The following is a 72,089-nucleotide window of genomic DNA, read 5'->3' on the forward strand; positions in this document are numbered from 1 at the left end:
AAACCTTAGGATTATTGCTTAGTTTAATCAAGGGAAACAAAAATTGATTGGAAAGAGCTTAGTGCACAATCATGAGGAGAAGACATTCAATCCATGATCTTTGTTAGCACTTTAATACTTCAGAGAAATTGGATGATATATGTATTTAAGTTACATGTTTGCAAAGTTTATTAGTTTTGAGCATTTTTTTTGAAGCATGGCCAAAATAGAGAATTAATTATATCCTACAGGTGTTGGATTTATATGTTTTAGCATTTGTCAAAAAGACATTGCTCAGGATGAGCAATGAATTAAGTTTGGGGGTGTGATAACTCTAAAACATATAGTCATTTAAAGGCCTTTTTACTTACAATTTCATGCAAGTCTAGGGTGTTTAATGATAAATTCTACTGTAATTGTTCTAATTTCTGTTCATTGTCAATTTTTTTTGGAATAATTCACTTTGATAAATTTATGTGCTAAAACAATTGATTTTCAAGCCATAACAGTGTCTAGTGGACTTAGAAGAGGGAAGAATTTGAAATGACATCCTAGAGAAAATAACCTCTCTCCATGTTGTCCACCTTTTTTCCACAAAGCAAGGGTCGGCCACATTCCTATAGAAAATCAAGGCATGCATTTGCTAAAAATAGATGGCCATAATAGGTATAAATAGGGACTATATTTTGACTCATTTCACTCATCCCTCACTCATCATTCATTCTCCATTCACACTCTTCCATTCCTTCCAACATTTCTTCACTTTCATAGAATTAAGAGAGTTTTTGAGAGCTGTCAATTTTTGAAATTTTGAGAGCTTCAAGCTTAGTAGCCATGACAAGAAGAGAAGAGACAACGAGGAGCAACAAGAGCAGTACTTGGGAGATCTACTAGAACCGGCTTTAAATTTCTCTTCCTTTTATTCTACTATTTTTGTTCAAGTTGATAAACATGATTGCAATTAAGTTTTATGCTTTCGATTTAACTAAAATAATTTAATTTAGTTTATGCTAGAATGATTACAATTATTTAGCCTGTGTTGTTCATACTCTGCTGATAATGTTCTATGCATTGGTTGTTTTACTCATTCAATTAATATCATGATTATACTTGCTCATACATGCATAATATTGAAAAGTAATTGAATTAATTTATTAATCTGAATAAGATAATAATTAATGGATGCAATACTTGAATTATGCATGTTTGGTTTCTTGAACATTAAATTAGTAAGGGTATGTAGCAATATTGTTACATTACATAACTCCTAATTATGATGTCTGTTTATTTAACTTTGAAGTTAATTGAACATAGAAGTATGCTAAAGAGGCTTAAGGTTTCAAAACTATAACATTATAATTTATAAATTCTGAGTTAGTAAAGATCCAAATTGCCACGGGAAAACCATAACATTTTCAACATTGTTCTTAATGATTCTAAGTTAAGTAAAAGTAATTATTCTAGCTCATGCATGACATTGTGATCAACTCTTATAAACTTGCTTGCTTATTATTCTGTGTTACATTCTATCTTGCGTACTTAGATTAATTTTAGGTTGATTAATTAGTTCACTCATCACATTCTTTATTTTTTCCTCATATAACCAACTTTCTTAGTGTTAAGTTTACAACTTGTGATTCACATAATCAATCCCTATGGAGATGATAATCTTCACTCACTACTTTGTTACTTGTTAAAAACTGTGTACACTTGTACATCATTCAATAATTTTACTTCAGGGAGCCCCAATATTGCTTCTGAAAAAAAAAGGCCAAACCCTGAAATTGTGTATTGACTACCAGTAATTAAATAAAGTAACCATAAAAATAAACTATTCGCTTCCCCAAATTAATGATTTTTTTTATCAACTCAAAGGAGCAACCTTGTTTTCTAGACTTGATCTTCAATCGAGATATTATGAGCTCAGATTCAAGGAGTCAGAAGTGCCAAAACTTGATTTTTAAACTCGATATAGACACTGAGTTTTTGGTAATGCCATTTCGGTTTACCAATGCCCCTGCTGCTTTTATGGTTTTGATGAACAGGATCTTTCAGCTGTATCTAGATCGGTTCATTGTTGTAATTATTGATGATATCTTCATTTACTTGAAGACCCACAACTTTAATCCGCTCCACTTCAGCTAATTCCAAGTCTTAACGTCAGGGAGATAAGATTTCCTGCCCTCAGCTTTAATCTGCTCCGCTGCAACGCTAGGGACACAAGATTCGCTATCTTTAGCTTTAATCTGTTCCATTGCAACATCAAGGTGATAAGACTGGTGTCTTCGATCTGCTTCTCTGCTGGTACAGGAAGACAAGATCTGCTATCTTTAGTCTTCACCGCTGCAACTCAAGGAGATAAGACTTGCTATCTTCGATCTGCTTCGATGCCAGTACAGGAAAACAAGATCTACTATTTTCAACCTACTCCACTGCTACTCAGGGAGATAAGGCTTTATAGTTTCACCAGTTTGTTCTCTAGGAACATGACCTGTATAATTCATTTTATGAACCTAATTATGCCTAGTGATTAGGATGTCATGATCAGAATGAATCAAATGCTCCTAACTAGACGTGTATGAATGACATTTGAATGAATGCAAAATTTTATTTTTTTCAATAATGATCCGGCTTAAGTTGAATTTACTCAAAGTTTATTAAGGTTTTATCACTAACGTGCCACAACTCCTTCTTGCTCGACTAGCTTTTCTGAAGAAACACTTAGTCAGATTGCCCCCACTGTGAACTTCAAAGTTCAATCCACTGGGACGTAAAATTTATATCATCTTTCTCCCACTGTGACCCAAGGGTAGAAAAATCTGGCTTTTTCTCAATCCTCTCCTATCGTAATTCAAGGATACAGAATATGAAACTCTTTGGTTCTTTACACCATTCCTAGGGTGTTATACCAAATGCTTATGCACAAATGAAGGATTTTCTTCTCCAAGGAAACCTCTTTCTATTGCTTGGTGATTATTGCTTGCTTGTTCATTTAAGCCTCGTCACCAACCTGACATCTTGTCACTTTGTTCAATCAATGTTTTTGACAACAAAATCTAAAGAGAAAGTCTTAATTCAGACTCTTCCTTCTCAGACTTCCAACCTTTTAAACTTGGTGCGTTCTAAACAATAGTCCTGTTTCAGGTTCCCGTATTATTCAGAAACTTCTAGAGTAATATGCAAAACTTTCCTTATGAAAGTTTTATTAGTTCATTAATCATTATTCTAACGCAACATGCTTGCAAAAAGAACAAAACAATGGATAAAATAGAATTGATTTGAGAGCATAACTTGTAATGAATAAATTATCAAAAATATTGAGAATAAAAGAGGAATTGACTTGTGTCTTGAAAAATAATGAAGTATTCCAAGAATAAGCAAATATAAATAGTATAAAGACTAGCTGCCCTAGATATCGCACTTGAGCTTCTCTATACAAACTTCCTGAACACCATTCTGAGTTTGACATGTGTTTAAGAGATCTACAGTACTCTTTCGATACCCCAAGATGTCAGTACCCTTTCCTGCTGATTCAGGCATAACAAGATCACCGCATGCCACATTTTGATCAATATTTAAGTAACTCTGATCACCTCATGCCCTATTCTGATCAAAATTTAAGCTGCCATTTTCGAGTTTTCAACTCAAATCCCTTTTGGTCTATGGCGCCCTTTGCGGGTTTTCACTTTAACCTCTTCATTTTTCCTTTTTCCCTTTTTCATTTTCATTTTTTCGTTTTTTGTTTTTTTTACGACTCAAAGTGCCATTTGTGGGTTTTTACCATGGTTCTTTCTCCTTCCTTAAGCAAAGTATTTCTTGACTGAATCTAAGTTTACAGGATTAGGCAAGTTTTTTACTATCCATATCACTCAAGATCAGTGATCCTCTAGAAAAGGTCTTCATTACAACATAAGAATCTTTCCAATTTGGCACTCATTTCCCTCTGAAATCCTTTTGTAGAGGAAGGATCTTTTCCAACACTCAGCCCTCTCGTGGAATTCTCTAAGATGACCCTATTTACTATGGGCTCGCATCATTTGTTTCTGGTACATCTGACCCTGATGAATAGCTTTTAACACTTTTTCCTAGGTTCAACGGATCACATCACGATTGGATCCGTTCTGCTTCATCCAACTTTAGCTCAACTAATACCCGGAGAGAGGGGATTTCGATAGGTAAAACTACCTCAATCCCGTAAACCAAAGAGAAAGGTGCTGTCCCAGTAAAAATGTTTGACAAGCAATGAGGGCAAATGGTAATTTCTCATACCAGTCCTTGTAAGTCTCAGTCATTTTTCCTTCAATTTTCTTGATATTCATCTCTAGGCAATTCAGTGACAAATCGTGGTGTCTGATTTTAAATTGATTACAGACCTCAGCTATCGTGCTATTGTTCAAGCTCAACGCATTATCCAATATAAACCTCTCTAAAAGTCTATATCGTCATATGATGACATTGGTCTATGAAGCAACTTCTACCCGTTTGGTGAAGTAATTGATAACCTCAAAAATAAGGCGATGCACATTAGAATCTTTCGGTGATATTGACCCAATGTCATCCATGCCCCACTTTGCTCAAAATTTGAGTCACCCTTTTAGGGTTTTCAACTCAAATCCACCTTTGGTCAAAGCGCCCTTTGCGGGTTTTTGCCTTGACCTCTCCTTTTCTTTTCTGTTTCTTTTTCTTTTTCCCTTTTTTATTTTTGATTCTGATGACTTTTTATTTTGACTTTGATTTTTTTTGATTTTTTTATCTTTTTTTATTAAATCTGAACTCATAGGATTAGGCAAGTCCTTCTTATCCCTTTCGATCAGAATCAATGTTTTTATATAAAGTCTTCTACATAAGATCTTCCACTTTCATCTTGTATGCGAAAAATCATCTTTGGTATCAGATTTCTTTTATAGAGCCTTCTAGGGCGAAATTTAACTACGACAGAAAAGTTTGGATCTTTCTCTTCAATCAGGATAAAATCCAACAAAAACTCGAAGAGATGGAAACTCGACTTCAAATGGGCAAAGCTATGATGAGTCAACGAGAAAGGCATTGCCTCGGTAAAGAATTTTCATTGCATCGTTCATAACGTTAATCTTGAACATACTGCAAATTTTTGACATCATGTTGTTGTACAGATTTCATTATCAGCGCTTAACCCGGGCATATCCTGGTATGATCATACAAAGACATCTTTGAACTCTAGAGGTAACTCAACAAGGTCTTGCTTCGTCTTTGCGGTCAGGTCAATTCTAATATTCACCAAGCTCACAATTTCCAATGATTCCTTGTGAGGTAGGATCTATCTATCCTCTTGTTTTACCATCCTCAACAAGTCCGGGGATAAGCTACAATCTATGTCATCTTCCAAGTCATGAGATCCCTCTATACCCATGCCTCGCTCAAAAGGAAATTCTAAGCCTGTAGCAGAATCACTCATGTCATTGATATCTAGGAACCCATAATAAGTACCAAAGAATATACAAAAGAGTGTATAAATTTATGAATAATTATTTGTACAATACGATTATGAATGAATGAATAATGATTTGGAAGAAAATCTAAAAGAATGAAAGAATCTAGAATTATTCGTAGAGAATGAAAATATTGGCTTAAAAATAATCGGAAAGATGTATTTCATTAAAATAATAATGTTCAGACATGAGCCTATTTCACAAAGAAGTTTTCATTGCTTCTAGGCTAAAACCAACAAGCGTGTTCTAAATATTACTCTAAGTAATCTCTAAATACTATAGGGATTTCTTCCACAATCCAATTGCTCAGAACACTTTCAGGGTTATAACGGCGAATATCTAACAAGGTCCCTTTTTCAATTGCCTTTTCACAAATAACATTGATGTGAACATTTCCCACTTTCTTCATGCACTCACCCCATTATCAATGTGATCGGGTAGCGGATTTTCTGCGCTAGATGAGTCTTCAAATTTAACAACATCCATATTGATGAGTCTTTCAACTAGCTTCTTGAAGACAATGCAATTCTCTATTAAGTGCCCCGTAATTCCTGCATGGTAGTCACATTGTACGTTCACGTCATACCATTTGGGATACGGAGGTTGTAGAGGTTTCATATAAAAATGGGAAACGTGTGCATCAAACAAACCCTGATATAGTTCCCTATACGACATTGGAATTGGCATAAATTGGAGCTTCTCAGTCCTCGTGCCATGATCCTACCTTAATGAAGCTTGCTGACTAGCGATCACCTTTCTTGGCTGACTTACAATAACTGATCTTAAGTAAACTATGTTATTCACCTCATTTTCTTTTCTCCTTGAAACTGACTTCTTGTTACTCTCTCCACCATCTATTCTTCCACTTCTGATGGCATTTTCAATCATTTCACCATCTATGATTATATCTAAGAAACTCTTTGAGGCACTTCCTAACATGTGCGTGATGAACGGGGCCTTCAATGTATTGATGAAGAGCATCGTCATTTCTTTCTCCAAGAGTGGCGGCTGAACTTGAATAGAAACTTCCCTCCATCTTTGCGCGTATTGCTTGAAACTCTCACTCGGTTTCTTTTCCATGTTTGTAACGTAATTCTATCAGGGGTCATATCCGTTACATGACTGTACTGTTTCATGAATGCCTGTGCTAAGTCCCTCCATGAACCAATCTTGGTACGGATCAATTGATTGTACCATTTAGACGCTGCCCCTACCAAACTGTCTTGGAAGCAGTGTATTAGCAGTTGATTATTGTTGGCGTAGCCAGTCATCCTTCTGCAGAACATGGTGATGTGAGCCTTGGGGCAACTAGTTCCATTGTATTTTTCGAATTCAGGAATTTTGAACTTGTGAGGGAGTAATAAGTCTGGAAACAAGCTCAGATCTTTAGCATCGATTCCATGATGACTATCAGCGTTTTCCAAGGCTTTGAATTTTTCCTCCAACCATTTACACCTATCACGTTTGCCTTTTCTTTTGCAGCTGCTTCATCAAAATCGAGGATAATAGGATTAATCGAGTTATCTCTCGAGCTTGAACTTGATCCACCTTGGAAATTCATGGGCATCAAGGTATCGGCTTGGAGTTGTTGAGGCCTAATTGTGACAAGTGGTCTCATTGGGTAGATTTCAGCTTGGGTTTGTTCATTTGGTGGAGAAAAACCCGGAGGATATAACGGATCCTCATTATCTTCTCCGGGATTAGCCATAGAGCCCTTTCCCTTATTTACTCCTCCCGTCAGTAGTTGGGTCAACTGAGCCATCGTATCTCTTTGAGATTCCATCAGTTTTTCCATCATGTTTTCTTGGATTTTATGTAGCTGCTCTTACATTTGCACTTGTAACTATTCTTGCATATCCTTTTGAAGCCGCTCTAGCTTTTCCAATCTTTGATTCATTTCTTTAGTTTTGCGACGAGTACCGTAAGGGTGTTTGGTTGATTGGTTTTCGAGATTAGCTAAGATAAATTTACTCAATTAGACTCTTTCAATGCATTTTAATGCATATGATGTCATGTGATGCAAATGCATGAAATGAATGCCTAAAGAGAAGTTGATTCTGATTCAATTATATTTAGAAAACTTTACTAAAAGACAAATTTCTTTACATAAAGCGAATATATATACGGCATTGCCATCATATTCCAAGAGACAACATCGATCCTTTCCTTCATCAGTATGCTAAGATAAACCTTGCGAATTCTTCAAAAAGGGTGTCTCCTCTATCTCTTTTTGCTTGATCTTGGTCATAATCCGTTGTCTGCCTATCCTCGTAATGCTCATCAGCTTCTTTAAGAACGTTAGAATGTCAAAGGCTCTTAGATAATCATCTTGAATCCTCGGGCCACAAAGTAAAGTCACGAACTCTTCCATCACCCTTTTTGTGTTTCTCGGAATATATTTAGGCAGTCGTATTATTTTCCACCTTATCAAGAAATTCGTATTCCATGATAAGCTTTCTAATTTAGTAATCGGACTTGAATCAATAGCTCTTTTCTAAGATGCAAATGCAATGCAATCATAATCAAAACAAAACAAGATGGGTTAGTACAAAATAGAAGCAAACAAGGAAAACAAAAGTACCTAGTCGGGTAACCACTAAGGGTTTGGAGGGGCTCTACCTAGGATGGGTTCCTAAGGTCTTCTACATGCGATTTGGTTCTAAAGTCAAGGTACCCGAACCATTCCTTGATCCTCACCCATTATAGGCTCATACGGACTAAGTTCAGTTTAGGGGAATACATTTCCTATGGCTGCACGGAGATGAAAATCTCACGAAGACATAGGTACGGATGTATTCCGAAAATGATTCACTATCCTGCATGGAGGAGAAAACCTCACGAAAGAGTAGTTTCTCATTTCCACTTAAAAGGTAAGACTAAACAGTCTTTAAGCATTATGATGATAAGAAGTAAAACTCAATTTATAGTAATCATACCACAAACAAATGCAATGAGAGGATCGTAATTTTTCAAATAAAATTTTCAATTTTCAATAATAAGACAAAAATAATCAATTTTACGGCTGAACTCTTTAAGGTCCCCAGCGGAGTCGCCAAGTTGTCGAAACCACTTTTTTGAAAACAAAAATTTAGTTGCCGACTTAAAAAAATTGGAGTCGCCACCGATCTTTTACTGAGGTGTGATCGGATCACCTTGAAAATGATTTTAGTTCTACGAATTTTGAGAAAGTAGGTTCGGGAGTCGGTTACGCACGAGGAAGGGTTAGCACCCTCGTAACGCCCAAACTTGGTATCGAATCGATTGTTTAATGTCTTAGTGTCGAAAATTTAAAAAGATTTTAAAATACGATCCTTTTAACATGAATAAATTGAATTGAATAATAGGACACTCTTATTTCAAAGAAATAAAATGTCATACCCAGTGAGTTAGGGAGCAACATTTTTAATATTCAAAATTAGGTTTGTCTTTTGATTTTTAAAACTCATGCATTTAAATTTAAAAAGGGTATTCAGTTATTTGGGTCAAATGAAAAATCAAACCTAGTAAGTTAGGGTTCAATTTCCCAAAATTCTTAAAAACCAAATATTGCCTTTATTATTTATTATTATTTTTTTAGAAAAAATCCTCATATCGAGAAAATAACATGTCATATCCAATGCGTTACGACACAACGTATCGAATTCTCGAGAATGAGCTTTTTATTTATGTTTTGATTAAAGCATATCCTCGATTATTTAGATTCAACGAGGAAAATTGGAACCCGATACGTTAGGGCTCAATCTTTTCGAAGATCCCAAATGCCGAGTATTGCGTTATTTTTGAAAACTTTTTGAATAAAAATGATCTCGATACTTGAATGATATTAAACGTAACTTTTTAAGTGAATAAAGTGCGATAGAATAACAATTAACAATGCGAAATGGTGATTCGTAAATTAAAATGTACGTTAATGAACGACAAAGAATCAATAGATACGAGCAAGCAATATAATACACGTAAGAGCAATTATCTCACATCATATACAAGTAATAAGTAAATGAATTATTAACTGATTTTTAAAGATACACTACATAAATAATAACATTTTAGATGAATTTTGAAGCAAATGCTACGAAAATTAAGGTATATAATAGTATACTTATATTAACTTAAAATTACTAATATATATAGGGAATGAAAAGTTTCATGTAAATAATAACACATAGTAGGTTTTCCTTAAAGGGAAACTATACGTAAAAATAAGACAAAAATGAAATCCATAATTTATCATATGTATAACGAAAATAATTTAATATCAATCGTGTATATAAGAAAAAGGATTTGTAAAAGAATATTATTTTATATATCTATTAAAACAAAAAAAATATTTAAAAAAATATATATGATATAAAATTAAAATTATTAAAGATATATAATATTTGGAACTAATATATAAAAGAAATTGGGAAAATATATTATAAAACTAAATAATGATCTATAATAATAATATGTATAAAAATTGAAACAATAATGCATAATGTAATAAAGTTATGCGCATAAACTTCAACTAAATTGATAAGGAAACAATAATAATAAAATAATAATAATAGATTAATAATAATATTAAACTGAATAGTAAAAAAAAACACAAAAGGGACTAAACTGCAGACAAAATAGAATTAACGGGCCACAAATGTAGTTTAAAAGAAACGGAGGGTCAAACTGTAATTCGTGAATTACGAGGGGGCCAAATGGGAAATTATTCCATCCCCCAAAACGCGGCACAGTGACACATACTGAAATGAGACAGTATCGAAATGCAGGACAAAAATTAGAAAACGAAGGGGCAATTTGAAATAGTCTGCAAAATTGAAAGGACTATTTGTGCAATTTTCCAAACAATACAAAACGCACGGATCCTTCCCCAGGTCGGGTCACCGCGCGGGTTATTGAAGCTGAATGGCTAATATGGCACTGTTTTAAGGCCACTGAAACAGGCCCTAAACGGTGTCGTTTATGCACTATATAAAATCCCCTCTTAACCCTCAAATCAGAACCCTAGGCCAGCTTAAACACCAGCCCCCAAAGCCACCTTTTTTGCGCCGCTTCACAATTGAAACCCCCCCCAAATTCACTCCAATCTGAACGGAGGAGGGCTTCGGCAACGCACCAACCCGGGTACCAACTCTAATCTCCTTCTTCCTTTTATTTACTTTTTTACAAAAAAAAGAAGAAAACCCATGCGAAAACAGAGAAAAAGAAAAAAAATCAAACGAGAAAAACTGGAAAACCCATCACCTTTTGTACTCTTTTCTTTTTTGATTTCTCTGAAGATCTTTTTTTTTAATATACGTGTCCCCCTTACAAATTCTAGAAAATAGCTTTATATAGCCGAAAATAAAATGAAATAAAAATTACAACAAAATATATTTCGTTCTTATTTTATTTGCTGCTGTTTTCTATTTATTTCTTCTTGTTCGCTTGTGTGCAGGTATGGTCGTACGGTGACGTGGCGCGGTGCAGCGCGTGGAGGTGGATAGTTGTTTTAAGGTTTTGTTTTGAAAATATTTTAGGGCTAGGTATGTGGGTCAATGGTTTGGGCCTTATTGGGCCAATTGGTTATTGTAAATGGACTGCTATTAGACTGTTGTTAATTTTTTGATTTGGTTTATATACTTGTACTTTTGGGCCCGGGCAAATTGGGCCTATTACAACAATCAAACCAATAAATTCAGCAAAGGTGAGAACAAGAGTTTGTACTTTCAAAATCGTTTGTGAATACCAAAAAATTCAGAATTGAAGCGAGATATTCTTCATGAAGCCCACAGTAGTACTTATACGATGTATCCCAACAGCAATAAGATGTATAATGATTTGAAACTGTTATACTACCTACTAGGGATGAAAAGAGATATCTTTTAATACATAACAAAATGTTTGATATGTCAGCAAGTTAAAATAGAACATCAGTTCCTGTTAGGATTATTACAACCTATAATGATTCATGACTGGAAATGGGAGAGAATCACAATAGACTTCATATCAGGATACCACTAATACCGAAAAAGAAAAATGCAGTTTGGGTGATAGTTGATAAATTGACCAAATCAGCTTATTTCATTCCTATGAGAACCAATTATTCACTTGAGACATTAGTTGAAATTTATATATCTAAGACTGTGAGATTACACGATGTGCCTTTATCTATCATTTCAGACCAAGATCTACGATTTACCTCTAGATTTTGGAATAAACTACATGAAGCTCTGGCCACTAAGTTGATTTTTAGTACGACATTTCACCCTCAGACCGATAGACAATCAAATCGAGTAATTCAAATACTCGAGGATATGCTACATTGTGGTGTGATTGAATTTGAAAGAAGCAGGGAAAAACTTTTACCGTTGGTTGAATTTGCTTATAACAATAGTGATTAGTCAAGCATCAATATGACACCTTATTAAGCTTTGTATAACCATAAATTTCGAACTCCTCTATGTTGGTCAGATTTGAATGAAAGGAAGTTGGCAAGAACAAATTTGAAGTGTAAGGCAAAAAAGAAAGCTAAGATTATTCGAGACTACTCGAAAGCTGCTTCTGATTAACAAAAGTTGATTTGAAAAGAAAAGACATTAATTTCGAGATTGGTGATAAGGTCTTATCAAAATTTTTGCATTGGAAAAAGGTTTTGCATTTTGGCATGAAAGGGAAGCTCAGTCTGAGGTTTATTGGACCATACGAAATTCTCGAGAGATTGGATCTGTAGCTTACCGACTAGCTCTACCTTCTGAATTGGAAATGATTAATAATGTGTTCCTTGTATCAATGCTATAAAGATATAGGTATGATCCCTATCATGTGTTAACTCTTGACGAAATTGAGTTACAGCCTGATTTGACGTATGGTGAAGAACCGATTAAGATTTTAGCTCGGGAAATAAAAGAGTTAAGACATAAAAGTATGGCATTAGTGAAAGTATTATGGCATCATCATGGTATAGAAGAGGCTACTTGGGAGTCGGAGGAAACTATGTATTCTCAATACCCTCATCTTTTCTCAGGTAAATTTCGAGGATGAAATTTCTTTAGGGGAGAGAATTGTAAAAGCCCAATTTTCAATGGTATCGAAAAATATGATTTTAGATCTCCATTTTCATAAACTGATTCTGTAAATATTAAATATGAATATTTATGGGATTAGTATAAAAGTATATTGATTTTTAGTCTGTCGTTTTGTCAACTAAATAGTTAATTTAGGTGCAGGGGCTAATTTGTAAAAATCCAATCGATATAGACTTTTAATTGGCCAAAGACTTAGGACTTAAATTGTAATTAGTCAAAGGTTCAAAATGGTAGATAAACCATTTTGTTATATAAGATAGTGGATGATGATGTTGTTCTCCACTAATAAGGTTAATTATAATTAAAGTAAATTAATAAAATATTAGGTTAATAAATGTTTAATCAATGTATAAAAGTTAAATTTAGTGGAGGAAATTTTTTCATCTTCCTCATTGTTCTTCTTGTCACCAATGGAAGAAAAACCTAAGGAAAAATACTAAAGAAATTTGGCTATTGATTTTATGGTAAATTCAAATCCTTTTGTTGTATTTTTATGAATTTGGGGTAATGAGAGCTTGATTTAGCTAGCCCATATACTAATTTGCAAAATTGTTAAAGTTTTAAAAAGTTTCCATTATTTATTTCTTGAAGAATTAGGCTTGAAATTGATAGATTTTTAGCATAGATTATTAAAAGGACTAGATTGTAACGTTTAATTATTAGTTTTGTACATAGGGAATAAAGTGAATAAAATGTAAAATTTGTGTTAAATTTAGTATAAATAGAAAGTAGAGGGTCCCTAATGAATGTATGCAAAGTCAGATTTTAACCGAAGCTAAGAATTAGAAGTTATGGCTATTTCGAATTCAAGGACTAAATTGAATAAAATGTAAACTTTTAGGGGCATCAAAAAATGAGGTTATATAGGTTCATTCATGTCATGGCATAATATAAAAATGTTTGGTATTTATGGATTGTATAAAATAATTGTTTAGGTCAAGAACCGAATCAAAGTGGAGTTAATCGAGGAAAAGCTAAAATTATTGATTAGTCATTGAAAAATCAACTTGTTTGGTGTTTTGATCAGGTAAGTTCATATGGAATTTATTTACTTAGGTTGTTATGAATTTGATTTGTATATATATTTTGTGTGTGTTTGATTATGAATTAATTAGTTGTGAATTGGTATGTAGGGCTAGAATTGGACTGAATTGAAATGTAACATTTATATTTGTAAAAGATGCTCGTGTGAACTTAGTAAAGGCTAAGATAAAATTGGCATTCCAATAGGGTATTGTGTGTGCTTGTACGAGATTTATTATAGATGTCATCGAGGTCCAACATTTGAGGTAGATTCTTAAGTATTATGTGACACAGGTTTAGATTCTCAAGTATTATGTGACACAGGTTTAGCTCGGACTAGTAACCTGATGTGTCATTATAAAGGTTTAGCTTAGACGGGTAACCTAATATGTATATATTCAGCTCGGACAAGCAACTGGTGTGGGTAGATACTTGTGAATCCAAGTCTGTTTACTAGGATTCATCGGGCGAAACAGTTTATATGAAAGTGAGAGATTGAAATGCGATGAAATGAACTTGATATTTAAATGGAAAGTCATTAAATGAATTAAGCATGAAAATTTGATTGGAGTAATGCCTTTGACATGTATGGGATTTTATTATCTCTTGATTGAATATGTTTCTTAGATTAGTTACTTAAGGTGACATGAATTGGCATGTCAAGTACTTGTTGTATCATATGGTTTTAATTATAAGCCAATGCTTACAATGTTGGTGTTTTTGGTTGCCATGTCTAGCCAAATATTATGCCAAGCTATAGTAACTTAAAAATTTTAGGTAAGAATAAGGTAAGTTTCATTTAATACATGTGAACTTACTAAGCATCTTATATGCTCACCTTGTTTGTTTTACTTGTAAATCGTCACTTTGTGGAACTCGTCAAGCCGAATCATCTCGAAGCTCACACTATCACTAAATCGGTAGTTATGCAATCATTTAGTATGTGAAAGTGTTTACTACTTAGCAAGTTTTATTTAATCATTTCATATAACGTGTTGATTTGGTGTTTTGATTCATATATAGTGTTGGACATATATACATTTTATGCTAGAAGATGTGATGATCTATGATCAATTATATGTTTGGTATGTGGAACGACATAGATTGAGGTAGAAATGGTAGCTTGATATTTGAATGTATGAGATGTCATGAATTGGTTTTGATTAGATTGAAATCATATTTGGTATTGGCAAAATCTATGGTGAAGCTTGGATGTATTTTTAATGTATGCTTTATGTTGTTTCATAATAAGGTCATTTAGTTTCAGAAGGTACAAAGGAAATGTATAGGTAAAGTGGTGGTAAACTTGAATGGCATAGTTGTTATGTTTTAGTGTCATTTGAATTTTTTAAGTTTAATTGATGAATAGGGATTGAATATCATGATAAGAGGTTGAATTTGCATGTTTGAACTTGCTTGGCGTGTTTTGATATGTTTAAATCAAGTTGAAATGATATTTGGGTGAATATGTTGAAAGGTTTTTTGTTGGAGACTACAGAAAAGGTACCAAAATGTGCATTTTGCCAAAAAAAAAAATAGGGGCCACGTCTCGACAACTAACATCCCTCGCTACAATGACGGACAACAATAAGTGATGTCGTGACAGGAAAAAGGTATGAATTCTCGACGTGACATATTGGTTGTCATCGTCACAACGTGAAATTGTTGAAGTCGAGTTGTCGGCTCTGAATTTTCAAAACTTTATAATTTGGTCCTAATTCATGTACGGTTTAACAAAAGAGCTTTTGTAAGCTCTTGCGAAACTCAAAAAAGGTTATAATATATATTGAGAATGATAATGACAAATTGTTTGCGTATATGATTGATTGAATTTTGCAAAATTGTCTGAGATTACTTTGGTAATGTTTGTAATATCTTGTAGCTCAGATCTAGCGATCAAGTCGACCTAGGGGTGTTACACGTTTACTAAGGGAAAAGTGTTTAAATTAATAACAATTGGACTTATAAATTACAATATATGTGTCAAATGAACATGAATAAAGTGGAAAATTAAAAGAAGAGTAACTAAGTGTATCATTGACTAAGAATGGATGTAACAACCCGATTTTGACCCTAATTAGAATAGTGGTTTCGGGACCACGAATCCGAGTCTGAAAAATATTTTAATATTTTTTGTGTTAATTCTGTGTGAATTTACATGTGTGAAAGTTTTGTGAATTTATTTTATTGTTTGTGTGCTTAATTTGAGAAAAGGGCTTAATCGTGTAAAATGAAAATTTAATGGTTAAATATGAAATTGCCTAATTGTTGTTGCCTTTATAATTTAGACGTTTTATGATGCAATTAGCCCACTATGTAAGTTAGTGGGTGGCAAAAGACTAATGTAACCTTAATATATATGTGTGTGTTTTGTTTATTAATATAAAGGTTAATTTAGTCAACTAATAATAATGATAATATATGTTAAAATAAAACAAAAATAAATAAATGGAAGCCATTATCATCTTTTCTCACTTGTTGAAACTAAAGAAATAAAAAGGGAGAAACCTAGCTTGATTCGGCCATTGTTGAAAGCTTGATTAAGGTTAGTTCTTTGTTCGGTTTTTGATAATTTTTACGTTTTTGTAATCATTGCTTCGCGTTCTTCAAAACCCATGCTTCAATTTTGTGAATTGGTGATGATTTTGAAATATGCCATTGATAAATTCATGATTTTTGTGATAGTTGAAGGTGAAATATGAAATATATGTGTTAGATTAACATAGTTTGTTTTTGAATTTTTGATGAATTTGAGTAAATTGGACTAAATTGTGAAAATAAAATTGTGGGGGACTAAAATGTAAAATAAATGAAATATATGGATTTGTATGGACTAGGGTGATATTCGGCCTAAGCATAGTATGTGTAAATTTTGTGTATTTTGTGTTTTATGCAATAGGGACTAAATTGCATAAAGTGTAAAATGTCAGGGGCAAAATAGTAATTTTCCCATTTTTGTGTTTTTGGATTAAATTGAATGAATGTGTGATTAAATTAGTTAAATTTGAACTTAGTTAGATCAACAACTGAAGAAAATAGAATTAGATCGGGGAAGTCGAAAGTAGTCAATTAGTTGATTTCGTCCATCGATATCCGAGGTAAGTCGATAAGCATCTAAATGTTGTTAAATTCGAGAATATACAAATGATATGTGATAAACTGAATTATTTGAATTGATATATGCCTTGGCCGAATGTGAATATTGAGATAGGGATTATGTTTCAAGTTCGATTCGGTCGATATTCAATATCTAAAAGCCCCGTACGAACCCTAGGAATAGATAGGATACATATGTCATGACATAGGATCTTCGATATGTGTTTTTGTGTAAGACCACGTTTGGGACTTTGGCATCGATTTGTGTTTTCGTGTAAGACCCTGTCTGGGGCAGTGGCTCGATCTATGAATACATGTAAGACCACGTTTGGGACGTTGGCATTGTACGAGCCTTTCGACTATCCGCATATCCTTTTTAATACTGAACGGTTCAACGGGCAATATTAAGCGAAAAACTGAATGTGAAATTGAATTACATGTTCAGGTATGTGTTAGTTAAATGTATATATGGAAACAAGGTAAGTTGGTTCCTTGGAATTATTTAAGGTATATGAATATAAATTTTGAATTAACATGTTTGGATATATATATATATATATGATTCGGCCTATGGTGTTAATTATGATGTCAAAGGTGAAAGATTTATATGTATTTATGAAAGGTTACATTCGGCTATATAACTTGTATATGTGATCAAAGTATGACCTTATAGTAAATGATATCTTTATATTATAAATTATGTGAATTTAACCTTAATAGTTAAATGTTACTTGCCATAATTAATATGCATGCTTATGCTTATGCCTTACGAAGCTTTAAATAGCTTATTGTGTGTGTGTGTACTCCTTTACCTCTGTTTTATAGATTTTGAAGCCGTTACGAGCTCAGGGATCGTCAGCAAAGCCTATCACACTATCGACAGTTTCTTTCAGTATTTTACTAAGTAAATTTTAAGTATATGGCATGTATAGCATAGCTAGAATGTTGATTTTGGAACAAATATATGTATGTGTAATTAATAGCCATGCGAAAATGGCTTATCTTCTTTTGATGGAGTTTATGCTTATACATATTTGATTACGGTATAAGCTTGTGATAGGTAAATAAATGTGATGCATATGGATTTGGACTTGTTGATTTGGCTATGAGATTAATTATATGTTCGAATGTGCATGGATTAGATGTTATTAAATTGAATGTGTATAGGTTTGCTTATGTTTTTGATTAGTTTTGAATCATGTACATATAAATAGCCATGTGAATATGGCCTAATCTCCATGCTTGTGTTCAGTTTTTCTAGCAATGGTTTATTCATTTTAGTTAAGTTTGGTCTTTATGCTTTTGATAAATTTGGTTGAAATGATGTTTGGGATTATGCATATTCGGCTACAATATGAGTCCATGTTAGGCATCATGTTTCATAGTTTAAGTGCATAGTTTGCTTGTTATATATGTATATTTATGATATGTTTAGTAAGTTTTGCTATGGTGATTTGATATGATATAACTTAAGTAAATTAGGTATGAGTAATGAATGTATTAATTTGGTGTGTATTCGGCTTTGTACTTAACTCATTTTGGATGGTAGGATACATGGTTTAAGATGTAACAAAATTTATGAATTTGTATGCCCTGGGCTGAAATTTATGTGTTAAGTGATACCTTGTATATTCATAAATATATGCTATCAAATTTAGTATGTTTAGTCTCATAATTTGTTATTCAAGTTATATATATGTTTTGGTGAATTTCATAAAGACATAAATAGGCTATGCTTTGAGAGATACAATGACCGAATATGCTTTAATTAGTTTTGTAGTGATAATGAAACATAGATATTCGGAAATGGTTAATGGTATATATATATATAAATATGTGTGCAAGTTGGTAAATGGATAAAATGCATGTTTTTGGTTCTTTGAAATGTTCAATATTGTATATGTTATTTTTTATCTTAGTCTTTAAGTTTTAAGTTATGATTTCTTTAAAATGATAAGAGTAAGTATATTCTTAAATATCAAGGTATTTATTAAATTATCATTATATGTTTGAATAAGCATAGTGTACTTTCATTTAGTTGTAATGGCAAAATGTGCACTTTTATTATGCTTGAACGGTTAGTATATGTACTTTGGATTGATTTTTAAGCATGCAAATAAAAATATATATATTGTGCATTATTCGATTTTGTATTATTATAAAGGTTTCATATGTTATGTTAAACTTGAAATATGCGTTATGTCTGGTAATGCCTCGTAACCCCAATCCGGCGATAGACACGGGTTAGGGGTGTTACAATGGACTTAAGTGTGAATGTGAAGTTAAATGAGAAGTTTATAATTCCTATTTATAAGAGAAGTTTGTAACATTGGTGAATAATATGCCTAATCTGACTAAAGGGACTAATGATTTAGAGATTCTAGTAGAATACTTAATAAGTGAGAAAATGATCTATTACATAGTAGTTACCTTAAATACCTATGTTATACCAAAATAAATTTAAATTACATTAATAGTGTAAAGTGATTAAATGAACAAACATACCCTTGCATCTTAATGTACAAATCAATAAGTGAAAAGAACCATACTCTCATTAATGAGTATTGGCTTTTACAAAGAGAAGATATTGATTTACATAAGACTCAGCACTAAATGTAAGAGATGGTAAAGTAAGATATCCTAGTGTATTTTCTAAGATCTTCCAGCTTACTGCATTAATGGTTTAAACGCGTAAGTGAAAGATCTTTTCGTGAAGTTGAGACCATGTCATGGAGGATCATATTCCCATACGAGGTTTGAAGAGTATAGAGAGTTTAGTTTTTTATCATTGTATTAGAAGAGTTTGCAATGAAATGTACTTAGGCCAAGTTTATCTTACAATAAATTTGTAAGCTTCACAAAAAGTATGAATGTTTTTAATCGTATCAAAGTAATCTTAAGTGTGTATATGATTTTATCAAGTTTTCAAGTTGATTTTAAGCTCAAATGTATTTTTTATATTGCTCTAAAATGAATTGAAACTTAATGGTTTGATATTGCTCTAAAATGAATTGAAACTTAATGGTATGCTATTGGAATGTTTGAGGAGTGTTTTGGTTTAGTTAAAAGTGTTTTGGGGCTACTCTACTACAATGTCGTGACATTGTCCTTGCAACTTATGACATTGAGCATACAAAGAGTGATGTCGCGACATCGCCCCTTACAATGTTGCAACATTGATCATCTATATAGTGACGTTGCGATGTTAGGTATTACAACATCGTGTCGTTATACAATATCACAACATCACACACCACATCATCTCTTATTGCACTATTTTGTCCCAATTTGACTTATGGTGGCTTGTTTTTGGTCTCAAACACCTTTGATCACTCTTAAACCTTTTTTAAATGATCTTAAAATGTTTCTAAAGCCCCCAATTGATCTTCAACTTCATTTATATATATACAATTTAAGCTTTATCCTTATTTGTTTGAAAACTATATTGAAAAATAGTAACAAGTTAATGGGAGATAATACTTTCTTATGTCGATGAAGATGGAATTGATTGAGCAAGAGTTGTTGTGATTGTAGGGATGGATATTTAGCAACTTGAACTATGTTTAGGAGAATAATCTTTTGAAAAATTGACTAGCTGATTGTGGGTTTATTTAAAGGGACTATTATTCTCCATGACATAAATAACATTGAGCATCCAATTTTTTCATAAACGAACTTCTCCTTAAATGTATTTTTAAGATTAATTGATTATCCAGGAAAAGAGTTTACATAGCCTTCAAAAGGAATGTTTTCCAAGTGCAAGAGGATCATACAAGGATCTTGTAAGCATCCACAATGCATACCCAAAATGTTGTAATGTAGGTGATCCTAGAGTACCCGATTTATATTGGTGATTGTACTTTGTTTCACATAGTGAAATTATTCTCTAAGCTTTCATGTCGTAGATATAACTGATTATTATTGAATTGTGGAAACAATTACTTTATGTCTTTCTTTAATTGCTATACACATTCGTCTAAGATGTCACACAAAAAGTTATAACACACAATTCAATACTTGCTAAGCACTAAACCTTTTAACAACTAGGCTCCATATGGATAACTATGAGTATTAAAAATAATGGTGACAATGATATTAATTATTGTAGTAATGAAATTGAATAATATGACAATAAAATTAAAATCAGTAGTGAGAAATGGGTTTAGATTCAAACATAGTGGTGGTAGTAAAATGAAAATCGAAAATGACCATTAAAAACATTAAATTAAAATATATGAATATATAACAAATTATTAAATAGTATTTTAAAATTAATTACTAAATACTAAATACTAAATTATATTTACTTATGTCAAATGCAATTAAAAATACATTTATTTTTTAAATAAATGTATAAAAAATATATATTAGAATTATGTTATATTAAATCTTAATTAAAATAGTATTATGTTAAAATAATATTAAAGTGAGAGGTACAATGATCAATAATTGGTTGCACCTCTTAAGGGTTGAACCAAGGTTCAAACCATGGAGACAATTGGATAGGTAGGGCCTTGCCTGCCCCAAATGGAAAATTATTATTTAAGTCTGTATAAAATGATTGAATTAAAATTTAATTTTTGGTAAAGTTATATTTTAACCCCAAAAAATAGAAAAAGAACTATGATTAATCCTTTCAAAATAATGAAAACAACAAATTACTAAATTATAAAATTATGTTTTGATTTCTCAAAATTTGATTATTCATATCCAAACCTCTAAAAAAAATTTGAATTCCCCCTGCACTAGACCTCCAATCATCATATGAAAATTGTACCGGAACTCTCTCCCAATCAGCTTGGGCTGCAAGTGAAAGAGAGATTGCCTAAAAATTATAATGCAAGCAAAGGGAACCCACAATCATAACGTGAGAACATAAAATATTTTGGCAGCTAGAATTACACATACCTTAGAAGAACAAGTGATATTATGTGGGAGCTTGTTTCAAAATGAAGGTGATCATGTGTTCATTTATATTTAAGGAATTCTTTACTTGATCTATTTAATTTGTTGGTTTGTTCCTTGCCTCCTTATTAAGTCATAGGATGAAGTATGAAACTTTTGTTTCTCTTTTGAAATGGAAATATAATAGGAATCTTGTAGCTTGTTTTCATCGATTTTTATATAGAGGGGGATAAATTGAAGCAAGGAATACTAAACTTGCTACCTTCATTCCTTGGAGTTCCAATCTATTACGACTATGTAGAAAAAAGCTTAGTGTACGAGTAAGGATCAAGCACTACACCACACATAAAGCATTCAAGCTGCAAATATCATCGCTTTAGCCTTTAGAGAGGAGAGTTCTTAAATCATTATTTCAAGGTAAATTTACGTAAACTAAAATAGTTTAATTTAGTTTATGTGCTAAAATTTTGAATTTTTCTACAAATTTGAGGTTTGATAAAAGTATTAATGGTGATTTTTTTACATATATAGGATTTAAATTCGGATAAAGCATATATTTTTAAAAGGAACAATTTTTTATTTTTACCTTAATTTATTTTGGGCAAATTGCATCATTAGTCACTGAACTATGGATAAATTTTTTATTTTGCTCACTTAACTAAAAAAATTTACAATTTGGTCACCAAACTATTTGAAAGTTTTAAGTCACTGAACTATTCAAAAGTTTTTATTTAAGTCACTGTGTTGTTAAGTTTTTTTTTAAGTTCCATCAGTGAACTCCAAGCGACAAGTCGATGACTAGTACGGTGGATCAGTACCCATCAATGAGTAGAACATACCTTAGATCCAAGTCGGTTTGACGGTCGCGGAGATCGGAGAAAAAAGTTGTTTTAATTTTGGTTTGCAGATTTGTAACGTCCAAAGTTGTTTCACGGGAAAAAAACTGGACTGTATAAGAGAAGGGTAAAGAGAGCTTTCTATTGATGCAGGTAGTGCAAACAGAGAAAGCCATAAAACATTGATTTTAATAGTAAACTTTTGAATAGTTCAATAATCAAATTGTAACTAACAGTACAGTGACCAAAACAAAAACTTACTCATATTTTTAGTGACTAATGGTGTAATTTACCCATTTATTTATAGATTGAGATTATTAAATTAAAAAATTCGTATTATTTTCTTTTAAGTTATAATTAATATAATCAATGATTACAAGCTTTCAACTAAATAACTTTATTAATGAACTTATACATCATTTTTTTCCAGAAAATACATTAGTATTTAAAAGGCCTTTTTGTAACCTTGTTTTGGATTAAATTACCAAAAAAGTTCTTTTTAAAAAAATTATAAAAATAGATCAAAATTTTAAAAATTTACAAGAATGAGCCGAATTTAGTAGAACGCTTTCAACTATAAATATTTTTAGGGAAAAATAAAAAAAAATTGTTTTTAACTGAAAGTATTTTTTGCCACATCAACACTAAAAATGGCAAGGCCAATTTTTTTTTTAATTTTGGTGTCACGAAATAAAACTTACAAAATAGGCTTTTATATAGACGCAAATATCGTTTCTCTTGTTTTCTTAAGCAATTTGGGATATGAGATATGTGAATATCTAGACTCATGAATAAGATTTCAGCTCTAGACAATGTGATATTGCTTCCTCTTTTAACTAACAAAGGTTACACTATATTTTATAATTTTTTTTCTTATAGAGTTCAAAAATTTTATTGATAATGTAACATTTTATGATTTCGTTTTTTAAAAAAAATTATATATTCATAGAAGTATTTATATTTTGCATAATTTATTATTATGATTTATTTTGAATAAAATAAACTGGTGTATTAAACTAGTGTACATGCACCCTAAAAGAAGAATTGAGGAAAACATCAAACCAAGTTGTAAATAAATTACGAAACCATAACAAGCTTGAATACCAAGCCTTCAATGCACACAAATCAATTCAGAAATTATGCATTTTAATAAACAAAACTTTCGTGCAACAAGAGAAAAGATAGAACAGTATGCAGGGGAGCAGAAGGAGTTCAAAGGAACAAGACAGTTCAATATCTTGCGATTAACAGCCCTCATGCTAAATCAAACTTTATGTGATTCCACATAGCTTAAAAATAAGATTTTGGGTTTATATTAAGCTCAGTTTTATAAATTTTATTTCCACATTAATAGATGACACCAAAATAATTTATAAAAAAAAGTATTGCCACTTTTAATACTGATGTGGCTAAGAGTGTTTCCAACTAAAAACATTTTACCAAAATCGATCAATTTTTGTAAATTTTTAAAAATTCGATCTATATCCATAATTTTTTTAAAATAAGAGGTTTTTTTTTCATAATTCGACCACTGTTTTGTTTGTAATATAAAAAAAACCTTAACAATTCCAATAACTACAATTATAATCCATGGTTATAATCAAGTATTAGAACTCGTTAACAAAGTGAAAAGACAGTTCACTATTAAACATGGGATTTTGAAGTTACACTCTTACCAAGAAAATGCCTAAATAGTTTTACCATTTTTCAACATGGTTTTAAAGATTTTTACCATACATGAAAGAAAAAATAAAAAAGGATTAAAGCAAGCGGAGAGCATTCCTAGGGTGGTTTAAGAGATTCTGTCATCTGCTAATTCAACCTTAGTTGGCACTGAAAGAGAAATTAGTTTGGTTCCTGGGAAGTTAAAGCTTGTGAATTACGAGAAAGTAAGAGTATGCTCTTTAAGCTGACATTGAGGCAAGTATAAACTCCGGAAGCCTTTAAGAAAAGAATAACATAATTCCCGGTGTTCAATAATAGAGAAATGCAACGTATCAAGGCACATAAACTAGATGCCATCCCTAGTAGACAAGACAAATCTTTGTAAAGATTGCTGAATATTTCATAAAATAATTTCTCCCCTTCACAAAAGAAACAAGATTGTTGAGAATGTAAATTAGAAGAAAGTGATTTGTCCTAATGTCTCGTATACTTTTCAAGGCATCAACTCCAACCTATATATGTAGTCCTCACATCTAATCATCAGCAACAACCCTCAACATCTTTCATTATCTATCATTTTTTCATTGTTATTTTCATCCTTTTGGTATCAAATATGGGCGAACAGAGGCAATTTTTTCGTTTTCGATTGCCTTGGCTCTCGGCAGCTGCTGCTCCCCGTCCTGTTGCTACTCCTCGTCCCGCTGCTGAACCGCAGCCTCAATCACAAGCTCCTTCCCAGCCCACCGTTTCCATCCCAATCCAACGACCACCCTTTCGGCCTGCAGGGATCACCCCAGTGCGGACCCCTTCCATCCAGGTTCAACCACCACCACCACCACCACCAAAAACTGAACCTCAGCCAGTACCTTCTCGTGAAAAAGTTCAAACTCGACCGCAATCCCATACTCCCACACCAGCAAGGGCTGCAGCTATGGCTTCAGCTCGCATTGCTCCGCAGCCCGCAGTTCCGAAGCAAGAATCTCCACCCCGTTTGGCCTCTCAGCCAACAGGCCAAACATCTTCACAGCCCCCTTCTCCATCACGTAGAGCCACCCAAGTGCAAACCTTGTCTCCACCGAGAAGATCAACAATGGCTACACAAGTAGCGTCTCAGCCACCAAGTTCTACTCAACCCACTTTTAAACCATTTGGTGTTGCTGTAAAGCCTTCAGAGGAATCAAACCAACTAAAAGACGTTGCACCAATAACTGCTGCGGCTAAAGAAAAGCCTAAGGAAATGGAAATAAGAAAGAAGGTAGGTGAAGAACGCAGGAAAGGTACAAAAAAGGGTTCAACACATGAAGAGCCAACAACAGTCACTACTAAACTTGTTGCGGCAGCAAGCGAAGCTGGGACGAAAACCAGAGAGCTACTGGGGGCTGTACTGGAAAAAGGAAAAGGACACCTGGAAAAGCAAGAAGATACTGAAAGAAAGAATACATTAACAAGCTCAAGCAGTGATGAAAGGCAAATCAAAACAGCGAGTTCAACGTATCCAAAAGGTGGTAGCAGGCCCAGTAATTCTCATGAAACGAATGTTGATTCTAAATCGGAGCAAGTTCCCCTCCACAAAGAGATAAGGGAAGATATCTCCAAGTTTGTTCATGCACTTGTCACTGGGAAACCAAAGCTGCATACAGATGAAAAATCGGTGAATATTGTAACGCTAGCTGGAGAAAATAGTGGAGCATCTTTTCGCTGCATCTCAGAATCTACCACAAAGGATGGGGAAGGAAGGTCTAAGGGAAGAAAGCCTGTGGGTTCAGTGATCAAAGATGATGTGGCACAAAAAGCATATGTGAATAGTAACACACAAAGCATCAATAATTCAATTATGTTGGAAAGTCGTCTGGAGGGAAGAAATCCCGGCGTTCATCTGGAGTTTTTCGATGATGCAAAGGAGCTGCGCCAGGTGAAGTTGGTTAACTTGTTTTTTCCATTAAAGCCGATTAAATAAAAACTGAATCTGAGAGGATTAATATATTTATAAAAAAAACCTAATAATTAAGTAGAATTCAATTTCATTTTAATTATTTTATTTAAACATTTAATATAAACATAAAAACAACATCATATTAATATTAAATTCTTAACTAAAAAACTAAGTAATTCCTCCCGTTGAATTAATATAAATGTGTAAAGATATTAAAATAAAATTTTGAATAAAGTGATGATTTTTTTTATAATTGTTAGCGGGTTGTTCAAATTTTAATATTTACAATAATTTATTGATTTTTTAAATAAAAATATTCACCAAGTAACACAACCTATTTAAAATATAAAAATTTATTTTTAATAAATTAAGTGGTGATATAATTTAAAGATAAACTTAAATAAATAAAGATTATGGTGAATGAGAGTTATGAAAGATGATAGAGCAATGATGAGTCATTAATGAAATAAAATTGTCTTGCTTTCAAATCAAAATACATTACATCTTTAGAGTGCTCATTTCTAGAATCTTAGAATCAAGTTCTTTTCGCTAATATATATAACTAACCAAGAGTCTTTAATGAAATAAATTTGTCTTACTTTCTAATCAAAATATACTACATCTTTGTAGCTCTAAATTATGATAATAATTTATTTGCTCTCAAATTTTATCAAACCTTTATTTTCTTTAATTTTTAAATATGTATTATTTGTCAAATCATTTCAAAATAGATAGAAAAATTAGTGTTTAATACATACACGTGGATTTTTTTTATATTTTTATATGTCACGTTGGCAATTAATTAATTTTTAAAATTTAAAAATATTTTTATATTTTTATACTTTTTTAATATATTTTTTTTAATTTTTAAAAGTAATTAATTCTTGAGGTGTCATCTACATGGAAAAATTAGTAAATGTTTAATTTTTCATCCATTTTAAGGCGATTTCATAAATTAAATCAAAATTTTAAAATTAAAAATGAAAGTCTAAAAAAATTGATGTCTTAAAAAATATTAATCTAATTAAATTTTAATGGAATATTTTCAAATTATAATTTGATTTGAGTTTTATAGTTCCAAATTTTAAAATGAGATGTCCAAATAAATTTGAAACAAGCAATTATCCTTTAATTTTAGAGTATTGTTGACAATATATTAAATAATTTCTCTTAAATAAAATAAGAATATAAAAAAAATCATCTCTTTGCGAAATTAAAATAAAATATAAATAATTACGATTCTTTACAAAAGTACAATTTTTTTCATTATTTTTACAAAGATAAGTATATACCCTCGGCTCAATTGAAAAATTGTTTTATAGCCCTTTTTCAAAATTAAACTATTCAATTTAATCTTTTTAATATTTATTAAATAAAAAAATTATAATTTTAGTCTTTTTAAAAAAATTATAATTTAATATAAGTATTTTTAATATTTAAATTATAATGCCTTAAACAAAATTTCTATTTGTCTTGTTAACAAAGACTGCTTAATTACTCAGATAATCGATTTCTACCGTTAATGAATCCAAAATACCCAAAATCATCGAACCAACCCCACAATTTGGTTCTTACCACTTGTCACTTCCCAGACCTAATTTTCATCCATTGATACTGCCCCATTTGGCTGTAAAACTCCCATTTCAACAACTTCATCCAGGACCTCTCTTTGCCAACTACCACTTCTCACTGCCTGTCCTTTCTATAGCAGAAGCATTCTTCAATGGCTGGAAAGAGCAAGGTTTTAGTCATTGGAGGCACTGGGTACATCGGAAAGTTCATTGTTGAAGCCAGTGTGAAAGAGGGTCATCCCACTTTTGCTTTAGTAAGAGAGGGTTCAGTTTCAGACCCAGTTAAGGGAAAGGTTATTAACAATTTCAAGAACTTAGGGGTTCATCTGTTGTATGTAAGTATAATTCCACTTCATTCGTGGCTGCGAAGCTTTCTGGTTGTAATCTTATTTTTGTTAGTTTGATGTTTTGTGTGGGCATGCAGGGGGATCTTTACGATCATGAGAGTCTGGTTAAGGCAATAAAGCAAGCTGATGTGGTGATATCCGCGGTAGGTTCGATGCAGTTAGCAGATCAAGTTAAGATCATTGCTGCCATTAAAGAAGCTGGGAATGTGAAGGTTAGTATTTCCCAGTTAATTTACTTAGATTGTTGGTTATGTAGAATAACTTGATAGCACAGACTTCACAGCTGTAATATCCCCATTCTGCAATCATCACATTTGATGACCACGTACTTGGGAAATTTGCAGGCACTTAACTCATTATTGTTGTTTAGGTAGAAGGCACTAATTAATTTATGAATACCATTCGGCATTTACACAAAAAATGTAGCAACGAGCAGAGAGCAGTTTACTTTCAAGTTCTTCATCCTAAGGGTTTCTAATTTGTTTGATCAGAGGTTTTTCCCATCGGAATTCGGAAATGATGTGGACCGGGTCCATGCTGTTGAGCCAGCTAAAACAGCATTTGCAACCAAGGCTCAAATCCGGCGTGCTATTGAGGCTGAGGGAATCCCCTACACCTATGTGTCCAGTAACTGCTTTGCAGGCTATTTTCTTCCTGATTTGTCACAGCCAGGAGCCACTACTCCCCCAAGAAACAAGGTGGTGATCCCAGGCGATGGAGATCCTAAAGGTAAATAGTACTTATCAGCTCATCAATATCAGCATCTTTTCATTTTCAAGTATTTTAACATAGGGAAGCCCTAAACCATCCATAGATTAAGGTGATATGATGCATCCTATTCTGTTTGCAGCTGTTTTCAACCATGAAAGTGATATTGGAACATACACAATCAAAGCTGTTGATGACCCCAGAACATTGAATAAGATCCTATACATTAGGCCTCCTAAAAACACCTATTCATTTAATGAGATCGTTGCCTTGTGGGAGAAATTGATTGGCAAAACCCTTGAGAAAACATATGTTCCAGAGGACCAACTTCTCAAACAGATCAAAGGTTGGTGAAATTCCCTGCTCGTTTTTCTTATTCAAAACCATGGCTAATTAGAGGATGTTGCCAGCGGGCTATTCTTCCAGTTCAAACCAATTTACTCCTTTGTTATTTCATTTTCAAAATGTGAAGGCTAATTGGTGTTGTTTGGTTTTCATCAATTCTTGCAGAGGCTACATTTCCATACAGTGTTGGATTGGCAATCAGACATTCAGTCTTTGTGAGGGGTGATCATACCAACTTTGAGATCGAACCGTCATTCGGAGTTGAGGCTTCTGAGCTGTACCCTGATGTGAAATATACCACTGTGGAGGAATATCTGAGCCGTTTGGTTTGAGAAAGAAAATGAATCATATGCTCCTTGTTATTAAACTAATACTAGCAATAATCGAGAAACTATCACCGACTGGTATATCCGTGTATGCGTAAGTTTCTTGTTATCATTCAGCAGAATGTGAACCTTACTGTTCTAAATTACTATATAATATATGAAGAGAATCTGTTTGCCTACTTGCTTATATAATTCCCATATTAACATTGAATTTGAAAACTTGATTGGAATTGTTCTAGCAAACACGGGTGTTAGGATCGTCCCGGTTAAGCAACGAACAAGTAAAAATAATAGAAGAAATTGAGAAAATAATTTTACTATAATGGCAAAAGAACGAAGAGTACAAAATATGGAGATAAAAACTAAATCCCGAAAACTCGAAAAACAAAAAACTCTCAAAACGTAAACACAAAATTCTCTGAATGTGTTATGAGTTCTAATCTAATGGGTATATATTTCTAAGATTGTAAAAGAGCCTATTTATAGGCTAAATTAGTAAGTGAAATAAACTATACTAATAAATGTTAAATATATTATACTAATAGATAGTAAATCTTCTAGAAAGAAAATATATTTTTGTTTAACTTGACTTGCAAGCAATCTCTTAGAATTTGGGTCACACAACTCTAACAATGAGAAATTCAATGATAAAAGTATAATGGTTTTGACTAAGAGTCAGATTACATTTTAAAAAAATAGTCAAATTAATCTTTCTACTAAAAATTTCATCAATTTTTACGATTAAAAATTAATATTATAAGTCTGCATGAACTATCCTCTGCCAACTACCAATTTGCTCTTCAACTTATTCTACAATGACTATTTTATATTTTTTGTGTTTTTGAGTAAAGATAGCAAAAAGCAATTTTACTCTGAATACCACTATCTTACTTTCACCCGCATTCAATATACCAGTCGCTGCTTGGCAAGTCTGAACTTGTCGACAAACATAAAATCCTTCAGTCATTCAGCTTCACCTACTCTACCGAGATTTTCATTATCTGTTTACCTACCACTAGAAATCAACTTTCAAAAGAACGAAACATTCATAAAATAAATAAATAAATATGTAAATTTTGTGCAGTGGGTTTCTGTGTACAAGGTAAGAAATCTGAAAGTTGGAAAAAAACATACACTTCTATTAGAATATACCCATACCCCATACCTTGCCCATACCTTTCCCATACCTACCCATACTTTGGAAAGGTCAAAGTTATGGGCACCAAATATTTTATTTAGTGTTGGGCATGGGAAAATAGCAATTTTTGGTCCCTAAGTGAATAGTGACTTTGCAAGGTGGCCCTTGAATCTCAACTATAAATAGGCCAACCATTGCTCATTCTCATCATCCCACATTTGCCATTCTCTACTTAAGGCATTGTTCTCTCTCCCTATTTGTAAAGTTTCACTTGTATTTTTGGAGTGAAATATATTTGGTAGTGCCCGAGGACGTAGGCAAGATTTGCCGAACCTCGTTAAAATTCTGGTGTTCTTTACTATTTATTGTTCATATTTTGTGAGTGTGATTGTAGTGATTTATTGTGCTATTAAATTACGATAAGGGATATTCTGGCTAGGAAAGACTTGGTACTTAAGTGATCCTCGTGATTCACCTCTCTTTCCTGGGAATTGAACTTAGTGTGATTTTTTAGTACAATAATTTTACTCTTTCACACGCTTCCGCACAACAATTGGTATCAGAGCCAGATTCGTACTTGGGAAATACGACCGTTTACGGTACTATTCACGTATACAGCACTATTCACGTATACAGCACTATTCATGTATACGGCACTATTCACGTATACGGTACTGTTCACGTATACAGTAGTTGGGATTGAGGAGAAAAATGGCAGCAGCATCGTCATCAGCAAGGACTACTGTGACAAATGCAAAATTTGAAGTAGAGAAATTTGACGGTACCAATAATTTTGGTATGTGGCAATGTGAGATCCTGGATGTCTTATGTCAGCAAGAGCTAGATATAGCCCTTGAAGAAAAACCTGACAAGATGGATGACAAGGAGTGGGCCAAGATCAATAGACAGGCGTGTGGTACAATCCGCCTATGTTTGGCCAAAGAGCAGAAGTACTCTGTCATGAGGGAGACATCAGCGAAGAAGTTATGGGATACACTGGAAGAAAAGTTTCTAACGAAAAGTCTTGAAAATAGGCTTTATATGAAAAAGAAACTTTATCGATTCACGTATGCACCCGGTATGTCGATGAATGACCATGTGAACTCATTCAATAAAATTTTAGCAGACTTGCTAAATTTGGATGAGAAATTTGAAGATGAAGACAAGGCATTATTATTGTTGAATTCCCTTCCTGATGAATATGATCATCTTACCACCACATTGCTTCATGGGAAGGACACGATCACATTTGATGCAGTTTGTAGTGCGTTGTATAGATCTGAGACTCGGAAGAAAGATAAAAGAGATCACAGAGATACAACTGCAGAAGTCTTAACAGTAAGAGGTCGTTCACACAGCAGCAAACCTGGTAGAAGGGGTAAGTCCAAAGGGAGACCCGCCAAAGATGAATGTGCCTTTTGTCGTGAGAAAGGGCATTGGAAAAAAAATTGTCCTAAGTTACAAAAGGGCAAGTCTATTTCTAATGCATGTGTAGCGGAGCATGATGAGGAGTCAGATTTTAGCTTGGTTGGCATGGCAATGGCATGTCAAACGGATGAGTGGATATTGGATTCGGGATGTACTTACCATATGTGTCCTAATAAGGACTGGTTTTCTAGTCTTGAAGAACTAGAAGGTGGAGTTGTTTTTATGGGCAATGATAGTGCCTGTAAGACAATGGGTGTAGGTACAATCAAATTGAAGAACCATGACGGATCAATCCAAGTTCTGACAGATGTTCGCTATGTACCCAGCTTGAAGAAAAATCTCATCTCATTAGGGGCCCTAGAATCTAAAGGGCTCACAATCACTTTGAGAGATGGATTACTAAAGGTAGTAGCTGGGGTATTGACGGTGATGAAAGGCACTAGAAGAAATAACTTGTACTATTTAAATGGAAGTACAGTTATTGGATCAACATCAACAGCTTCTGCGAAAGATGCAGATTCAGAGGCTACCAGGTTATGGCATAGGCGATTGGGACATGCTGGTGAAAAAGCTTTGCAGACTTTGGCGAAGCAAGGCTTGTTGAAAGGTGCAAATTCTTGCAAATTGGAATTCTGTGAACATTGTGTTCTGGGCAAGCAGACGAGGGTAAAATTTGGTTCAGCAATTCACAATACGAAAGGAATTCTGGACTACGTTCACAGTGATGTGTGGGGACCTACCAAAGTGGCTTCTTTGGGAGGTATGCACTATTTTGTCACTTTTCTTGATGATTATTCAAGAAAAGTATGGGTGTATCTAATGAAAAGAAAAAGTGAAGTTTTGGATGCATTTCTGAAGTGGAAGAAGATGGTGGAGACTCAGACTGGTCGAAAGGTCAAACGACTTCGATCAGATAATGGTACTGAGTACAAAAACGATCCATTTCTACAAGTATGCCAAGATGAGGGCATTGTGCGACACTTCACTGTTCGAGATACACCACAGCAGAATGGGGTGGCAGAACGCATGAATCGGACTATACTGGAGAAAGTTCGATGTATGTTGTCCAATGCTGGATTGGGCAAGGAATTTTGGGCTGAGGCAGTTACATATGCGTGCCATCTAATTAACCGATTGCCATCAGCTGCAATAAATGGAAAAACTCCTATGGAGATGTGGACTGGTAAACCTGCTACTGATTATGATTCTTTACATGTTTTTGGTTCCACTGCATATTATCATGTAAAAGAATCTAAGTTAGACCCAAGAGCAAAGAAAGCATTATTCATGGGTATAACTGGTGGTGTAAAAGGATACCGTCTCTGGTGTCCTGATACAAGGAAGATTGTTTTCAGTAGAGATGTAACTTTTGATGAATCAACCATGATGAAGAACGAGGATTCACAAAAGGATGACAAAACCAGTAGTACTTTGCAGCAGGTGGAGTTTGAAAAGGTTAATGATGATCCAGCTAATATTGAAAGAACAAATGATGAAGAAGTTTCGACCCAAGAACTTCTACAGCAACAAGATTCAATTGCATATAGGAGGCCAAGAAGAGAGATTCGTAAGCCTGCTCGCTTTGACGATATGGTGGCCTATGCACTTCCAATTGCAGATGATGATGTTCCTTCCACTTACACAGAAGCAATAAGTAACTCTGATGGTGTAAAGTGGAAGCAAGCTATGAATGAAGAAATGCAGTCTCTTCATAAAAATAGGACTTGGGAGTTGGTGAGACTGCCCAAAGGAAAGAAGGCAATTGGATGCAAATGGGTATATGCAAAGAAGGAAGGATTTCCTGGTAAAAATGAAATTCGATACAAGGCTAGATTGGTAGCAAAGGGTTACGCTCAGAAAGAAGGAATAGACTACAATGAAGTGTTTTCTCCAGTTGTGAAGCATTCGTCTATTCGGATTTTGCTAGCCTTGGTTGCGCAATATGATCTTGAACTAGTTCAGCTTGATGTGAAGACCGCGTTTTTACACGGTGATTTGGAAGAGGAAATCTATATGACTCAGCCAGATGGATTCAAGGTTGCTGGAAAAGAAAATTGGGTTTGCAAACTGACAAAGTCGCTTTATGGATTGAAGCAATCTCCGAGGCAGTGGTACAAGCGATTTGATCAGTTCATGAAAGGGCAAAAGTACACAAGAAGTAAATTTGATCATTGCGTGTATTTTCAGAAGCTACAAGAATGAACTTTCATATACTTGCTCTTATATGTTGATGATATGCTAATAGCATCTAAGAGCAAAGTTGAGATTGAAAGATTGAAGACTCAACTCAATCTCGAGTTTGAGATGAAAGATCTAGGAGAAGCTAAAAAGATTCTCGGCATGGAAATATGTAGAGATAGAGCTCATGGCAGAGTTAGCTTGTCTCAGAAGCAGTATTTGAAGAAAGTACTACAGCAGTTTGGCATGAACGAGCAGACCAAACCTGTAAGTACCCCGTTGGCTTCTCATTTCAAGCTTTCTGCACAACTATCTCCTTCGACGAATACGGAACAAGAATACATGTTGCAAGTTCCGTATTCTAATGCAGTGGGTAGCTTGATGTATGCAATGGTGTGTACAAGACCCGACATTTCACAGGCAGTTAGTATAGTGAGCAGGTATATGCATAATCCTGGAAAAGGACATTGGCAAGCTGTGAAATGGATTCTACGGTATATTCAGAAGACCGTGGATGTTGGATTACTGTTCAAGCAGGATAATACACTTGGTAAAGGTGTTATTGGGTACGTTGATTCTGACTATGCCGGTGATTTGGACAAGCGAAGATCAACCACCGGTTATGTGTTTACACTTGCTGGAGGACCAATAAGTTGGAAGTCTACACTACAGTCTACAGTTGCATTGTCAACCACAGAAGCCGAGTACATGGCTGTAACAGAGGCTGTAAAGGAGGCTGTTTGGTTACAAGGTATGGCTAAAACCTTGGGGTTGGTTCAGGAGCATATTAACGTGTATTGTGATAGTCAAAGTGCTATTCATTTAGCAAAGAATCAAGTCTATCATGCACGTACAAAACATATCGACGTACGATTCCATTTTGTGCGGGAAATTATTGAAGAGGGGAAAATTTGTCTTCAGAAGATCAAGACTGCAGATAATCCCGCAGATATGATGACCAAGGTGGTAACAGCAACCAAGTTCGAACATTGTTTGAACTTGATTAATATCCTGCAAGTTTAACAGTTGAAGAAGGCACTATCAAGTATTGTTGTCAAAAGCAGAAAGAATTGTGTGAAGATAAGATTATCCTAATCAAATCTTCAAGGTGGAGATTATTAGAATATACCCATACCCCATACCTTGCCCATACCTTTCCCATACCTACCCATACTTTGGAAAGGTCAAAGTTATGGGCACCAAATATTTTATTTAGTGTTGGGCATGGGAAAATAGCAATTTTTGGTCCCTAAGTGAATAGTGACTTTGCAAGGTGGCCCTTGAATCTCAACTATAAATAGGCCAACCATTGCTCATTCTCATCATCCCACATTTGTCATTCTCTACTTAAGGCATTGTTCTCTCTCCCTATTTGTAAAGTTTCACTTGTATTTTTGGAGTGAAATATATTTGGTAGTGCCCGAGGACGTAGGCAAGATTTGCCGAACCTCGTTAAAATTCTGGTGTTCTTTACTATTTATTGTTCATATTTTGTGAGTGTGATTGTAGTGATTTATTGTGCTATTAAATTACGATAAGGGATATTCTGGCTAGGAAAGACTTGGTACTTAAGTGATCCTCGTGATTCACCTCTCTTTCCTGGGAATTGAACTTAGTGTGATTTTTTAGTACAATAATTTTACTCTTTCACACGCTTCCGCACAACAACTTCCTTTGTATAGTTCATCATTGATTTAATCTGACCCTGATAAAAAACCCATTGCTTTTCGAAGTACTTTGATGACCCAGCCTCCAAATTCCAAGAGGCAGCTCCACTTCTGTTGCTCTGTTGCTGCTTCCAATCGACTCACAGATATGGTTCCATTACCGACTTGTTTCTCTCCATATCCAATTATTTTCCTATGACCCTTTATCCCCTCAGTTCCCTTAACTGAAAAATAGAGAACAAAAAACAAGTTAAACATATAAAATACAGAGTGAAATGAAAGAAGGTTTGAGCACTTACGATTGAATTCAAAGTTGTGTTGGGAGGATTCTGACCAGAGAACAAGGGTAGGGGTAATAATTGTAAGAGCAGTCCAGGAGAAGAATATGACGACGAAGATTCTTCCACTCATGTTTTTCCAGGGAAAATAAGTAGTGATTCAGTTGTTGAAGGGGTTTGTTTAAGGGAGGGAAAGAGAGAGACATAAACAAATTAGCTGGCCATGTTTAAGGAACTACGTTATTATAACTTCATTATATAATTTTCAAATTGCAGTAGTGTTTTCTTAAACTAATCAAAGTCAAGTACAAGAGAACATCAAACAATGTGGATAATAAGGTGGTTCAGTTGTTGGAGAGTTGTTAATTTATGACCATGATATTAAGCATTCCATCTGGCATCATTGAGAACCTGATAATTGGCAATTTAAAAGCTTAAGAGATTCTGGTACATGACTAATGGGCCTACAGCAACCCTTCCAGAGCTGAAGTTGTCGGACAGGCTAAACTACTAAGAGCATGTTTAGTTGGGGAGAATAGGAATGCATTCCCCCTTATTCCCTGGGCCCACCACCAATCAGACGTTTGGTTGGGTGTAATCGTATTACACCCCTATTCCCCTCCCTGTCTATTACTGATATTGGCCGTAATAGCCATTCTGAGTTTGAAGCGGATAATAGGGATTCCCCATCAATTCATAATTTTATTTTTCGTTTTCTGCCCTCATCCTCTACCGACTTTTCCCAATTTTTTCCCTTCCAGATTTCTACTTCTTCTTCTGGTACGGTACGCTTATTTTCTTCTCACATTTCTTTTCTTTTCTCCATTTTCTTTTCTCCAGATTTCTGATTCTTCTTCCAAAATTTTTCCCTATTTTTCTTTTCTTTTCTTTTCTGTAAAATCGATTTTGATTTTGATTTTGATTTTGTTTTACTTTTGCTCTGCTAAAGGGTTGCCGATTACACCAAATGTTTACAAATTTTGACTCCCTTTCTCTTCTCAGCTAGGAGCTGAGCCAAAACAAAATAAAGCACATTTTGGATGAGTTAAAACAAGGAATAAATACCCCATTTTTCCTCCCCTGTCCTATCCATTAATTAGAAATTTGGGGGTCTTTTTATTAAAACTTAGAAATATAAGATCTTGGGGTATAGTTGGAATCAGGATCATGGATTTGGAATTCTTGCAATCTATGGATATTCAGATTCTTGTTGGTGTAGCTGTAGCTGCTTTAGCCATTGTTGTTGGTGCTGTTTATCTGTTTGCCTTTTTGTTGTTGTTTTGATAATCAAAACAATTCAATTAACGACACCACCACTGACCCTTTTTTTTGTTCCCTTTTTCTTCAGGTTATTCCTTATAGAATTTAATTTTAAGTCAACCTTTTCGTCCTGAATTTCTCTTTCAAAAACTTGCAACTTATTTTTTAATTTGAGTTTAAATTCCATTGTTATTATCAGTTTTGCAGTTTAAGGGTCTTTAATTGTGTTTTTTTATTTGGTGATTTTGTTATATTCTTTTAACTATGGATTTGAAAACTGGTGAGGAAGATAATGGTATCAAGGCACCAAAGAAACAAAATGGACTAGAAGGAGGTGGAAATTCAAAGATGAAGGGCAATGAAAGCATTAGTGGCAAAGACATGATCTTTAGAGCTGATCAAATTGATTTAAAAAGCTTAGACATGCAGCTGGAGAAGCACCTGAGCCGAGTTTGGTCTAGGAACATTGAGAAACAAAGGCCAGCTGAGGAATGGGAGATTGATTTGGCTAAGTTGGATTTAAGGAATGTTATAGCTCATGGCACCTATGGGACTTTTTATCGTGCCACTTATGATAGTCAAGATGTTGCAGGTAAATTTTCAGATTCCATATAAATATATATACTTGTATTATCTATGTTAGTTCTTAAGCTTTGTAACTTGTTTGCTTGATGCAGCTTTAAAAATTATGTTTTGTTAATTCTTAATCTATATATATATTGTGTGTGTGTGTGTGTGTTAATTGTGATTGAACTTTGTATTGATAGTTTTTCGAGTTAAAATATCGATTAGTAAGACCCTTTGTAGTTTATTCTGCATGTTGAAGCAACATGCATTATGTAGAACTGAATTATGGCCTAAGGCATGGTGATAGAGGGTCCCTGTTTGGTCTGACCATCTCTATCCTTTGTGTAGAGCGCTAGCCGGTTCCGGTATATAAGATATCTGTGTGCTAAACTGCCAATCGAAATAAAGATGGTTATATATAAATATTGTTTCATTTAATTTAGCTGTTTATATCTTTAGTGGAGTTCTGTTTGCTGTTCATGATTAGTAATACTAACACAATTTGGTTTAGAATACTGACTTTATAGGAGTTGATAGTTTCTCACTCACTGGGCTTTTAGCCTTTGCTGAACTTAAAAACAATATAGTAGAGACATGACTAGTGTTACCTCGAGGATTGCTGATATTTTATAGTATTATATATTATGACTTTAGTAAATTCATATAAGAATATTTAATATTAAGAATTTTATTAAATTATATTTTTTATTAAATTATATTTAATAATAATTATGTTAAAATATGATTAAATTATTTATTATTTATATTAATAATTTTATTAAAATTTAATAACAATAACAATAATCATCAACCTAAAAAAAATTCTGCTAAGGGTATTCTAGTCATTTTAGCTTTTTTCCTTATGCTATTACAACATCATTCCATTCAACCAAACACAAGAATACTATTACGCCTCTGTTCCATTACATTCAACCAAACAATTGAATTGCTATTATGCCTCTAATCCATTACAGCGAACCAAACGTGCCCTAAGATTTTGGGTTTTATAACTTCACTCACTTAACCTACTCCTCTTTAATTAGGGTTAATAAAACTCATTTTTATTAGAAAAAATACAATTTTTTTTCAAATTTTGAGTTATTTAAATTTTTTTAATCAATTTGAATAAGTAATTCGGTTTTTGAGTTCAAGTCAAATTGAATTTTACAATTTGAATAATTCAAATTACAAATTGATATAAATACCACTTGGGTCCCTAATAGTTTTGTAAATGCACAAAGTGGCCCCTCTAAAAAACTTACAAGAAAATTCAAAATATTTATAAAATATATTTTTTTTCTAAAATTTTATAGATAAATATTCAAAAAATTTAAAAATTACTAGAATAATCTTAAATATATAGAAATGCTAATATATATATATTCTTTTTAAAATTCAAAATAATAAATTTGAAGCCTTAAACAAGTAAATTATCAAATCAAATTTGTTATAAAATTATCTTTTTTTTTCTCTCTCATTTTATTTCCAAAGAGTTTTAGTTTTTTTTTTCTCTCATTTTATTTTCAAAGAGTTTCCAAATATGCATGGTCTTTATGTTCTTTAACTTGGAATTTAATCATATTCTTAACAAGATTTCAACGTGGTCAGTTTATTTTTCTAATGTAATTCGAAGAAATTTATTTGACTCAACTCAATTCAAATATCATTTCACTCAACTTGAATCGAAAATATTTCAAATCAAGTTAGAATAATAAAATAGGACATATCAACTTGACTAGCTAAAAGTTTTTTCACTTAATTCGATAGGATGTTGACCTCTATTCATAACAATCAAGTAAACCCTTATCTTCCAAATTTGTAAGTACACATTATTTGTGCATAAAATAACAATCTATATAATTGTTTTTATTAATATATTTAATAGATGAAAGCATTTTTTTAAATATTTTTATTGTACTTAAGATTTAGTATGCGTATTTACTTGAATGAAAGATAAAATATGATGATCAATACATTTACTTATCCTTTAGAATTGGGTTAGATTCAAGACTCAACTCAAGTTAACAGAATGAGTTAGCCAAACCCAGTAGCAAAAGAAAACCTAAAGATGGCTAGCTGAGGGAAGCCCACATTGCGCTTGTAGCATCATTTCTCCATTTCCAGGTTTATTTCTGAATTTAGAAATACTCCCAGCACAAATGCAAAGTCACAAATAAAAACTTTCCCAAAAAAGACAACAAAACTGAAAAATGGGAATCGATAAAGCCATATACACCATTGGGTTTTTGATTCATGGGACTATTATGGAAGGATTATGTTATTTCTTTTGTTTTGGTTTCTGTTACTTCTGTTATATTTCCTTTTGTAATGTGGTCATTAAAAAAACTCAACTTTTAGGAGCATAAGTTAATGAAACGATGAGTTTTATGAGAGTAAAAGAAACAGGGGCATTTTGAGCTAAGGAAGGTTATGACTATTTAATGAAAAGGTGTGTTTCATTACCTTCACTTGGCATAATGACCTCTAACAAGCATTTCTTTTCTCTCTCTTGTGTTTATCAACAGTGGAGTGAGAAGGAAAAGGGTTATGCAAAACTGTCATTGAAGGAAATATCTTCTTTCTTCTTCTTCTTCTTCATCTCTATCAACTCATATCTCTATTCTCTATCTCTTCTTATTCTTTTCGATTTTCTGTAATTATTATCTATCACAGGTATCAGAGCAAGGCTTTCCTCATAATCTGAGACGGTATTTCCACGTGTCTACAAAAGGAAGTGACCCATATTTAGTAGGAAATGACCAAGTTGCAAACTAGAGTCTCATAGTGGGATGCTATATTAGAGGAACGATTTAAAGGGTTGAAAGAAGATTTGTACGGTGACGCCAAATCTAATATTCAAATCTTGTTTAAGAAATATATGGCCAAGTTAGTTGTATCTTCTAGGGTTGGTTCATTAGTAGATAAAAGGAAGGTATATTGGAAGGACCATCCCCGAGTTTTCCTTCGAGGGAGCCACTAAAAACATTTCCTCATATGGATATTGCTAGTTTGACTCTCTCTTCGAACCAAGGAAATATGGACTTGGGAGACAATCTCATAAGTGGGAGTGTCCTTGCTTTGATGGCATCGGCTTTCGAGGATGGTGGGCAAAATTAGAGCAATACTTAGAGGCTGAAGGGGTACCAACCAATGCAAGGGTTCTCACGGTGATGCTTCATTTAGAAGGTAAGGCCCTTGACTGGCATCATTTTCATACACAATATCAGGGAGGGTTTCAAAACTGAGTCTCTTATGCTTAAAGTTTAAAGAAACGATTTGGATCGAGTAACTTCCAAGACCCAATAGTAGAATTAGTATCTCTAAGGCAGGTTGGGATTGTAGACCAGTATCATGATTCCTTTATTAGCATCTTGATCCAACTTCATCTTTGTGAACAGTATGCGTTGAGCATTTTTACAAGTAATTTGATAGCAGAAATCAGTTAATATTTGTAACTCTTTAAACCTAAAAGATTGGTGGAAGGGTTTTTGGTTTTTAGGCAAGTCAAAAATATTCTACAAAGTAATGTTAAAAGAGGGTTACTGTCAAGGTGGAACTCATTATCTCGATGTTTCTCAATACCTACTACAGGATCTAAAACTATTAAGGCCCCTGTGTCTGCTCACTCATCTAATCATTACAATAGTCCTGTTGCATTAAGGAGTCAACATAGAGGGCCAAATAGGTCACTATTTGCAACTGAGATTGAGGGCTGAAAGAAAAAAGGTCTTTGTTTCTGGTGTAGGGCCAAGTATGTAATTGGCCATAGATGTGTCAAATCTCAAATTTATCATTTACTCTTAGATGTTGTACCATAATAGGAAGATGACGACTTTTTCACAACTTTTGAAAACATCAGTCAAGTAGAGGAGCCAACACCTACTACAAGAAATGTCTTAGAATTTATGTTGTCTTTCCATGCCATATAGGGCTTTCAAGGAATCAACACTATGAGAGTGGTTGCTTGTGTTGGTACTACCAAAGCTATACCTTTGATTGACTTAAGCAGCACTCACAACTTTATTAGTGCCAATCTAGTGATGCAACTATCTTTCCAGCCAGTCCCATGAGCAGGTTGAAGGTGACAGTAGTTGATGAAGGTACCCTTCTTACTAGTGGAATTTGCAGAGAAGTAAATTGGACAACTCCAAGCACCAGTTATCAAACTGATTTCTTGGTACTACCCTTAAAGGCTGTGATCTGGTGTTGGGTGCAATGGTTACCTTCCTTAGGTCCTATCATTTAGGAGTTTAGCTCTCTCACTATCTAATTTGTTTACAAGGGTCAACAATATCTTTTGGAGGGGATTCAACCAATACACATTCAAGTTATAGAAGCTGCTAAGTCAAGCAAGTATTTATCTGTGGTTGGCCAAAGTTTGGGCTCTTGTGCAATGGTTTTGACAGGATCAGTGTAGGGTACTTTATTGAAAAATGATGCTAGTATCATCAATGAGTTACAATCCTTACTAGATGTTTATAAAGATGTTTTTTGAGAGCCAACTAATCTTCCACCTTCCAGACTTCTAGACCAGTGAATACCTTTGAAGGATGAAGTTGTAGTAAAAATAAGACTATATAAATATCCTGCAATCCAATAAATAGAAATGAGAAAGCTAGTGCATGAAATGTTGCAAACATGGATTATTAGGGACAATAATAACTTGTTTACACCCTCCATCGTGATGGTTAAAAAAATATGGGAGTTGGAGGTTATGCGTAAACTATAGGTAGCTAAATAAATTAACTGTCAAAGACAAATTTCCTATACCTATTATTGAGGAACTCTTACATGAACTTGGGCAGACAAGGTTCTTCTCCAAATTGGACCTTTGATCAGGCTACCACCAAATCAAAAAATGGGAGCTTGAAATCCAAAAAAAGGTATTTAGGACACATGAAGGGCACTATGAGTTTTTGGTCATGCCCTTTGACTTGACCAATGCCCCTTCTAGTTTTTAATCCTTGATGAATTCAGTTTTTAAACCTTGGTTGAAGAAATTTGTTTTGGTGTTCTTCGATGACATCTTAGTGTATTTAGTAACTTGGTACAATCACTTGTTGCATTTGATGAGGGGTTTTGACATTTTGAGAAGCCAACAATTGTTTGCCAAAAAGAGCAAATGCCAATTTGGATACGTTCAAATTGAATATTTGTGGCAAATTATTGACCTACCATCAAATGTAGTAGTTGATTTAGGTCAATTCCGCACTTAAAAAGTTATTTTCTAAGCTATTTAGGATTTTAATTTAAGTTCTCAGTATTTAGGTCTTAGGATAGAAAGTTAATAAAAAGAAGTGTTTTTAACACATTTTGTAGGTGTTGTGATCCAATAGGCTAACACGGGCCTTAGGTTGGGCTAATGTGTTCAATTGAGTATGTAGCATGAATATATAAAGTCCCAATTGACGTGGAAGCAAAGGACGAGTGATGCACAAGCTTCTCGAGCCATCAAAGCACCAAACAATCAACTGAGGTTGAATTAGGGTGTCGTGTCTTGCCCAAGTAATCCAGGGTTACTTTTTTCCGTGCAATCAAACTTATATGAAGACCTAAGACGTGTTGAAGACCTAATTTAGGCTGCCAACACCTTTATAAATAAGACATTAGGGGTTGAATATAATCAAGTCGTCCTAGACACCTACAAAAACCCTTCTAGTTTAGTTTTAGTTTTAGTTTTTTTTTTCTTTTTGTCTTTTAAATACTTTCTTGTTTTTCTTCTTGAATTAGTTTTGATTTAAGGACTTGTTTATTTAATTAAAGTATTCACTTTATATTTTCTATTGTATTTGTTTTATTTCATTATTCTAATCGAGAGGTATGTTATTCCATTCCCCATTCGATACTTAATCCACAATTATTCAAATCTCTTTTCTTCCCCAAATTTATTGTGTTTCTTACATGGTTTATTCAATCGAAGCTGAGATTATGAATAACATGAGTGGCTAAATGTAACATCCCAATTTTGGGCCTAGTCGGAACAGTGGTTTCGGGACCACAAATTCGATAAGGAAAAATTTATTTTTATTATATTTTTATGGCCTACAATTTCACGAAATGATTTCATGAAAATTTCGTTCAAAAATTTCGACGTTTGGACACTCAATTTAGTCAAAAGGACTAAATTGTAAAAAGTGCAAAAGTTGAGTTCTACATGTTAGAGATGTCCAATTGTTTGAAATTTTAAATTGGAGGTCTTTATATGGTAATTAGCCCATTGGTTAAGTTATGGACAAAAATGGACATGAGTTAAGTGAAATAGGAAATTTTTAAGTTAGGGACATTTTGGTAATTTGGTAATTAAAATGAATTAAAAGAGAAAAAGATGACAAATTGTGCTCATCTTCTTCATTTGGCCAAAATTAGCAAGGGGGAAACCATATTTAGGGTTTTCAAGCTTCCAAGCTCTATAGTAAGTGATCCCAAGCCCCGTTTTTCATGTTCTTTACGTTTTTGAAGCCCCGATAACTTGATTTAGCTTATTCTAGCAATAATTTAACCTAGGGCTCATATCTGGAAAAATATCCATAGGTGAAATGTGTTTATTTTGATGTTTTATGGTAGAAAATGTAGTTTTAAATCATGTTAAACGATTTGTGCTAAGTGATTTTAAGTGAAAACGAGTAAAACGACATAATCGATAAAAATACCTAATGTTCACAAGTAAGTGTTAGAATGAGAATTTGATGTTACCATAGAAGGGAAAAATATTCAAAATGTTATTAAACATAAGAATATGGGATAAAGTTTAATTTCCGAGCTTTGGGGTAAAATTGTAAATATATAAAAGTTTAGGGGTAAAATCATAATTTTGCCAAAGTTAGAGTCGAGGGCTGTTTTGATAAATGTGAGTATTAAATAAACTAAATTTTCTATTATAGATCAAGAAGAACAAAATATGGGGTTAGACCGAGGAAAGAAAAAGGTTGAAGACTAAGTTGATAGATTTGGCCATATTTTGTACCGAGGTAAGTTTACGGTAAATAAATACAATATTTCAATAATTATTATTAATGCTGATATTTTTCAGCAATCATGTATTTATTTTATGAAATTATATAATGTTGACTCAAGTATGAGATGATAGAGAATTAGTGTTAAAAAGTCCCGTTGAAATATAAGTAATGTATTAGATACAAATGTCATAACATTTGGGTAAAAAGATTACATCTAAGACCATGTCTGGGACATGACATTGGCATCATTGAGGTTATGAGAGGTCCCATGTAAGACCATGTCTGAGACATGGCGTTGGCACCGAGATGAGAGGTCCCCCGTAAGACCATGTCTGAGACATGTCATGGGCACCGATATGAAAACTCCCATGTAAGACCATATCTAGGATATGACATTGGCAGTACAAGAAACATCCCATGTAAGACCATGTCTGGGACATGGCTTTGGCATGTTATTATCAGAAAAGAGACTCAAGGATCCTTATTATTCCAATGTGGCTCAACGGGCTAGTAAACAAATTATGTTCCATGAAAGTTCAAGTAAAAGCATAAATAACAAATTTAGGTGAGTTATAAGAGTTAAGAACATATTATGTTATCAATTGAGAACCAACATTTCAGCAAGAGAAGAGTAAGTTATAATCATGAGTTATCTAAGTAAACAAGTAAGTGAACGAGTAAGAGAGTAGGTAAAGAGGAAATTAAAAATCATAACATTTGAGTATAATTATTTGTGTTAAATGTTGTTATTTATTTACTTGTAAACTTACTAAGCTTTATGCTACTTCTTTTATTTTCCTTCTTTTATAGTATTGCAAAGCTAATTTGGGGATCTTAAAGACGTCAGAGAGCACTCACACTATCAACAACAACAACTCGGTATTTTATGATGATCAACGATTGAGCTATGGCATGTATATGGACTTAGTCATTTTGAATGTATGTCCTTATGATATTGCTAAAGGATGATGTGTAAATATGTGATAATGTTTAGCTATTAAAATGGCTAAGTAAGAATATGTTTGCTATTATGAATGCCTAGGTGATAGTTTATACCTAGAAACTATGAAAGAGTAAAAATTTGCAATGAAACAGTTTTGGAATAGTAGTAGTGATGTGACTTTGAAAAATCACCAAGGATAGTATAAAATGAATTAGAGAGTGAATGATATATAGAATTAAATCTTATCGAGTCTATTTTCATAGAAAATTAACAGTGTGGGTAAAGGAATTTTATATTTTGAGATATTTGAATTTTGGTTAGACAGGGTCAAAATGGTTTTTGGAGTCCCCTACTCTGACTTTAGAAAATCAATAAAAATTTTTTAAAAAATTATTATGAGTTATAATTTATATGTCTAGATTCCTTAGTGAGTCTATTTTCTGTAGAAACAAGTGAGAACACCATATGAAAATCATACGATAAGAAAATTGATTTTTAGTGAATAAAGGTCAGAACTGTCAGGCAGTGAAACAGGAAAGACTTTAATGAATAAACTGTATTAATTGGTTAAACCAAAAATTCTGAAAATTTGATGGTAAAATAATATATGAGTCTAGTTTTAGGAAAAAATTACAGATCTAAATTTTGAGTTTCGTAACTCAATTTATAGTTAAATTAGTGACTGCTGCGCAGGTGCACAACATTATGGTGAATAGAGAAATAAATTTTAAAAGCAAATTTTTATGCCCCGAACTAATAAGTCAAGTAACGCCCCATGCTCAACTCCGGCAATGGTCTCGGGTAAGGGGTGTTACACTAAATCCCTTAGGGGTGATTAACAAGTGGATAGGGATGTGACTAAGGGAGGATTTGAGATTTCTTGAGATGGATTAATTGGTATAAATTATATGTTCTTAAACTGTTAGGCTTGACTACCCTAAAAAGTTATCATAGGGTAGACTAAATCGGAAGATATGTCAAACCAAGTAAATCGTAATTTATCATGGTTGAGAAATTGAGGTTAGAATATAAGAGAGCATCAACCAATCAATTAATTTAATTAGAGCCGAAAGGTAATAATTGCTTGATCAGTTATTAATCTACTCTAGAGCCCCAATCTGAAGTTAGTTGCAAACCCTGAAGAGAGTTAATCTTCCTAATATGTTTATTAGTTTAATTTAACTATTTATCTTTCTTTCTTTCTTTATTTTTACCAGTTATTTATTTTTAATCCTCTTAATTTATTTTATGATCCATCGTAATATAGGAATTAAGTATTACTACTTAGACTTAGTATTGTAAAAAATGCTTTCATTATTTGTTCCATCCTCCCTTGGCTATGATCCTCAGAGTACTTCTAGTATTTCATTATACAACTGTATTACAATTTGAATCATGCACTTGCAGACATTGCCGTTATCAATTCTTATATTTGTGGTGTTATATTTATTCTATAAACGATAACTTGTTTATAAGCGGTCAATTATCTCCTATGGGAAGGTGGCCATGGATCCTTCCAAAGTCACTAATGTCCTAGCTTGGATGACTCATCAATCTGTCAAAGATCTTAGAGGGTTTCTTGGTCTCTTAGGCTATTACAGGAGATTTATAAAGAGATGTGACAACCTAGCAAAACCTTTTACAGATCTCCTAAAGAAAAGATAGTGGAACTAGTCTAAGCAAGTTGATAAGGCCTTTTTAGCATTGAAAAAAGCTCTTAGTACTGCTCCAATGTTGGCCCTACCTGACTTCCAACTTAACTTTTGCTTGGATACAGATGCTAGTAGTATAGGAGTAGGGGCTGTCTGACAGCAACGGGGACATCCTATTGCTTTCTTCAGCAATGCCTTGGGGGCCCAACATCAATCTCTGTCCATTTATGAGAAAGAAATTTTAGTTTCTCTTTTAGCTATTAAGAAATGGCATCACTATTTGGTTGGTCGTTGTTTTTGTATTAGAACCAATCATCAAAGCACATGGTTCCTTGCTGACCAATAGGCCATCACTCTGTTTAGATAAAATAGGTGCCAAGATGCTTGGCTATGATTTCGAGATACTCTATAGGTAGGAAAGCACAAATGTAGTAGCTAATGCCTTGTTTAGACAACATGCTACCATAGAAGGTGAGTATTTGCAACTGACAGGTAGCCCAATGATCTCAGGTTTATTGACTAGGGTTCAAACATCTTGGCAACACGATCCAAAACTCCAAAAACTTTGTACCGAAATTCAACACCACATTTCCTACCCTAAATATACTTGGGATGTCAGTTTTCTAAGAAGGAAGGGAAAACTAGTGGTAGGAAAAGATCTTGCCCTCAAGAAAGAATTGTTTTCCTATTTTGAAGAGGGAGCTACTGTGGACATTTAGGAATCCATGCTTCTTGACATAAATTAGCCAACATGATCTACTGGAAAGGCTTGTCTACTGATGTTAAAAAATAGGTTAGGGAGTGCTCAATTTGTCAACAATGCAAATATGATACGTCTGCCCATCTTGGCCTTTTTTAACCACTTTCCACTCCATTTTTAATAAACATGAGAGAGCAAGGAAATGTTTGTTAGAGGTCATTATGCCAGTTGGAAATAGTGAAACACACTATTTCGTTAAACAGTCATAACCTCCCTTAGCTCAAAACACCTTCATTTCTTTTACTCTCATAAAACTCATCATTTGATAAACTTATGATAAAAAAACGCTATGGTTTTTTAATGAACACTTTACAAAAGGAAATATAAAAAAAGTAACAGAAACCAAACCAAATAAGCAAGAGCTTGGTCTGAAGTCAGTATGGACTTCCCACTTCTAAAGGGAAAGACACGATTCTGGTTGTGGTTCATAGGCTTACAAAATATGCTCATTTTGTGGCTCTCTCCCATCCCTTCTCTGTTGCTGTGGTAGCCCATGCTTTTTTAGATAATGTATACAAGCTTCATGGTCTTCCAAACTCGACTGTCTCAGATAGAGATAGGATCTTTGTCAGCACCTTTTGGCAAAAGCGCTTCAAGATGCTAGGGACCAAGCTGCAATTGTCTATGGTGTACCATCTAGAGAGTGATGGTCAAAATGAAGTTAAATAGATGTTTAAAAGGCTACTTACACTGCATGATAGGTGAAGGCCCAGACGATTGGTTATGTTGGCTATCTTTAGCAGAATGGTGCTATAATTCCACCTACCACTCTGCTATTCACATGACTCCCTGTGAAGCCTATATGGCCAAGATCCCTCGCATCATATGCCTCATTTGGTTGGCTCATATTTAGTAGACTGTATTGACCATAGTTGGCAACAAAGGGAGGTTTCCAGACACCTTCTCTAATACCATCTTTAATGAGCACAAGATCATATGAAGCGTTATGGTTAAAAGAAGATGAGTGAATGCTCTCAGTTTGGGTTGACGTATAGTGCGACTTGTCAAATATATTGGGTCACATGGGATTCCCTCGTTCTCTTGCCCAATCGAGATATCCTCTATTTTTCCCCAAAAAGATTGATTGAATTATCAAAAATTTGTAGCACGAAGTGTAATGAAGTGCAATTAAAGATCCATTTCATTTTTTTGGGGTATCCAGATTAATATTTTCAATTAGACTAATTTATGGTTGGCTTGGTTGGACCGAAAAAATGAAGCATCCTGGCTCCGTTTAGAAAAAACCCAATTGGTAATACATTTATGATTACCACCTATATCATAATCATAAATCTTTTTATTTACAAATTCGAAATAGAAATAAAAATGATTTCAAGCTACTAATCAATCGAATAATATGAGAAATATGTTGAATATTTGGCGGAACACGTGAAAGAAAAAGGAATTAAATTATAATAAAAAGGAAATGAAATCATAGCAAAAAGATGTCTTTCTCGGTTAGGGTATGGGTCTATTTGAAATTACAACCCTATTGATAGCATTCCTTAAGAAAGATTACCAACCAGAAGCTTTCCCCAAAATTTTTTGGCCCCTTTCAAGTTTTGGCTAAGGTGGGCATAGTGGCTTACACACTCTAGCTACTGCCATCTACTAGAATCCAACTAACATTTCATGACTCTCAGCTCAAGTGCCATGTGGGTCCATAACAAGCACAACCTACACTTCTTATGATAGACACTGATGGTATGCTTCCTAAGGAACCACTCCGAATCCTCGATCATAGAATGGTCAAGAAGAATAACTAGCCAATAACTAAAGTACTTGTTGAGTAGGCCAATACTTTACTTGAGGATGCTACTTGGGAGCCATTGTAGGGCCTTAACCAGTGCTACCCAAACTTTGATCCTTGAGGACAAGGATCTTCTTCAGTGAAGGAGTATTATTACGGAAGGATTCTGTTATTTCTTTTCTTTTGGTTTTTGTTACTTCTGTTATATTTCCTTTTGTAATGTGGTCATTAAGAAAAAGAAGTTTTTAGGAGCATAGATTAATGAAACGATGAGTTTTGTGAGAGTAAAAGAAATAGGGGTGTTTTGAGCTAAGAGAGGTTATGAATATTTAATAAAATGGTGTGTTACATTTCCTCCAGCTAGGATAACGACCTTTTGTTGGAAAAAAACCTGGTTTGAAAACAGTTTTCTTGCACAATGATAAATTAAAAATTTTAAAATTGGCCTAGTTTGTGATATTTATAGCAATAAACCTTAACCGAATTTGTACCTGTGTTTTTGGATAAGCATATCATTGATATTTTCCAACTTTCAACAAAACGGTCTTCTTTTTTATTTTCGTACCACGAACTGCTTCAAGTGTGGGCTCGAACCACTTGAATCAAAATATAGAACTAGAAAAAGTTTTCCTTTTGGGGTGAAAACAGAAATTTTCTCTTTTTAATAGAAATCGGTAAAATTTGTATTCTGAAAAATATGTTTATAAGTTGAGAATGAATTCTCTCTATTTTTTGGTAGAATAACAATCTTCCAAAAGTTGTGTAAATAGCTCTACTAGTGCCAATCTATTTATAAGAAGAGAAGGTAGAAACCTTGTAGAGTTGTAGAGGTTTATTTTAAATAGAAAAACAACATCCTACCTAGAGTAGGAGAGAGGTAAATGACTCACCCCTAGATTTCTACTAGAGTTACCACCCCTTTCATGTTATACGGGGGTTTTAGGCCTCTCTCACATCAAGTTAAATTACGAGTACTTCTTAGGCCTTTTTGACCCAGTACTTTATAATATGATCCAACCCGATTCAGTTTTTTTATTTCCCAAAACAAACTTTAATATCTACATATTAAACAATTTTCTAACCCTAATTTTAACCTAGTAAAATTTTGACAATTTTACCCGCCGATAAAATTTTGACGATTTTACCCCTGGTAAAATTTCGAGAAAATTAGTTCAATATGTCACAACTCAACATGTTTATTATGACCAAATGGTTTATTTTCATTTTTTTAAGTAATCTTATATAGGATTTTAAATTTTCATTTTCATTTCCATTTTTGGAAATCTAGATTCATTTCAAAATGATTCCATTTTTCCATTTCAAAGAAAACCATAATCATTTCTAAATGTTTCCAATTTCTTTTTTTTTCTATTCATTTGTTATTTTTGGTTTCAATAAGCTAGCGGAGATACAGATTGAACATATGTAGTTGAGGCTCAAATGATTTATAATTAAGTTCTATCTTTTTGCCTATTAATTATAAATTCATTTAATCACAAATTCGTTCCACTATAGTATCGTGACAAAGCTCTCCTCAACAACATACTAGTACGAAAATAATTACTCAGTGCTCATCCAATGACCTTGTCATAAGTATGTTACCCTCATACGATGTCATTGATCTCTTTGGGATAATATCTGTTCTCCCAATATGATCATATTTTATCTCGTGGTAACCATTACGGCTTTCTTCATAAAAAGTCAATCACTATCAAGTAGTGATCAAGTCATCTATCACAAAGACGGATGACCCATGACCACATTTATTTTTCGTCAACCATGTAATGCCAATAAGAGGTTATCTGATACGGGGTTGCGCGCGGACCAAGATCGAGTTGTCAAGTCACGAGAAACTCCTACGAAAACCCTAAACAATTAGATCTGAAACGAAACAGAAAAATTAAAAGATTAGAACTTTGAATTTCCAGATCTGAAATAAAATCCCCAAATCAGCAAAGAATCAAATTGAGAATAGAAATAAGTGTTAGGGTTCTTGAAACCCTCAAGGAGATTGTGATTCTGCCCAATTGAACACCAAGATAGTTTTTCCCAAATTTCGACAATCTAATTTCACCCAAAAAGAGTATGGAAAAACCCTAGAAATTGGGGATTTTTGGGCTGATTCCTTAAGATAGAAAAAGGCTGAAAACACAATAAGAACAGAAAATAGATTAGATAATGATTCAGCACAAGTAGAAATAAAGAAAGAATTGACAGTAAGAAATTGAAAGATAAGTCCTAAGAAGCCTTGAAATCTCGAAAGATCTCACAACTCCCTTCAAACGGCTCTAATCTCCCCTCCAAAGAATATCAATGGCAAGAAGAAGGTTGAAGATGGCTCCCACAATCAAAAAGATTGTTAAAACAACTTCTAAAGAAAACTCAAGAGAAAATCCTTGAAGAACTCAAAGAAAATTCTGCTCTCAACAAATCTGAAATTTTAATAATAATGATAAGTGTTTAACAAGGTGGATAGCTATGCCTTTAAATAGGCCTTATAACTAGTCCTAATCTAATTAGAAAACTAAAATAAAAAAAACTCCTAATTATTTTAATATGGAAATTCGGTCAAAGGTCATTTTATCTGGGACTCTTGGACTGAATATTGACATAAAAATTTAAACTAAGTAAATAAATAAATAAATAAATAAAAATAAAAATAAAACTTTACAACTTGGGCCACTTTGACAATTTGGCCTGATTTTCAACTAAGTATGGATGGATTTCTTGATTGGGCTGGGAATTTGCTTATTGGGCCTCGCCTTCAAGAATTTGGGCTTTTGTGACTCGTATCATTCCCCCCTTCCTCAAAAAGATTCGTCCTCGAATCTGAAAAATCAAATGAACTCGACTTTCCTCTATCGAACGGGACTAATGGCAATTGAGTCCACTGAGAAGAATAGCCATGAGATAGTAAATAGTAACGGAAATAAGCTTGTAGTCCAATCATAAGCATAATAGAACAGGTATAACGCATGTGAATGGACAGATTCAGATTACCATGCAAACAATCTAATTTACTCACCACTGCCTCGTCAAATATTTGAAACAAAGATGGACATGTTTTAAGGCATTCAGTCGTCTCACATTGTTCCCACAAACCATGAATAAATTGCGAGTAATAAATCAAATGGTAAACATAATCGTCACAAGTAGGTATTTGAAAAGATTCACATGGTTCACAGAGTTGCATAATCATACCATGCATTAATCGACGGTCTATAGATTCACTCACACATGCATTATCAAAAACAAGAATCTTTTTATCAACCATCAAAACAGATAGATCATCAATAAATAAAATAGGACAGTCAAGCACGTTTCGATCTAAGTGTTCATCAACACGATCTTTATCACTATCCGAGGAGTACAAAAGTGTTTCAAAGGTTTCAAGCATCTTACCTCGATAAGCAGAAGAATAAGGGTCGATTTTACCTTTTTCATTTAAAACAAACCTTCGCTCATCGGGGGCATAGTGTAGTCGAATCTCCGTTGTTGAGTTAACCTTTGTCAAATGGAACTCAAACTTCATGTACAACCACATAAACTGTTTAAGGCACGAATATAAATTGAAAACAAATTTGGAAAATTTCGTTACTTTATTCTCCAAAACAGATTTGGACAAATTCAAGGATTTTACACAAGGTAAATCAAGAGAATAACAAATCACGCTTCTTTTCGTAATGACTTTATCAACCACAATCGAAGAGTAACAATTAATCGGATCAAAATGAGGGGATCTTTTAAGAACTAAGTCACCAAAAGTTTTATCAATAATTTTCAAATCTGCACTGGACTCGGTTTCTAAAATTTCCTTACCTCGCTTACCTTCGGGATCATGTACTGTGATTTCATCTTTGCCTAAGTTGATCGTATGAAAGCGTCTTTCATTTGAGAGGTATTGAAGTTGAAAGTTATCTTTCGATCTTTCGGGAACCTGAAAAGTAGCAACACAAGAAAAAATCATATCTTGGTTAGTGGAAACATTCCTCACTACCCTTTCCACGTCTTTTTCTTTTGTTTCTTTTTCTAATTCATTTTCTCTTCTTTCTTCAATTTCTTTTTCACTCTCAATCTCTTTTTGCTCTTTTTCATTCTCTTTTTCTTTTTCCTCACTTGTTTTAACAGAATTTTCAGTTTGATTTGGTCCTCATGGACTTTTTCCGGAGTGAGCGGCACTAAGGTGAGTTTCTTTCCTTAATGCTTGAAAGAATACCTATTGGTACGACCATCGTGAGTGACTTTTCGATCCAGTTGCCATGGTTCTCCTAGCAACAAATGGCAGGCTTGAATAGGCATTACGTCGCACACAACTTCGTCTTGATACTTACCGATAGAAAAGGCGATGCGCACTTGTTGAGTGACCCTAAATTGGCCTTCGTTGCTAAGCCCTTGTAGTTGATAAGGTTGTGGATGCTTGGTAGTGGTTAAGCAAAGCTTTTCCACCATCGTCGTGCTGGCTATGTTTGAGCAACTTTCACCATCAATAATAACTCTACAAAGCTTACCTTGTACATGGCAGCGAGTATGAAAGAGATGTTCTCGTTGCTGCTCGCTCTTTGGTTTTGCCAAAGATGATTGTCCACGATCATGAAAATCATCATCCATTCTAGGGACACGTTGAGGGCTGCACCTATGGGGCTGGTTATCCCTATCTTCCTTAATTGGATCTCGATATTGATGTTTTTGATTCACTCGTACCTCATTCAAAGTAGTATTCAATGCTTGAAGTGTAGCATTTATTTGTGTGATTGCAGCAGTATGTCCGTCTAACTGTTGTTGGACTTTCATAAGTGCATCATTATTATCACCTTTAGACATCTTCAAAACTGTAAAAAATAAACACTCAACACTCAAAAATAAAAGTTAGCAAACCTCACCATTAATCACTCAAAAAGAAAAATCAAATTCTCAATGAGGTCGAATTCAATCTTGTGAGTTCTTTATCAGAGTTTATATCAACCAATTAGAGAGTGTGAACCAAACTACCAAAGAATCCTAATTTGCACTAGGATGCCAAAAACTGACGAGACACCAAGTGATTCGTGTTGCACCGAGGAAGGATTGTGCACACGTTTAAATCCTACTAACACAAGAAACAAGAAGGTGTTAGATATTGTAAAAGGAGAATAAAAAGCAAACAAATGAAAACCTACAGCTAAGAATCAATAAAAATTGCTGAAAACAGAAAACCCGAAAAACTGCGGAGTAACTTGACAACTTCGTTTGAGGTGTTCCCGATCTCCAAAAATCACGAAATTAAATCTGGAGTGTCCTTATATATTGAATTTTCGATCTGGAAATTTTGGGCACCAAATTCAACCCGCTGAATCTGTTTTTAAATTTTTATTGAATTTTGTATTTTTTGATTTTTTTGACTTTTTTGACTGATTTTTTTGCGGGAATAATTTTTTTATATTCAAGCACAGTGCCAAAAACATGTATGTAAAATTTCAGATCAATAGGACAACGTTTACCCACTCAAATGAATTTTTTTTTGAACAATTTTTCTAGGTAAAACTGCTGTTTATGCTTTAAAAAATAGAGATCAGTTTAGAAATCAACCAAGAACACCCAAAACGCCCAAAATCTGATACCAAATGATACGGGGTTGCGCGCGGACCAAGATCGAGTTGCCAAGTCACGAGAAACTCCTACGAAAACCCTAAACAATTAGATCTGAAACGAAACAGAAAAAGTAAAAGATTAGAACTTTGAATTTCCAGATCTGAAATAAAATCCCCAAATCAGCAAATAATCAAATTGAGAATAGAAATAAGTGTTAGGGTTCTTGAAACCCTCAAGGAGATTGTGATTCTGCCCAATTGAACACCAAGATAGTTTTTCCCAAATTTCGACAATCTAATTTCACCCAAAAAGAGTATGGAAAAACCCTAGAAATTGGGGATTTTTGGGCTGATTCCTTAAGATAGAAAAAGACTGAAAACACAATAAGAACAGAAAATAGATTAGATAATGATTCAGCACAAGTAGAAATAAAGAAAGAATTGACAGTAAGAAATTGAAAGATAAGTCCTAAGAAGCCTTGAAATCTCGAAAGATCTCACAACTCCCTTCAAACGGCTCTAATCTCCCCTCCAAAGAATATCAATGGCAAGAAGAAGGTTGAAGATGGCTCCCACAATCAAAAAGATTGTTAAAACAACTTCTAAAGAAAACTCAAGAGAAAATCCTTGAAGAACTCAAAGAAAATTCTACTCTCAACAAATCTGAAATTTTAATAATAATGATAAGTGTTTAACAAGGTGGATAGCTATGCCTTTAAATAGGCCTTATAACTAGTCCTAATCTAATTAGAAAACTAAAATAAAAAAAACTCCTAATTATTTTAATATGGAAATTCGGTCAAAGGTCATTTTATCTGGGACTCTTGGACTGAATATTGACATAAAAATTTAAACTAAGTAAATAAATAAATAAATAAATAAAAATAAAAATAAAACTTTACAACTTGGGCCACTTTGACAATTTGGCCTGATTTTCAACTAAGTATGGATGGATTTCTTGATTGGGCTGGGAATTTGCTTATTGGGCCTCGCCTTCAAGAATTTGGGCTTTTGTGACTCGTATCATTATCATTTACCAATGTTTTGGGGTATGAATTCCACTATTGTGAATAACACTACATACTACAGAAGTCATACACCCAACACGCTAGCTTTTGGTTCCTTATCTTTTTGAACTCAAGCTTTTACTTACATAAAATTGTACGAGTCACACATACATAGTCCACCATCCACTCAGGATTTACGTATGCCACACTATGAATGTCACAAGTGAATAAATCCAGAAACAGATTCAAGATCTATTCTACTTGGATCCTACTTGATATACTGTAAGCTTAGTCAGTCACATCTATGTCTTTATCTTTTAGGAGTCATCTGCTCCGAAGCCCAAGACTAAACATCTCCCCAATTGGACTTGATAGACGACATATTAGTCTTTCAATCGATTTGCTCAATTTGGATTAGACTAATGACATATTTAGGTTCTTTTACTAATACAAGTTGTCATTTTGTACTACGATCCAACCACATAATACCGCTTAGTATTAGTTAAATATAGACAACCAATGAGCAACCTTGTCTTCCATTTTGCTTTTTGTGCAAAAACCATGTGAGAAGAATATACAAAGTATTAATGTAATTCATGAATAATTTTATTAACCAATCTGTTTGAAAAAATTACAAGTGTACTTAGACGAAAATACTACACTTAGGGCACCAAATCCAACAGTCTTTCACTTGCTCTAGTAAATTAGATGATTAATGTTTTGCATTCTTATGCTCCTCCACATGTTTTCCAAAGAACTCTCTAGCTAGTAGAGTCTTGGTAAAGCAAAACCCAAGGTATGTCCTTAGATACGTTCTTTGACTATATCCACTATTCTGTCAAACACTATCGTGTCCGTTAATGTGTTATGTATTTATGTGGTTTTTTTAGGTTTAGCTATATCCACACTATTATAGTGTCATAGCTTTCTGTACCTCATATTCTGCCCTGCAGAGTTAGCAATGTAAGCTTTCTTGACACTTATTCACACTATGGAATCGCCATTTAGGACAAAACCATAGTCCAATGTCAATTTCCTTGAATCTTGACATGTTTGGAAGTCTGGATTAGTATATTCGATAGGAGTGAGATCTCCTCTAGAATATACAAGCATATAATCTCTCGTTCTCCGTAAATACTTGAGTATATGCTTAATTGTTTGCCAATGCCTTGAACTTGGATTTGCCTGATATCAGCTAACCAACCCCATTGCAAAACAGATATCTAGGCGTGTGTATAGCATAGCATACATGAGACTTCCTACTATCGAAGCATAAATAACCTTTCTCGTGTTTCCTCTTTCTTCGCTATTTTAGGACAATCCTCTAAAGAGATATGAAATTGCATAACGCTCTGATATTTGGTCCATGTATAAAGCCTGAGACAGTGTTATCACTTTGTTCTTTCGATCTCTTAGAATTTTAATACCTAGAACAAAATTAGCTTCTCCCATTTCTTTCATGCTAAACTGTTGGTTTAATCACAATTTAACTGATGATAATGCCCCTACATCATTTCTAATGAGTAGAATGTCATTAACATATAGAATGAGAAAGACCACCTTTCAATTCCCTAAATGTTTGTAAACACAAAGTTCATCTACGTTTTTCTCAAATCCAAAAGTCTTAATCGCCTGATCAAATCTTTAATTTTATGAGCGGGATGCTTGCTTAAGACCATATATGGACGTAAGCAGTTTGCAAACTTTATGCTCGTTTCCTTTAGCTATATGTCCGGTGGGTTGCATCACGTAGATTCTCTCTTCAACATAGCCTTTCAAAAACATGATTTTGTCATCCATTTTCCAGATCTCGTAATTGAGAGCCGTCACAATGGATTGTAATATAGGGATTGACTTGAACATGACAACCAAAGAGAAGGTTTCTTTGTAATCAATACCTTCTTTCTGAGTATAACCATTTGCTACAATTTTGGCCTTTTAAGCTTCAAATTTCCCATCTGCATTTCTTTTCCTCTTGTTTCACAACCTATAGATTTTATCCCTTTTGGTAAGTCTACAAGTTCCCACACTAATTTGGAATACATAGAGTCTATCTCAGCTTTCATAGCTATTTCTCAGAGCTCGGAATCAATACTCTGCATCGCATTATCATATGTGAGTGGGTCATTATCTTCCTATTTGGCAGACTCAATGTTAAAGACATTTTCGCTAGATTGGAAGAACTTAGGCCTACGAGAGACCATCCCACTACGATGAAGCTCCCTATGCTACTGATTATTGGTAGGTCTACTATTAAGAGGTGGTTTTGGAACCATTTCTGCAGGGATTTGTATATTTCTCGTAAGCAGCTTGAGTACCTATTTACTCTGATGTTTGAAGTCATTCATGTAACTTTCTTCAAGGAAAGTAGCATGAGTTGACACTATAACAATATTTTCTTTCGAGTTATAAAACAAACCACCATTTATTCCCTTTGGATATCCTACTAAACATGTACAATTCTATCAGTGAGTCTATCTTCCTCACATCTTTATCCAATATGTGGGTTGGACATCCCTAAATCCTTAAATGTTTTAGACTTGGCTTCGTACCATGCCACAAGTCGTATGAAGTTTTTGATGCTGCCTTAGTTGGCACATCATTCAGAATATAACAAGTCATTTGTACCACAAGTCTCCAGAAAGAGATTAGCAGCTTCGAATAACTTAACATCAAAAGTACCATATCTAACAACATTCGATTCCTTCTCTCTACCACACGCCATTCTATTATGGAGTGCCCGACAAGGTTAACTTAGATAGAATCCCATTCTCTATGAGGCACCCTTAAAACTCATCAAATAAATATTCCCTACCTCTTGTACGAAACTCTTTGAATTTATCAAAGGTTTCACTTTTACGGTGCATCAGGTTTACATACTCATATCTGCAATAGTCATCAATAAATGTTATGTAATACTTGTAACCACCTCTTGCACTAACGCTCATGGGTACACATACATCAATGTGCGCAAGTTCTAGGGGTTTTTCGTCCCTCGTTCCTTTTCCATTAAAAGATCGCTTAGTCATCTTACCTTCCAAGCAAGATTCATATTGTAGAAGATCAACTTCTTTAAGTGAACTTAAGATGCTGGCTTTTACAAGTCTAACGATTATTTCTCGGTTAATATGACCAAGTCTCAAATGCCAATGATACGCCTCTTTAGAGTGAGAAATTTTAAGTCTTTTGTTCGATATTTCAGTCTGAAGCAATGTGTACATCTTTGGTTTGATAAAATAAAGATTATTTGACATCCATCCATTATAGATAGATTACGATTTCTAAATATTGCAATCCCATTATTAAAAGTCATGGTCAAGCTATCTTTATATAAACATGTAACAAAAATAAAGTTTCTTTTGAAACTTGGTACAAAGAAAATGTCTTTTAAAATAATATTCCTAAAATTATCAAAATAAATATGCATATCTCCCACTGCTTCAGCTGGCATACTTGTCATGTTCCTAGTCCACAATGATAAGTTTTTATCTCTAAGATCTTCCGTCTTCTCAAACCCCTGTAGAGAAACACAGACATGATTAGTGGTCTATTAAATCTTCCACTAAACAAGGTTATATCATCAAGAGTTCAATACCTTTGCCTTTGGAAGCTAGGTATTCCTTCCACTCTTTATAGTTTGCCTTGAAGTGCCTTTTCTTGCTGTAGAAGAAACATTTAGACTTAGAAAGTCTTTAGGCTTTTTGGTTCTCTTCCTTTCCTCTTGTAGTGGCCTAGAGACCTTAGCTTTGCCTTTCTTAACGCGATTTCCCTCCCCTTTTGAGGAAGAAGCGATGACTATATTCTCTTCTGCTCTTCAGACCAGTTGACCACTGTTCAACATAAACTCATAGGATTGTAGCTCCTTTATGAGTTTTGTAAGCATTAGGTTTATGTTGCCAAGGTCATATACGACCCAAAAACTAGCAAAATCTTTTGACAAGATTTTGAACACTATTTCAATTTGAATGTTTTGGTCTAGATTAGCCTCATTGTTCGCGGCCTCGTCAAAGTAGCCTATAAAAGTGATCATATGGTCTTTGATCGTAGTTTCGGGCTTTTGTTGGGAATTCATCAAGCTAGTTATGATAGATCGTTGAGTAAAGATAGCTTGGCCTCCGAACATGTCTTCTAGCTTATCTAGAATCACTTTAGCAGTCTTACAGCTCTCCAGTTGCTTATACATAGTGCTGGTCACGCTTGCCAGCATATAGCAATGAGCTATCTCATCAGACTCTTCCCAACGTTTTCTAGCCTTAGCTTGAGTGGCCAGTGGGCATTTATTACCAAGAAATGTTTTAAGTTTCTCACAGCTTAGGACAATTATCAGGTTCTTTTTCTATTCCTTATAGTTATTTCCGTTCAATTTTTTTCAGTGAGTATGTTCAATAAGGGAGTTAGTGCCATTTTCGAACTGAAAATATAACATTCATATATTAATATATTTACATTAAGCAAATGTTTGAAAACTTTTTGCAACATTACAATATGCACTAAGATGATGCATGTGTCTTACATTAAACCTTTAAAACATTTGTAAGTTGTTTCAACGATAATTCCCACACCCATTGAAGCAAGCCACCATGGGGTGATCATGATCAACTAGTAAGAACATGGATTTCCATCCAATTAGTACATGAACCTAATTCTTTAGGCATTTACACGTACTAATAATCGTGTAACATTTTACCATCATTCTAACTTAAGTAGAGCTTCGGTGGGAGTTACTTAATTAGAATATCTTGAGTGTATAACCATCAACTCAACACTTATCGTATCATGCACCATAAATGAGTCATCGTGGGACAATCTATAACCTCCCAAACCCGGCCTAGACATTATGATTGAATTGTGAATATCACATTAGTCACTTATGTGCCAAACTATCTTATCATTCCTTGAAAACTTTGATTACTCTTTTTTAAAAAAAACCACGGTTTACACTTGTAATTTTGAAAATCGTTGATTAATTAAGTCAACTGTTCTTATGTCATTTATTAGCAACATGGTTTTGGAAAACACTTTGCTCGTTGTTTCACTCAACAAAACCTCATTACCTTTTATTGCGACGAAAAATTCAATTTATGACAAATTTATTATTAAGTCAAAATCATGTGTTATCTACTTTCAAATTATGCTTTAAAAAACTGACTAATGTGACTAGTATGCATGCATGTAAATCCTAAATAAAAGTAAAACCCAAACCATAGTCCAAATGATTTTTTATAGTCCAAAACCAAATAAATCAAAATAAAACTTATTTAGAATATTTATTTAGTTTGAAGTCCTTCGTATGTCGGCATGCCGAGTCCGATCCTAGTTTTGAGCATTAATTGAGATGTATGAAACTATGGGGTGATCTGCTAGCTCAGTGTGAGTCTAAACAATAAGAACACCCAATTAAACATAGAGAAAGGAATCATTAATATTAATGCAACACATAACCCCACATTCAACTTTATCAGTAGAAAATGTCATGATCATAACACAATGCATAAAGAATCCTACCCAACCATCCGTTACACACCACGAGTTTCTCAGAACCCGTCTGCCAAACTCCAAACATGCGAGCTAAGCTCGATATGGTGAAACCACCATTATTGTAATGCAATTATACTACCATTTAAAATGAGATATATTTTCTATTCTCGCCATTACTCTGGATGTAGTTTACTGACATCTGCGGACTTATTATGCTGACATTACTCCACTGAACTCCTCCGTCATCCACAAAACCCACCCCATGCATATCTGGTATGTTATACAAATTACAACCAAGAACAAGTTTCCATTACATTCACATTTCAGTAGCATGTCTTACATGCCCTCATAATAACATTCGCTTTCATTCAGTAGTAGCACTTATCAAGCATTCAATTTCACCATCAATACGGTGACTTTCTAACATTCCATAGTTTTATTATCATTTTATAAGCAATTTTCTCAGTGCATGTGTAGAAGTCATTATCTTTTCATGCATTCAATCATTATTTTCATATTAATCCAGGCTAAGAATACAACCAACATTCATTTCATAATCAAATCATCAATTTCATTTCATACCAATACCACTCATACAAATTATCAATCAACCATGCTAATTTTGTAAACATGGCATCTAATTAGGGCTCGAAACGTACCTGATTCAGCCACCTTAAAATCACTTACTTAGCCATTTAAATAGGCCCAAAAAGAAAGATTAAATATCAATTTAAACCACTAAAAATACAATTTATACATTCAAGTTTATAGGCTAGAACCCACACCTTAATTTCGCACAATCGTAGCACTACTTGTGAAACCTGCGATTCCTCCTTTAGACTTAAATTGACCCTAAATTGAAATACAATATTTATTGAGTTAAGATGCTATTAAATCAGAATTTAGACACCATTTAAGGGTTTGATCAAATCATTTTTATCATATCTCAATTATAAAATCCAAATCAATTAGTTCACTTACACTGATTCAGTGAGAAATGAGGGCTTGAAGGGTGAACATCTCACTGCTGATCCAGAGCGTTTAAGCTAGTGTCTAACACAATAAAATACTAAAAAATCATTAGATGATCATCCATTTATAACCTTAATTCAATCAAATAACACATTCCCTAACAACCAAGCTGAAACTGCGCATTAACCTGCAAGCAACCGTACTTACACTTCCTGATTCGTCAGATTTAAGTTGTTGAACAATTAAGATCCATTTTTCCTAAATAATACATGATTAAAGAATTAATATGAAGTGGTTTAATAGATATAAAACTTGCTGGAAATAAGTGGTAAAAAAAATAAAATTTGACAACACCCAATGGTAGATATAGGAGCCGCACACCACCGAAATTGACTACGAAGGGGACTATTTTGAAAAACACCAAAGAGATTTGTTTAGAACTAATTAATGATTATTTTTAGACTTGAAAAAAAATAAAATAAAGCCTGGAAATGTAGTGTATTTTACTACATAAATCTCATACTGTCAGCCCATAAAAATGAAAACTTTAGAGATAACAACCGTTACTGACGACGGTGGTTTCTGGGATAGTTTTGGACGATTCAAAAGGGATGTTTGAGGGCTAGAAATCATTCATTTAAAACTAGTATAAAATCATAAATTTTATAATATGATTTTATAAACAAAATGATAAGAAATGGAGTAGAATAATGAGAGAATTAGGCATTTACTCTAGCAAGGTAAAGGGGCAACAATGGAGATCTTTGGGGCAATATTTAATTAATCACTAACTTTAAAAAATTACTTATCCAAAATCTAATTAACTTATATAATAACTCCATAAATATCTAATAAAAATATTTACGACCTTAGTTTACGGAAACGAGGTCCCGATACCTTAATTTCCAAAACCACTTACTTTAGAACCAATACACTTTTACCTTGTCTAACTTTCCAAATAACCAAAATTATTAGACCAAAATTCAGTAAAATATTGTAGTACCCTCGCAAATATTAATAATAATATTTACTAACTCAATCTTCGAAAAACAGAATTCTAAAACTACCATTTTCAACACCACTAACTTTCGGGTCATTACACGGTCCAACTATCATATGATCATAAGAAAATTCTGCTTACTTTCAGGAAGTCTCCTCAGTGAAATTCACATGGTCCATTTCATGCCCATCACAAGAGACCATTGATGGATGTCGTAGGTCTTGTTTAGGGACCTTCTCCTACTCAATATTTTTAAAAACATGCAAGGTTTTTAATTTTCGATTTCAATCATGTATGATCAATATATGCATGACAAGTACATGTGACATTCTTTCCTAAACTATATGGCATGCTTATCTTATGTATGCATGACATGCTATGACAATTTTATAATATTCACATTCAATTATTCACAAGAGTCAACAAAACCATTTTGATTCTTCACAGTTTTTCTTTCAAGGGAAAAATCAAAGAAGTGAATGTGAATCGTGCACAAAGTAGGTTCCCAGGAAAGGAATGTGAGTCATCTTTGACCACTTCAAAACTAAACCTTTCCTTGAAAGATCCAATCCTAGACATGCACCTTCTTATTACCACACTTCTCATAGTAATCGAATAACCTAAAGAAGTAAATAGAACAATACAACACATGTATTTTCTCATTACCACACTTTTTATCTTTGATATATCAACTATGGATCATCTCATACATATATACAACAATTATATTGATCTGTCATAATTCGGTGTAGTAGATTAAACTAGTTTTCACATTTAAGGAGCTTAAATACAAGCATTTTCGTTATGTTTTAGTTAAGTTTTCTTAGTTTTATTTATATACAATAAAATGTGCAAATTGAGTCTTTTATTGACCTTAGGGGCCGAATGAGGCCGAAGGCAGAGCTAACGCATTTTGTGACTGTAATGGCCCAATTTTGCCTGGGGCCAAGACCAAATACAAATAATAAATAAAACCAAAAAATAAATAAATAAAGTCCAAATATCAAAAGTCCATTTACAACAGTTACAAGCCCAAATTACATTAAATCCAGCACACCCAAATACAAGCCCAAAACAGAAAACCCTAAAGCCCAAATGACTCACAACCTAAACTCAGTTTCAGTAAAAACTAAAACCCTAATCTAACTCTAGCCGTATGCCACGTCGGCGGCCCTCTTTGCACGCCTCTGCCACAACCATCGTTAGCCTCTGTCACCTGCAAAGCAAGAAGAACACGCAAGCAAAAAGGGGACAACAAACAAAAAAACAAGAGGACAAAAAATGAATCTTGTAATCTGGCTATAAATGCCATGGCAGTCAGTTTGTATTACTTATTCCTTTTCGGACACAAATATCAATCAAAAAATAGAATAGAAATTTTTAAAAAGGTGATTCCTTTGCTATTTTTTTTATTTTACTCATAAATCTTTTATATTTTACATGCAAAAAATAAAAAGAAAAAGAAAAGAAGGAAACTCACCTGAGTTGTTTCGCATATTCGTCGAAAACTTTCTCCGGCGTCGAAATCGGCTAAAAAGGGTTCAAAAGTTTCTACTTTTTATTTTTTGGGTATTTTAGCCTTAAATCCAGGTTCTATTCGAAAAAGGAACAAAAAGGGGGTCTTTTAACTTTCCAGCCACCGTGTATGGCGGCGCTATCGCCGGTGGTCAGTGGTCGGCACGGTGGTGAATCGCCGGAGCCAAGGTCGGCCAAGGGACTTTAAAAAGAGGGGGAGAGAGTTTTCTGAATATTTTTTTAAAGGAGGAAATGAGTTTTTTAAGGGTTTTCCAACTTATTTAGGGTGCCAAAACGGCGCCATTTTGGAAGGGTCAGAAAGGCCCCAAAACAATGTTTAAGGCCACCCGGCACGCGACCCGACCCGATCCTGGGGGATCCGCGTGTTTTCATTTTTTTGGGCTATTTTCAACCCTGGTCCTCCCGCATTTTTGGTTTGTTTTAGTTTAGTCCTTTTCATTATTATTTTTTAAATTTGGCCCTATAATTTCGAATTTCTTTCATTTCAGTCCACCTTGGAACTGCGCGTTTTGAAGGACATGGAATATTTTCCATTTGGTCCCTCCCTTTTATTCGCGTGTTACGATGTGGTCCTTTATTTTATTTTTACCCCGATTTCGCCCCTAAAGTTTAATTTAAGCTTCAAATTAGCCCTTTTGCTATTTTATTTTATTCAATCTGTCCTTTTAATTTTGCTTAAGTTACAATTAAGCCTTTTTTCACTTGTTTATTTATTCATTATTCCTTTTATTTTATTCATTTATTCATTCATTTACTTGTTTATATATTATTTATTTATTTATTTATTATTTTAATTCTTCTTCTTTTTTTTTGATACTTTCATGTTTATTTTTTTATGCATATTCCACTTTATTTTATTATTATTATTTTTTATGTATATCATGGTTTAATTAACATTAGATTTAATTGATTATTGCCATTGCTTATTTGTTGTCTCATTATTATAGGCATATCGTTAGTTTGCTTATTCGCTTTATCATTTTATTATTGTTTCAATCATGTCGCGAGCCGTGTTTAAATATTCATTCTTTACACTATAATCCAAATAAAATAAATATGCATAGTTTTAAACATTACTATGTATTTATTCAAAAAACTTTGAAAATAAAGGCAATATTCCGTGTTTGGAGTTTCGAGAAATCGTACCCTAACTTACGAGGTTTCGATTCTCTCGTTGAATTTAAATAACCGAATATCCTCTTAAAATTAAAATACATAAGATTTTAAAAAAAATAAAAAGGCAAGTTCATTCTCAAAGGTTAAAGGTGTTGTGTCCTAACTTACGGGATGCGACATTTTGTTATTGCAAGATGAGAGAGTCTTTAACATTCGTTTCGATTTATTCAAGCAATTTTTTTAAATAAAATAACATTAATAAAGAGTGATCGTTTTTTAAATCAGTTTCGAATTTTTAATTTTCGACATTAAGACATTAATTAATCAATTAGGTACCAATTTTGGGCGTTACGAGTGTGCTAATCCTTCCTCGTACGTAACCGACTCCCGAACCCGTTTTTTTGAATTTCGTAGACAAAAATTATTATTTTAATAAATTGAACAATCACGAGGTGACTCGATCACACCTCATAAAAATGATCGGTGGAGACTCCATTTTTCGGTTTTAAATAAAAAGTCGACCTTTTCACAAAAAATGGTTTCGACAGCTTGGCGACTTCACTGGGGACTAAATTAAGAGAGTCAAGCCACAAGTTGATTATTTCTTGTCTTTTTGTCAAAAATTGATAATTTGGTTTAAATTTACGATCCTTTCGTTGCATCTCATTTTTATGGTCTACATCATATTGTCATAGTTGATTTATTAATTCGAGTCTTTAGATATATTTTTGCGTATTGCATTTAATAATCGGTCGGTTATCCCTTTATAAGTGGGAGTGAGAAACTATTCCTTCGTGGGGTCTTCACCTCTGTATAGGATAGCGATTCGCTTCCGAGATACATCCGTACCTATGTCTTCGTGAGATGTTCATCTTTGTATAGCCATAAGGAAATGTATTCCCCTGAACTAAACTCGGTTCGTATGAGCCTATAATGGGTGAGGATCGAGGAATCTACTGCTTTAGGTACCCTTACTTTAGAATCGAACCGCATACAATCAGCCCTAAGAGCCTACCCTAAGTAGAACCGCACCAAACCCCTAGTGGTCACGCAAATAGGTGTTTTATTTATTATTTCTTGCTTACTTCAAATTTTAGCTTTGTATAAGATGTACTGATTTGTCTTGTTTTGCTTTGACTGGATCGCATGACATTTTCATCATAAAAAAGGTGTTGATTCATGTTCGGTTGCTAAATAAAGAGCTCATCATGGAAAATGGGTCTCTTGATAAAGCGAAAGACAACACAGCCATGCAAATATGGTCCAAGAAAAGACAACAAGAGAAAGGTGACAACCTGTGAGAGAGGCAGGTCAAAGATATGAACCACGTCATGAGCGAAGCTTTGGTTTGAGTACGAGAAGTGGCTAACCACTTGCAGTCCCCAGCCGTTCAAAGCCTGAAATATGAATCAGAGTCAGATCAGGGATGAGAATTAGCTTTGTTTCTAGGGAAAGTTAAAGTTTTAAGTGTGAAGATGAGGCCGTATATGTATTCGCTTTATGTAAAGAAACTTGTTTTCTAGTAAAGTTGTTCAAATGGAATTGAACTAGAATCAACGCCTTTTTGCATGCATCTTTTCCATTCATTAACATTACATTTCATTGCATACAATAAATTTCCTAAAATCCAAAATTGCGTCTAGTTCAAAACTCTAGTACAGAGCCTAATGGATGATAAATAATTGGAATTCTTTGAAGATATCGATGGTTCCGAAGGGAAAGATGTTTGTGCCTTTGAAGAATGAATTAAAAAAACAAAAACAAAAAACCTATCAGGAATTTGTTCCTACATCCCTAGAGACGTTCTGAACAACTGGACTATGGAGGACATTCTTGTAGTTTTTAGGACCATTTCAGAGTAATATTCAGAACACTCTTATTGCTCCAAACCCGCGAGCAATAAAAATCCTTTTGTGAAAAAACACATGTCCACTACTTTTTATTTCAACGAAATGCTTCTTTGTGTCTCATTTAGGCAAATATTCTTTTGTTCCTTCTATTTCATTCATACTCATACCACACAGATAATTATCTTTTGATTCATTGGTTCTTTGAGTCTTCCTTCGTTCCTATAACAGGTCTCTAGATATCAATGATATAAGTGACACTGCTATTGAATCAGAACCTCCTTTTGAGCAAGATAGGTGTCTAGAGGAACCTCAGGACTTTGAAGATGATCGAGACTATACCTTATCTCCTGATTTGTTAAGGATGGTTGAACAAGATGAGAAACAGATCCTACCTTACAAAGAATCAATGGAATCCATTGCCTTTCTCTATGTGGGGCATAGATGTCATTGGGCCGATATCGCCAAAAGCTTCTGGCGGTCATTGATTCATCTTTGTGGTCGTCGATTACTTCACTAAGTGGGTGGAAGCTACTTCATATGACAATGTCACAAAGTCGATAATCAGCAAATTCTTGAAAAACTAAATCATATGTCGGTATGGAATGCCAGAAAGGATCATATCAGACAATGCATTGAATTTGAACAACAACACGATATCAGAAGTTTGCAGTCTGTTCAAGATTAACACTATATTACCCCAAAATGAACAGTGCAGTGAAAAAAACCCTCTACCGAGGCAGCGCCTTTCTCTTTGGCTTATCATAGTTTTACCCATTAAAGTCGAGATTCCTTCTCTCTGAGTTTTTTAGATCCAATCCTGATTGAAGAGAAAGGTTTAAAGTTATCCGTTATGGTCAAACGTACCAAAAAAAATAATACGATCTCACCAAAAAAGGTTCGCCCCAAAGAATTCCATGAGGGTGGTATCGAAAAAGATCCTTCCCATACAAAAAGACTTCAGAAGAAAGTGGATGTCAAACTGGGAAAGACCTTATATGGTAAAGAAGGCCTTCTCTAGAGGAGCATTGATATTGACCAAAATGACTGGCAAAAACCTACCTAATCTTGTGAATTCTGATTCAAGCAAGAAATACTTCACTTTTTCTATTAAAAACAAAAGAAACAAAAAGAAAAAAAGAAAAAAAAATAAAAAGAAGAAAAAGAAGGCCAAGATAAAAACCCACAAAGGGCACCTTGAAACTATAGGGGTTTTGAATTGAAAACCCAGGAAAAGGGAAATTTAAATTTTGTTCAAAGACGGGGCATGCGATAGTCTTACTATGCTTGAATTAGCAAGAAAGAGGGATGCTACATCTTGGGGCATCAACAAAGTCTTCTAGGACTTCTAAACACGTATCAAGTTCAAAGGGTCCTCGAGCAGTTTTGTGTAGAGAAGCTCATGCTACGATATCTGGGTTACCTATTTTCATCTTCTTCATGTCGTATCTTAGCAAAATTTTCTATCTTGGTTCATTTTGAGTTTTGTTCTTAATAAAATTCCTTTTTTCCATTGCGATAATCATTTTCAAATATTTTTTCATTGAAATAACAATTAATGGACTAATAATATTCAAGCAAAGGAGTTCTGCATATTATTTAGAACTAACCAAATTTAAGAATTGGAAACATTTGGGAAAGAATAGTCTAAATTGTGATTATTTTTTCAGGTTTTCTGTCAAAGATACCAACTGAGCAAGAAGGCAGCGTAATACGTCAGTGATAAAACCTCGATGAACAACGAGAAATGTCAACCCAAGCATTAAAGGGGATCATTCATACACATCTAGTTAGGAGCATTTGATTCATTGTGATCATGACATCCTAATCACTTGGCATAAATAGGCCCATGAAATGGATTCTAAAGGTCATGTTACCCAGAGAATGGTGTAAGAAGTCAATGAAGCCACTAATCCTATACCCCTGAAGTTGTTGTGGGATAGATTGAAGATCATAGCAATCCTTATCTCCATGAAGCTGTAGTGGAGCAGACTAAAGATAGCGAATGTTATTTCCCTGAAGTTGCAGTGGAACAGATTAAAGTTATAAATTACAGATCTTATCTTTCTGAAGTTGCAGTAGAGCAAATCATATCAAAACTTATCTCTTTGAAGTTGAAGTGGAACAAGTTAAAAATAAACCAATCTTATCTCCCTAAAGTTATAGTGGAGCAGGTTGAAGACAGGCTACAAATCTTATCTCCTTGAAGTTGAAGTGGAGTAGATTAAAGCCACAAACCTTATCCCCCTGAAGTTGTAGTGGAGCAGACTGAAGATAGCGAATCTTATTTCCTTAAAGTTGCAGTGGAATGGATTGAAGCTATAAATTACAGATCTTATCTCTCTGAAGATGCAGTAGAGTAGATCATAGCAAACCTTAGCTCCCTGAAGTTATAGTGGAGCAGGTTAAAGTTACGAGTCTTATCTCCCTGAAGTTGCAATGGAGCAGACTGAAGATAGCGAATCTTATTTCTTTGAAGTTGCAGTGGAATGGATTGAAGCTATAAATTACTGATCTTATCTCTCTGAAGTTGCAATAGAGCAGATCATAGCAAAACTTATCTCCCTAAAGTTGTAGTGGAACAGGTTAAAAATAAACTAATCTTATCTCCTTAAAGTTACAGTAGAGCAGATTGAAGATAGGTTACAAATCTTATCTCCCTAAAGTTGCAGTGGAGCAGAGTAAAGCGACCAACCTTATCTCCTTTAAGTTGTAGTGGAGCAGGTTGAAGATACCAATCTTATCTCCCTGAGCGGAGCAGATTGAAGCTACAAATCCAATCTCCCTGAAGTTGTAGTGGAGCAAATTAAAACAATGAATCATATACCTCTGAGGTTGCAGCAGGTCAGATTAAATCTACCTTAGCATGTCTTATCTCCTTGAAGTTGTAGTGGAGCAAACTAAAACTGCAAGTCTCATCTCCCTGAAGTGACAGTGGGTTAGAACAAGGCTACTTGAAGAAGATGAGCACCAAGAATTCAAGATTCGGTGAGACCAGGAAAATTGGTCCTTCTTAAAAGTCTTTGCTCCATTCTCATTACACGAAAATAAGCAAAGAGGGGCAGCTGTAATGGTCCAATTTTGCCTGGGCCCAAGACAAAATACAAATAATAAATAAAACCAAAAAATAAATAAATAAAGTCCAAATATCAAAAAGTCCATTTACAACAGTTACAAGCCCAAATTACATTAAATCCAGCACACCCAAATACAAGCCCAAATAAAAAAAGTCCTAAAGCCCAAATAACCCACAACCTAAACTCAATTTCAATAAAAACTAAAACCCTAATCTAACCCTAGCCGCATGCCACGTCCGCGCCCCTCTCTGCATGCCTATACCACCTCCACTATTAGCCTCTGTCACCTGCAAAGCAAGAAAAACACGCAAGCAAAAAGGAAGCTACAAAGAAAAAACAAACAAAAAAACAAGAGGACAAAAAATGAATCTTGTAATTTGGCTATAAAAGCTATGGCAGTCAGTTTGTATTGCTTCTTCCTTTTCAGACACAAATATCAATAAAAAAATAGAATAGAAATTTTTAAAAAGGTTATTCCTTTGCTGTTTTTTATTTTTTTATTTTACTCTTAAATCTATTATATTTTACATGCAAAAAATAAAAAAGAAAAAGAAAAGAAGGAAACTCACCTGAGTCGTTTCGCATATTCGTTGAAAACTTTCCCTGGCATCAAAATCGGCTAAAAGCGGGGTCAAAAACTTCTATTTTT

At 33.9% G+C, this 72,089-nt stretch overlaps 3 protein-coding genes across 10 annotated transcripts; 2 read left to right on the forward strand and 1 right to left on the reverse strand.

Annotated features, from left to right (window-relative positions):
* Positions 1-24,589: 24,589 nt before the first annotated feature.
* LOC107910193 (translation initiation factor IF-2) lies at positions 24,590-29,442 on the forward strand. The gene is made up of 6 exons (XM_041088764.1): positions 24,590-25,945; positions 27,678-27,872; positions 27,962-28,096; positions 28,376-28,613; positions 28,735-28,938; positions 29,103-29,442. Exons 1-6 carry the CDS (start codon positions 24,647-24,649, stop codon positions 29,267-29,269), a joined length of 2,238 nt encoding a protein of 745 aa, XP_040944698.1. The 5' UTR covers positions 24,590-24,646; the 3' UTR covers positions 29,270-29,442.
* Positions 29,443-35,680: 6,238 nt separating this feature from the next.
* Positions 35,681-36,210, reverse strand: LOC121214709 (uncharacterized). Its single transcript, XM_041088765.1, has 2 exons — positions 35,974-36,210; positions 35,681-35,898 (listed from the first exon to the last, which is right to left on the reverse strand). Exons 1-2 carry the CDS (start codon positions 36,083-36,085, stop codon positions 35,702-35,704), a joined length of 309 nt encoding a protein of 102 aa, XP_040944699.1. The 5' UTR covers positions 36,086-36,210; the 3' UTR covers positions 35,681-35,701.
* Positions 36,211-36,404: 194 nt separating this feature from the next.
* On the forward strand, positions 36,405-45,913 carry LOC107910194 (uncharacterized). Of its 8 annotated transcripts, none has more exons than XR_005910396.1 (4): positions 36,405-36,737; positions 37,502-37,804; positions 44,661-44,747; positions 45,546-45,843. XR_005910396.1 is itself a non-coding variant. In XM_016837972.2 (3 exons), exons 1-2 carry the CDS (start codon positions 37,477-37,479, stop codon positions 44,714-44,716), a joined length of 384 nt encoding a protein of 127 aa, XP_016693461.1. In that variant the 5' UTR covers positions 36,869-37,476; the 3' UTR covers positions 44,717-44,747; positions 45,546-45,840. The 8 variants fall into 8 exon arrangements, 3 of the variants coding, with proteins under 3 accessions (XP_016693463.1, XP_016693461.1, XP_016693462.1); XR_005910397.1 differs by having other exon boundaries at positions 36,411-36,732; positions 45,546-45,840; XR_001687528.2 differs by lacking the exon at positions 44,661-44,747 and having other exon boundaries at positions 45,546-45,760.
* Positions 45,914-72,089: the final 26,176 nt, after the last annotated feature.

Source organism: Gossypium hirsutum, chromosome D02, assembly GCF_007990345.1.
Source record: "Gossypium hirsutum isolate 1008001.06 chromosome D02, Gossypium_hirsutum_v2.1, whole genome shotgun sequence".
In the NCBI taxonomy this organism is placed as follows: Eukaryota; Viridiplantae; Streptophyta; class Magnoliopsida; order Malvales; family Malvaceae; genus Gossypium; species Gossypium hirsutum.

What these genes read in the sequence shown, in the direction of transcription:
- LOC107910194 (XM_016837972.2), top strand. Translation starts at nt 37,477, where the DNA reads ATGGATTTGAAAACTGGTGAGGAAGATAATGGTATCAAGGCACCAAAG. An exon ending in TGATAGTCAAGATGTTGCAG is followed by an intron (nt 37,805 to 44,660) that starts GTAAATTTTCAG and finishes TTTCTATTATAG; the next exon opens with ATCAAGAAGAACAAAATATG.
- LOC107910193 (XM_041088764.1), top strand. Translation starts at nt 24,647, where the DNA reads ATGGGCGAACAGAGGCAATTTTTTCGTTTTCGATTGCCTTGGCTCTCG. An exon ending in ATGCAAAGGAGCTGCGCCAG is followed by an intron (nt 25,946 to 27,677) that starts GTGAAGTTGGTT and finishes TTTCTATAGCAG; the next exon opens with AAGCATTCTTCAATGGCTGG. An exon ending in TAGGGGTTCATCTGTTGTAT is followed by an intron (nt 27,873 to 27,961) that starts GTAAGTATAATT and finishes GTGGGCATGCAG; the next exon opens with GGGGATCTTTACGATCATGA.
- LOC121214709 (XM_041088765.1), bottom strand. Translation starts at nt 36,085, where the DNA reads ATGAGTGGAAGAATCTTCGTCGTCATATTCTTCTCCTGGACTGCTCTT. An exon ending in ACACAACTTTGAATTCAATC is followed by an intron (nt 35,899 to 35,973) that starts GTAAGTGCTCAA and finishes TCTATTTTTCAG; the next exon opens with TTAAGGGAACTGAGGGGATA.